The sequence below is a fragment of the Cydia strobilella genome, chromosome 17, assembly GCF_947568885.1.
Source record: "Cydia strobilella chromosome 17, ilCydStro3.1, whole genome shotgun sequence".
Classification (NCBI taxonomy): domain Eukaryota; kingdom Metazoa; phylum Arthropoda; class Insecta; order Lepidoptera; family Tortricidae; genus Cydia; species Cydia strobilella.
In genome coordinates, this window is record NC_086057.1 from 10,059,648 (window position 1) to 10,131,736 (window position 72,089).

Below are 72,089 nucleotides of genomic sequence, written 5' to 3' on the forward strand. Positions count from 1 at the left end.
CATGTACGGTGGCGCCGCTGTCTAATGTTTGGAGAAGGTTGTAGGTTCTAAACGAGGCGAACACAACGTTCACGCTTTAATTTGGGATGGGGTGGCTAAGTAATGCCATCTGAGATTGAGATCCGGTGCATAGATCCTTAACGGATTCGAACCAGGATGTTTATGTGGTAAACCATGTGTTCTGTATACTTCTTTAGCCCAATGCTCAAGTGTTGGATCTTGTTGTGATTGACTGATTTGTAATAAGACTAATAAGTATGGTATTTATATCATATTTTAGACAGGTAGTCATTAAAAGCTGGTACCATAGATGGTGTTTCATAAGATTATCCTATGTCTTTCTTCGGGCGGACGGGCCTCAAATTAACTAAGCGTGAAAGAGGTAACAGATAGAGCTCCTTGCTCATTTATAATATTAGTAGGGATTAGGGATGTTAATCATGTACTATTAAGAGCATTGTCAATCGATATTAATTAAATCCATTTTTCAATTAAAACTATATTGTCTATTAACTCTACCGCCTACGTCGATCTTTCGTCGTTAATAGTCCCTAAATCATTATTCATTGACAGTGCGCACCTTTGTCGAATGCATTAAACGATCCAAATATCGATCAATCCCATATGGCCGAGCCACCCTTACTAAACGTATCGAACAAATCGTATAACGATCACCATTTCTCAGTCGCTTTTTATCTTGGTACACAATTAATATTGTAGAAATCATTAATGAGAGACAAGGGAACAAAAGTCGCCGTCCTTTGTGGTCATGATGAAAAAAGAAAGGGATAAAAAGGGCGCCGCGGGGAGCTGTGGGCCGCTAAACCAACACGGGATGTGTCGACACGGCATCTGTCTGATGTTCACAGATTAACCAGCCAAGGTTGTAGAAGCGACGCACAAAACTGATTAAAAATCTTTGAGGATTATATCAAAGATTATTTATTTTTGTTCCGGATTCGTTCGGCCATCGCTCAATGTGTACGTGTTCTAAAACAGTGCGTGAGTTTAACTAAATACCCTAAAGATAATAATAATAATAAAATACTTTATTGTGCACTACAAAGAAAAATACATGTTACAAACAAAGACAGGACATAAGTGAGTAGGTAACAACAGGCGGACTTATCGCTAAAAAGCGACAACCTTCAGATAGCGATTCAGTGGCTAGAAATAAGTTAATGGGCAGTGCAAAGTAACAAAGGATATTTATTTACTTAGACTTACGCACTCCAATAATCTATTTCATTCAGAGTTTTCAATGATTCACGGTTAGTCTCACTATAGACTTATATTGACCGGGATATAGACCGTGATATACCTTTGCATGAACAAGATGCATGTAACTGCGTCGAAATATCGGGAGCTCATAAACAATACAAAAGGTAAAGGTAATCCCGGCCAATATAAGTCTATTTCATTCAGATCTTAAAACCAATAAAAATACGAGACAAATGAGGTGCAACATTATGTATATCATCTTATCATATCATAGACTAAAAGTGCAATTTATAAAACTGAATCTGTTATAAGGTCATCATAAATACTTATCTAGTTTATTAAGAATCAATTTGGTTATAACAGTCAATCTTTCATACTCTAAAAATTATACTAAATTACATTAAATTAAATAAATTTAGATTAATAATTAGATTTTTTAATTAAATCAAATATACAATTATACATCACAATAACAAATTACTCTTACTCTAAACTATACTATCCTAGAAACTAACACTAATAATAATAAGTCACATTTCAGCCGACCCGAAAATCGTCCCGCGACCCCCCGATGCAAAGGTGCCCATGACGCTCGCCGCGTTGCCACGTTGAACCGCGATGGACAATCTTTGCATCAGGAAGGACCCAGAGCGAGGATCCAAACCTCTCTGCCGCATGCGTCTCCCCACTTCCCCGAAAAAGGCAGACTAAAAGTAACTTCTTAGCCGGTTTCTACCTGCAAGCAGCAACTGCAAGTTCCGTTGTATTCCAAATAGCCACATTGATAAGCATAGTCAGTTAATTTGAAGAGTGCATCAATAATGTTATACCTTAATTTGGAAAAACTAGCATTATATTTGGTGACACGCCTAATTCGGTGATACAAGTTTTGAAGCATGACACCGAGGAAAGCTAGTGAATCACGGCAAAGCCGCCGAAGCCGTGAAGCCGTGTTTTCCTGGGTGTCATGCTTCAAAACTTGTATCACCGAATTAGGCGTGTCACCAAATAATGCGAGTTTACCATACTTGACCGCTTCGCCACTTAGACCAATACAGTTACTTCCAAGAGCTCGGTCAAACGTGAGGTTGCTTCCTGCCATCAGAAATGTTATGACACACCTCACCTACCAAGACTCGCTAGCGCACTTTAAACTTTAGGAATGTATTCAGCTCAATGACGATGGCATATCTGGTAGCATTAAATCATCTTTGTCGTGGCTCAGGCGCCGCTGCAGTTGATGTTAGGTTTCGAGTATTTTGGTTGTCAGTGTTCTTGATAACAGGCTAAACGGATCGTGATCAAAAAAGAACACGCGTGTAACGTGTCTCGTGCTTGTGTGGAATTTTTTACGTAATTAGATGATACACTAAACTAGCCAGTACAGATATGGTGGCCGTTGTTGTCTACGTGACAGCGGGATAAAGACAGTGTCCGTCACTTTCAATCGCGCGGTGTTAAAATGTGACGGAGATTTTATCACGTGGATAAAGTCATCCATGGTAGGCCTTACACCAGCGTGTAAGATTAAAATACTGGGCACATTTTTCTTGTTGAAGGATGTCACCATAAAACTCAGGACATAGATTGTCTCCTAAACAACATCATACAGTAGGCGGGTAACGGGTTGTTTATAAAAGGACCACGGAAAATAAAATGCAGAATAGTATTTAGCGAATCACATACATAAACAGACATAAATGTAACGGCCAGTTTAGAAATAATTTTTTTCATTGATTGATTGATTACATTTTTTTTGGTACCGGATCGATTAAAAAATCCTTACTAGACTGGATTATTGCTTCCTTCGATAAGATCTTATAATCTCTATACTTACTTATTCTATACTAACATCTTTTGAATAATGTCTCAATCGGTTTAAATAATAAATACCCTAACTAAACTACTTTATAGCTGCCTTTGATAAGACCTTACTAGCCCTTATGGCGCCTTTTGAAAAAGTATCAATACTTCTATCAAAATAAGAGACTACATTATACAAAACATAATTTGTTTTATTTTTTTCTACAAATCGCTTGACCATACCGCCCACTGCAAATCGGGCTATCTGTTGTTCTGTTACCCCTCACGACTCGAATAGTAAAACCAAATTTTCGTTATTCTATACAGACCTTATATCAAGAAACTAAGGGTTATTTAGGCTCGGCAGGGATGTCGAGCCGTGGTCAGTGCGTGACATTCCGTGCGGCGCCTCAAAGCGGCCGCCTGCGGTTTTGTGACAACCCTATCATGCAAGGACCACTAGGGTTGAAATTAAAATTTTATAACGTATATGTGTACGTATGTGTTGTGTAGTTGGTATATACATCTTACAAATACAATAAGCACGAAAAATTTTTTTTAAATTATGATATTTATTTAAACTGATGAATTCTGTTCAATAATTATTTTTTTAAACCATATAAAGTTGTTTAACAAAATGTTAATTTGTTTAAAAATGGATAAACTGACGTGCATAAGGTATACCTACATAAACATAAATACATAAATAGAAAAAAGGCCACCATCTTGTACATTAATAAACTGCACATCTGTTCAAATTTTCGTTAATTATTTTTACTGTGCCAATTCCAAAACTATACAAAAAGTATAAATTTTTCACGTGCTGCTATAAAATTAGATGACCTTTAGATATTTATATCAAATCAACAACACACATGACTTTTCATGGGCCTTATATCATTGCTATAAGATTTACAAATGGTTAGTTATTTATGTCGACGATACCGCCCGCCGCTCGCCGACTGTCGCACGTCACGCGCACAACGAACTAATGACAATCCGCACGGCGCCTCAAAGCCCTCCTGCGGCAAGTGACAGCCCTGGCATAGGGTTGCCAAAATATAAAATATACGCAAGAAATTGTTAATACTATGAAACGATATTCATTCTGTTTTATTTAACTTGGCTAATACTTAACATAATTATGGTCATCCCAGTTTAGTTAACAACACATTTTTTCTGCATATATATAATTATATATATATGTATAAGTAGGTAAGTATCTGTTGTTTTAAAATTTATAAATATATAAAAACACAAACCAAAATATTTAATAAAATAATTTAATTTGTTCCCAAACTTGTTTATATAAAAACTATTAATTTAATCGATCGTTGAAAGTGGGGTTGTGATAATTTAGGGTTCTAAGTGTTTTAACTAATTTGGTCTCTAAAAATTTAAGACCAACTAAGAGCAGTTTTCTCTTAGTTGACGTTATGTTAATTATAACAGATCTTATATAAATCAAAGAAAGCTGATTACTTAAAACAATAAATGTATCTGTGATTGAACTAATAAAGTAGGTATTGATTACTCCTAACAATTGTATACCTTGCATCTATTATTAACTTGTTAGCATAGTTATGTAAAGAAGGTTGATTCAATAAACATCAAGCTTAGTTGATTTTGCTAGGATTGCATATGATCAATTATGTCAGTTAGCATAATTATTTTTCATATAAATATTGAACAAGATCTTAATTGGCTTAAGTTGCTTGGTTGGTATCAAAATATTAATTGGGCCAGCCAATTTTTAGAGTTCCGTACCTCAAAAGGAAAAAAACGGAACCCTTATAGGATTACTCGTGCGTCTGTCTGTTTGTCTGTCCGTCTGTCACAGCCTATTTTCTCCGAAACTACTGGAGCAATTAAGTTGAAATTAGGTACACATATGTAGTAAGTTTGTGACCCAAAGATGGACATGTAACGTAAACAAATTAATTTTAAGCACGGGGGCCACTTTTGGGGGGTAAATGAGAATTAAAAAATAAAGTTTGTCATACTATATCGTGTTACATATCAAATGAAAGAGCTCATTATGAGAATCTCAAATATATCTTTCTATAATTTTAAGATAAATAGTTTAGAAGTTATTCAAAAAATAGGCAAAAAATTACCACCCTCCCCTTTATCACCGAAACTACTGGGTCAAAAATTATGAAAAAAATACACAAAATAGATCTTTACCTATAGATCACCGAAAAACCTATTAGAAATGTGCAGTCAAGCGTGAGTCGGACTTAATTACTTAGTTTTTGATCCGACCCCTACGGGTTTTTAAAGACATTTCACATAAAAATACATTGTTTAAATTGTGAAATGTACGGAACCCTAGGAACGCGAGTCCGATTCAGACTTGGCCGGTTTTTTATTAGTGTATAGGTACGCTACAAAATTTCCTGTGGGCAAAGTTCTTAATGACTAATCAAATAAAGTCCGTGATTTTGCACAAACGTAAACCATTATACCGAGTTCAAATGTGAGTGATATGTTATTAAGATCAGCTGAAAATACCAAAAGTTGGGGAATAAGTAGGACAACAATCATATACTAATTTTTACACAAATTAATTGGTTTGTAAGAAAACACAATTCCCCTAATGAGGGCGCCACCGGACTGTCGACTCAGTCTTAAGGATGTTGAGAATAAATTTTCATCCTAACTCCTAACGTGTATCTAATTTCGCTTCAACCTATAACAGTGGACCGTTTGTCATACATGATAGATGCCGCGGCGCATCAAAGCGGCGACACGCGGCGACCGCCCGCTGGCGACAACCCTGGATCCTGCGGCCGAATAGGGTTGGCAACTTTACGTTTTTTATCAGGGATGCCGCGAGGTAAATATAGCTCAAATTTATCCTAGCGATAGGTATTATAGATACAGAGTTGAAGACACGCATACATACTGGGGTAAGTAAGTGCAAAAAGTATGCATTTTTTTCTCAGGCGATGCAATTTGGCACGATTGTTCCTTAGGTCAAAAAAAGCTGATTTTGCCCGGTAGCCACGAGATCGTACCATGCAAACCCCCCACAAAAAAATGGTTTTCTCACTAAAAGAAAATAACATGTATTTTTTGTGACAATTTTGGCCTTTACAAACAGTGTGGCGATTTTCACTTAATAAAAAATTGAACAATTTAGCCCATTTATTCTTTTATTCTGAAAAGCATCACATTTATTTTGATTTATTGGACATAACGATTTTATTGTAATTTTAATTATTAACATATTTTGTATTTTTTGATGTTGACATGTAATATTTCAAGAATATTATCAATAAATGAGTATGAGTAGAAGTATGCATGTATCAAGCATCGAGGTGTCACGCAAATACATGTATGTGTGTGCACATTAAGAAAAGGTGCATTATTTATTCAATGTTGAATATCATTGCATAAACATGTCAGCAGCTTTTGAATAATATTTAATCATAATGAAGCATGTAATGAAGCTATTTCCGATTATCGGCAAGTTGCTGGCTATGTTAATTTTTCCTCTTTCTTTATATCTCACTATTAAAATGTAAGGACTTTATTGGTCTGTAAAAAAGGCTTTTGTATCTCCGTGCGTAATTCCAATGCCATAGGTAATCGTTCTTTCATTTAGCCAATGCCAACTGCCCTAAAGCAGTGACTTACGTAGATTATGACTGTCCTTTGCTAAGTACAATGAAAAACGTATAGGGATGTGTAGTGTTATCTAGTCCACCTGTGAAAACGAAGCCAGCAATATTTCGCAATACTTTAATTGTTTAAGCTGAAATAGATATCATAAAATAAAGAAAAAGTGACATAGGCCTCTAGGTTTTAGGCATCTGCCGTTAATTCAGAAAATGTTGATTCGAGACCGGCCCTGGACACTAGTGTTTCTTTCTACTTGAAATATTACTAATTAAAATATTTTAATTTGTTTCCTAATACGTAGTTAGTACGTACCTTCATTGCGTATCTACTTATTACTATCAGTTATTCCATTTTCTATATCTAAAACGCATTATGCTTGATCAACAGACGTAAAGGACAGGTAATTTACGCTGTCCGGTGTAAGTGTTCCAGGACTTACGATCCCTGCGTGTCTCCTTGCCCATAACGCCACTTCCTTATTTATGCAGCTTTGTCACGCCACGACTGTCCCTGCAATTTATAGTTAAGTGACCGATATGGTAGGGCGTAAGGGGCTAATAACCAAATAATAAAATTATAGATACTTTCTGTATTCCAAAGACCCTGTTTCACCACGGTGACAATTGTCACCTGACAGTAAAAATTAGCCATTGCTGGTCTAACACGTAAATTGACGCGCATCATTACTTATCGACCCAGAAATGGTAAAGAAATTGTCAGTGTGATAAAAAGGCCTCTGACGGGTATGGGACACATTCATTAACTGACAGTTGACACCTGTCATACGAGACGCCCCATGAAAATTCACATTTTTCAATATAAATCTATAGAGAGAGACATATGCCGACTTCTGGCCGAACTGGCCAAAGGGTATGGTGTTTCGGTGGTTCCGGGGCAACCTGCCGAATCCTACACCAGAGAGGGCTTACCGCGAACCACGTACGACGTGTTGCCGCTCTGTCGCACTTGTAAATTCGTACGTAGGTGTGACAGGGTCAACACGTCGAACGTGGTTCGCGGTAGGCACTCGTCTGGTCTGGTCAGACGACGCAACGGAGCCACGCTGTTATGTCGTCGCCCAAATCTACTTAAATTGTATTCTGTTATTATTTGTGTTTTCTCGTATCTTTGTATTTTTTTTTGCTTTGTAGTTCGCAGTGCCTTAGTAGTAATACTTTAATGCTGTGTAACTAATCTGAATAATAAAATAAAAATAAATAAATAAAATAAATATGTACTCATTCATAATGGTCATATCACAAAATACGTTATGGAGCTGAGCCTTGATCCTGAGTTTGACAAAGGGACCTGTTTAATATTCTAGCTCAAAAACAAAAGATCATAAGTAACAACTGTTATATGTTGAAATACGCCTTTTTGTTACAAGAGCTACGACAATGTTGATACCTTGTTTATGCGGCTTCGTTAATTAGGTTTTTTATTTATACGGCCGTAAATATAATAAGTTTCAATGGGTACCTAATGAAGATTTATCGAGATTGTGGTGACAATATGCTGTAGGTACATGTAATAATGAACATTGTAAATCCAATAATGTAAATCAATTGGATTTTCTATCGATAGGTAGTGTGTTGCCCAGAGAGTTGCTAGGCTTAATAAGTACGAGTATCAACAGCGAGACACATTTGAAGGTTGTCTGGAAAAGATCGCTTTTTAGCGATAAAACCGCCTGTTGTTACCTAGTTATACCTATTTTATATACTTTTAAGTTTATTTTAGTAGTTTAACATGTTAAACGTATTTGTTATTGACTGCAGAGTGGACTAAAGATCTCCAGGCGTCTGCTCGACTCACCAAGTCCAGTCGCAATCACGATTGATTTCCAATCATGATCTGCCCTATTAGCAGCCGCAGACAAAGAGTGTGGTTTCAATCAGGCCGCTATCGTTGTGTGATTGTTTTTTAACTGAGTGATGAAGAGGAGGGTTAGGTATTATTTTTGTCTAGTGTATGTATGTTTTCTGGCGTACTGTATTGGCAATAGCAGATTTACGGATCAGGTGTCATCTAGAATCTAGATTTGTCAAAATCGCTAATACAAGGAACGAATAAGACGTATTTTTGAAGTAAAACTTCTTTAGGCGCAACTAGAGGGTAACTGAGGTTTTTTTTCTGACGGAAGTAACGCTCAGTAGTGACACACGCACAATAGGACACACGTCAGTGCCAGCATAGCGATAAACGTCATTGTCAAAGAAGTTTTACTTCAATCGCGCGTAAAGATTACACGCACACACTTTTTTTATTCTTCTATTTTATCACATTTCGAAAACTACTGTAGGTACTTTCGTGGTTTCCTACAGTGCAGTAGTTTACCTGACCTAACCTAACAATTCAAAAACCCTTATAATATAAATAGCGTCAAAAATATTTACAGCCTAGCTATAGCTAATTTAGCTCCTATTTTTTTCAATAAATATTAGAATAGATCTCAAATGTATGAAAACTTAGCAAGCCGGTGGAAATCGAGCTCGTATGCCGGGACCACACTAACGGGAAACGCCGTGGATTATCGCAATAAGGCGCGATTCATTTATTACGTAAGACGATTTTTGCTAGTTTTTGACCCCCTCCCTCCCCTATGTAAGAAAAAACAAGAATAGGCTCACCCCTCTCCGTATATTACGTAAGAATCTGAAGAAAAAAATGAATACACGTTTGGTTTCTTTTAGTGTTTATTTTTCAAAAAAATCATTTTGAGAACGTTTATATTTCGTTTATATTTATATTTAGAAGGTACCTCGTTTAAGCTAACTCTACACCGTGTTTGATAGCATAGTGTGGAAGTATTATTTTAAACGTCATAATTTCATAGTAATTGAAAAAAAAAACTTATCTTTCTGATCTTACGTAAGAAATATAAAAAAACCCTCCCACCCCTTGTAAGAAAAAATAAGATATGTTCGATCCCCCTCCCCCCTTAATCATCTTACGTAATAAATGAATGGCGCCTAATGGATATTTTTCATATGTGGTATTTTCTATAAAAAGGGACCTTATTGTCGATGGCGCTTACGCCATTATTAACGATGCTCCGATATAAATACAATGCCGCGCGACGCTGTGTGGCGTAAGCGCCATCGACAATAAGGTCCCTTTTCATAGAAAATGCCCCCACATATGGCCACACTGGGATTATCGCGATAATCAACGGCATTTCCCGTTATGTGGCCCGTCGGGAAGGTCAGGAAGCGTCGTTAAAAAAAAAAATATGATTTTTAAAGCCTGGATAGGTACTTACCAATTTGTAGGTGTATACATTTGCGCTATATAAGTCAATTTACCTAAAGCCTGACCAGAAATATATGATCATTGTCAAGAGGGCGCTGTTATTCTTATGTATAGGGTGACAGTTCAGTATAGTATGAAAAAATTAGTTCCAGTGAAATTCCGCAACATGGCACGTGATCATATATTCCTGGTCAAGCTTTACTTGCAATAGAATCCCCTATGCTCTGGTATCTTTTGCCACATTTTACTTGACCAACGTTATCAATCTATACATCCATCACCCCATCACCTCACTTAAAAAAGCTGTTATAATAATTAACCGTTATTAAAGTAACCGCTATTAAATTGGTTCAATTCAATTGTGCTATCTACATTCAATTGCGGGCAGTTGACGTTATCGGCGTAAAAGCATTGCGTCAGTTTTGTTGACCTTAATGTTGACCTCTCACATGCTAATGGCAAAAAAAAGTTTAATGAACATTTTAGAGACATTATACATGCATTGAAGAAAAAAAATGACGAGGTACCTATACGAAGAAAATGTAGATTAAAAAAAATGTGATACCTACCAATATCATAAGGCACAGGTAACCTAACAATCTCAGCGGATCTGGCTTCCTTTCATAGGTACTGTCTCAAGTCTCAATCTCAAATAAGTAGACAGAACATTTTAGAGACATTATACATGCATTGAAGAAAAAAAATGACGAGGTACCTATACGAAGAAAATGTAGATTAAAAAAAATGTGATACCTACCAATATCATAAGGCACAGGTAACCTAACAATCTCAGCGGATCTGGCTTCCTTTCATAGGTACTGTCTCAAGTCTCAATCTCAAATAAGTAGAGATAATTATGAATAATGTACATTTTTTTAATTTCAAAATTGACCAGTAAAAAGGAACTGGACGAGATTTGAATAAATCGAACGTATTATTTATAAATAAATATTTTAAAGGTACAAAGTTCATTACGAATCGAATTGAATATGAAGGCTCTTTATCGCCATTATCGGTGTCTCCCATGATACGTAGTACTATGGGCGTTGGAACTCAAATTAAACGAATCTTCGTATGAAATAATTACGTAGTATAATTATCCAATTACAGAAATAATATCATAATGATCTTCAATCAGGTGCCTAATACGTTATCTTATAATCGAATATAATTTTAATTCGCAATCTGATACAATTAAGCTAGATTTAGTTAACAGGCGTCGGCGATCCGTCAATGCCTTGTCACGCGCTCCTCTATTGACAACTGTCGTAATCAATCTGGCCGCCGGCAATGCCTTGACGTTCCGCCAGAGTGAAATTAGCAACTTCACTCTCGTCTGTGTCGTTTAGTTTGCAGCGTTAAATCTAGATGGCGCCACGTTTGCGGGGGCGCCGTCACGGCCGGACTGACAATCGACCGTCCACGGGCGAACGATTACTGTAGTCACTCTGTAATCAAAAACATAGAAATATCACAATTAGCACTATACGCTCGTCCAGCCTGACGTGCATCAGATTTGTATCTCTACAAAATTGAACAACTGCGTCCTTTCGACCATACCACTGTACGGACCGGACAACACAGTTCATTCACAACGTAATTTCGTTATATCTCAATTCTCGATAATACTTCACGGCCCAGACAACTGCGTCCCTTCGACCACCCTAATCTAAGGCGTGGCCCGGACAACAGCGTCTCTCCGACCAGACATCAGAACAAATGAATAATGTGGACCGGACAAGCGCTTTTTCCAAACACCGTCCCCTCGACCACAATCATACCCGTCCACATGGTACACGCGTCCCTTCAATCGAGCCAAAGCACATAGATCGCTATTGCTTGGGTCCGAATCGGACAACATTACCCCAGAAATCAGTATCATTGTTACTACACAAGTAACAAATTTTCATACCTTTGATTTGCTGACTATCTTGCTCATCATTTGCACCTCTTTTCATTGCTTGGATCGTCATTTTCGGAACAACAGCTGACGGTATCTGAGCCTGCGGTCATTGTAACGGAATCAGCGGACAAGGTATCGTAACTGCGTATTGAAATGGTGTCGTTATCATGATCATTAATACTCTCGTCCCTAACATTATCTGGCGCCGTCCCGGCCTCCTCATCACTATTCTCGTTAAGCATGTTCGTAGCTATTTCGTTTAGTCCTACCTGACCTATTGGCACAAGACGTAAGTTTTCGTGAGCGTACTTATATGTTCGATTAGATCCGTTAAGATTTTTCAGTAGATATCTGTCATTTTCAAGAACTTCTATTATGTGAAAAGGCCCTTTAAATTTGCGGTCTAATTTGGTCTGGTTACGCTCTGAACTTTTAATGAAAACATAATCGCCTTTGGAGTATGGTTTAACAGTGGCTCGACCTTTATTGAACCTTTCAGTATCGGATTTTGCAGCATTTTCAATATTTTTAGAGGCCTCCGTACGGATAGAGGTCAAATCAAGACGCGTATTGGGCTGAAGGCCCGAAGAAGTTTTAGCTAAGCCTAACGATTGCGCACGAATACCGAACATGAGCTCTGTTGGTGTGAATTTGGTCACCGTTGACCTCGTACTATTTAATGCTAATTGAACTTTGCCGAGTTCATCGCGCCAGGTCTTGTTTGGGTCATTTTCTACGATGGTAAGAAGACTTTTTAATGTTCGCATAACGCGTTCAACTTGCCCATTTGCCCTACTAGACCCCGTTGCGATAAAATGGAGTTCTATATTGTTATCTGAACAGAACGTTTTAAATTCGGTACTTGCATAAGAACGTCCCTGGTCCGCTATAACGCGTTTTGGTGCTCCAAACAGATTTACAGCTTTTTCAAGAGCTACAACAGCACTAGTAGCGTTTAGGGAACAAGTATGTTCTAGTAACACGTATTTTGTAAATCCGTCAATGATGACTGAACAATACTCTTTTTGATCGCTTTTCCCACTTAGTTTGCCCGAAAAATCTATATGAACCGTGTGCCAAGGCACAGACACTTTAGGTATAGAATGGAGACGTATGGGTTGTGCTCCGGATGGACCTTTGGAAGCTTTGCAAATAATACAGGAATCAACATACTTGCGAACGCATTTGGACATTTCTGGAAACCAGTAGTGCTCATATAATTTATCTAAAGTTTTATCACTGCCCAAATGTTGTATTTCGGAGTGGACATGATTTATAAGTGTCCATATAAGTGAACGCGGCACAATAGGGAGCCATGAACAGACTTTATTTCGATTAATCCTACGATAAAGTATCCCATTACGGATGTCGTACGTGCTCGCTACATTTTCAGGGAGCTCTTTATTGGTGTGTTGTTGTATAATATTCTGGATTTCAGTATCCCGTTTTTGTTCCACTAACAGCCAACCTTCATGTAGTTCTACGAAATTGACTTCCTTTGGCCCCGACCCTGTCGGCTCGATCAAATGGTTTCGTGATAAATAGTCTGCGTGCTCCATATTACGACCTTCACGATACATAATGTCAAAGTCGAAGGACTGTAGGAAAGCCCACCAGCGATGGACACGCGGAGTTAGATCAGTTTTGGACTTTGACGCCTTTAGTGAGTTACAGTCCGTAAAAACCGTGAATTTGCGTCCATAGAGGTAGTGGCGGAAATGCTCTACCGCCCGTACTACAGCCATCGTTTCAAGCTCATATGAGTGATATCTGGACTCAACTTCGGTTGTACGGCGACTGTAGTACGCTACAACGTGGGGCATAGTGTCTTTTTTTTGAATAAGAATCGCGCCATAGCCCTCCGAGCTCGCGTCAGTGTGCAATTCGACTGGGAGTTCGGGATCGAAGATCGTTAATACTGGACTAGATGTCAGTATAGCTATAATAGTTTGACGAATCGACTCATGTTCATCTGTCCACTTAATGGGACCCTTTAAACTTGTCAAGGGATACAAGGGACCAACAATTTTCGAAAAATTGTTAATGAACTTTCGGAAGTACGAAGCTAGGCCTAAAAACTGTCGTACTTGCGTTGCCGTTTTCGGGGGTGGGGTATTTGACAGAGCCTGGATTTTAAGAGAATTAGCCCTTACTTGGCCCGATTCGATGGCGTAGCCTAAATAGTTAATTTTGGTTTTCATGAATTTACACTTGCGCAGATTGAATGAGAACCCTGCGTCCGAAAGTGTTTTCAGTACCTCATCAAGCCTGCGAAGACCCTCAGCAACGTCTGTCGAGTAGCATAAGACGTCGTCCATATATGCCAAAGGCTTATGCTTTAAGGGTTTTAGGGCATTGTTTATGCATCGCTGATACACGGAGGGTGCATTGCGCAAACCGAACGGCATGGTTACATACTCATACTGCCCCTCTGGGGTCACAAAAGCAGTCTTATCTATAGAATCAGGATGTATCAAAATTTGATGGAACCCAGAAGCCATGTCTAGACACGAAAAGAAGTGAGCGCCGGACAGTTGATCGATCTGCTCCTCAATGAGTGGTAAAGGGAAATGCTCGGGGACGGTATTAGAGTTTAAATTCCTATAATCTACGCACATCCGTTCCGTGCCGTCTTTCTTTTTAACTAACAGTATTGGACTAGCAAATGCCGAAGATCTTTCACGAATGACGCCAGCATCTAATAACTCTTGAACTTTTTCCCTGACAATCTGTTTTTCGGCAGGTGCTAGTCTATACGGGTTTCTCTTGACTACTTTTTGAGGATCTTGTAATTTGATTTCCATTTCCCCTGTCTTAACTCGCCTAGTCGGAATACCGTCGATGAAATTATCTACATATTTGTTAAGTATTTCAATAAGTTTTAACCTATCATCTCCTGTCAAATCCGTGTCTATAGAATTAAGATCCATTTTATTATTTTGCGCTTGGCACGTGTTAATTTTCTGTATCGTTTTAAACACAAGGTTATCATCATCAATTTCAGCACGAACTCCAGTTTTTAGAAAATCCCTACCAATTATAATTGGGTCCGTGATACTTGTATCAGGGACCACGTGAAAAAGCAAGGTTTTAGAAAGATTACTTATTTTGACCTCACTATAGATCTGCATAGTACATTCTACATCGTCCGCTCCAATGCCAGTTAAATAAACTTGATTTCTGTGCGTATCACCTACAATCCGATTAGAAAAGCTACGTTTGACTAATGAACAAGATGATCCAGTATCGAAAAGAAAAGGAAAAGTCTCACCAGATGATGTTGTAAGGGTACCTCGTGAAGTTTTGCGGTCGCAGGTTAGTACGCTTTCCTTGGCCGCTGCTCCGGTAATCTTCTTTTCGTTGCACGCTGAAGATATGTGACCCAGTTTGCCGCAGGTGAAACATTTCACTTGTTGTTTTTCATTGGTACGTAACGACCCGTCACGTGTGTCATTAGATTTTTGTTTGTGCTGCTCACTTTGACCACGTTTTTTACAATCGATTTGTTTATGTCCGGGTACTCCACATGTATGACACGTTCCAGTAAATTTCGTGTCCGACAGTCGAGCCTTTTTTCTATCGGGCTCTTGGCTTTCATTTGTTTCGGCTCGCCGCTTCAAGGAAATGCCACCAAGGATACGAAACATATGCGCCCTTGTTGTAATCACATGTGAGTTTAACTCGCGGCGTATCATTCCATCTTTATAAGATAACACGGATATGACAAATCCAGTAATAATTTCCTCAGTCATTTCTAGTTTTGGTATGCGTTCGATCATATTCCATAACCTCATAGCTGCTCCAGCCGCCGTCTCTTTTTCACCGATATGGAAACGTAGAATTTCATCAAAATAATCTTGCACACACTTTGGCTTCGCAAATTTGGCTATTAAAGTTTCTTTAACCGTAATCCAGTTTAAATCATTCAGATTCATGGTAGTCAAACAATTTGCAGCTCGTCCTTTTAGGGCGCTGGTAAGTGCTATGAGTAGATCTACCCCTTTCAAGGCTTTTTTATTGACGATCATTTCTGTAACCCTGCACCATCCCTCAATGTCCGCATCGGTGTCGTCAGGGTTAAACTGGATAAACTGAGGATTATTTGAACTTACGGTTTGTGTTTCAGACTTATTCAGGATACGTGATAATAGCGCTTCCATATTGCTAAAGAAATTCGTCGCGCTATGTTCATCACTTCGTTTTTCTCTTGCAGTAGGCGCGATGGATCCCACTTCTGATGAAGGCTCTTTATCGCCATTATCGGTGTCTCCCATGATACGTAGTACTATGGGCGTTGGAACTCAAATTAAACGAATCTTCGTATGAAATAATTACGTAGTATAATTATCCAATTACAGAAATAATATCATAATGATCTTCAATCAGGTGCCTAATACGTTATCTTATAATCGAATATAATTTTAATTCGCAATCTGATACAATTAAGCTAGATTTAGTTAACAGGCGTCGGCGATCCGTCAATGCCTTGTCACGCGCTCCTCTATTGACAACTGTCGTAATCAATCTGGCCGCCGGCAATGCCTTGACGTTCCGCCAGAGTGAAATTAGCAACTTCACTCTCGTCTGTGTCGTTTAGTTTGCAGCGTTAAATCTAGATGGCGCCACGTTTGCGGGGGCGCCGTCAAATACATTAAACCTGGAGATAATCCGTCTAGAAGTCGGCGTAACAAAAATAAAATAAAAAAAGGACAAGTCCGGTTCCGTACTTTTTAGTATTTGTTGTTATAGCGGCAACAGATTAGAAATACATCATCACCCTGGCGACGGATGGACAGACAGACAGACAGTCAGACGGACAGTGGAGTCTGAGTAATAGGGTCCCGTTTTTAGCCTTTGGGAACGGAACCCTAATAAGTAATAACATGTTGACAGTCTGCATAAACAAAACAAATGGCCCACAAAAACTTGCCATTTATTCAGCACTCACAAACGTCAGCGAAGTCGTAAAATATCGGAAGGCATCATCAAAGCCAAAAGGGACATCTAAAAACACTATTATTAGATCACAAAGCAGCCATTGTCACAAAAACACAACTAATGAAGTCCGACCAGAATTTTATTCTAGTAAAGTTTCACATCGTAAATTCTCGTCAGTCAAAACGGGTATAGACAAAAAACTTTAAAAATTAAAAGCGCAAAGGAAATTGAACTTTAAAGTCTTAGCGACAAGGACTCGCTGTCACGCGTTAGGATAAACTGTCATAAGACAAGTTCGGTCAGTTTACGTAGATTCGATTTTTTTCTAATTTCGTGCTTTCTTTGGCGGCAGTTTATTGGGGCCAAATGACACGACAGGTGACGTTGGTTTCTGTAGGGGGTGTATTATGCGTTTTATTGGGCCGTTGTCAATGTCGTGCGATCACGGAATAGGTCGGCTAATTTGATGCGTTTAGAACGCAGATGTTGCGATAGAATATACGTATATTTTATTTATTTTTAATTAAGTACAAACCCATTATCCTATTATTGCTATTTAAATTTTAATCAAATATTTCATAGAAGAGACTTTTGCGATAACATTTATTTTGTAGTTGTTTTAATATTGAAATGAAAAAAACTGTGTATAATACTTATATGCATGCTTCCACAGTTAATTAACATACCGTCAACCGGGGTGAATAAGGACGGCTGGGGTGAATAGGGACAAAACTTAAATTGTGATTTTCCTGACAATTTCTTAAAAAACACCCACAGAAATTGTATCATACGAAATCTACTATTATTTTCAATCAAATAATACAATTTGTGCATTTTCTCAGAAATTATCAGGTAAATCATATTTTAAGTTTTGTCCCTATTCACCCCGGCCGTCTCTATTCACCTCAGTTGACGGTACCTATACTTTATTCAATTAAGGTAGAGAGAGAGAGAGAGAGATTCGCAGAATTCATCATACTAAATGTTAGGAATTAAAGTCTCACCTATGTGAGAGTTTAATTCCTAACATTTCATCATCATCATCATCATCATGTCAGCCGATAGACGTCCACTGCTGGACATAGGCCTCCCCCAAGGCTCGCCACTCCGACCGATCCTGTGCCGCTCGCAACCACCGAATTCCCGCGACTTTCACCAGGTCGTCGCTCCATCTCGTTGGAGGCCTACCGGCAGTTCGTCTTCCGGTACGCGGACGCCACTCCAGAACCTTCCGGCCCCACCGGCCATCAGTTCTGCGAGCAATGTGCCCCGCCCACTGCCACTTAAGGTTTGCAATTCTGCGAGCTATATCGGTGACCCTAGTTCTACTGCGGATATCATCATTTCTGACTCTATCACGCAGAGAAACCCCGAGCATAGTTCTCTCCATTGCCCTTTGCGTGACCTTGAGCCTTCTTATGAGGCCCATCGTTAGCGCCCACGTCTCAGATCCGTATGTCATCACTGGCAACACACACTGGTCAAAGACTTTTGACTTAAGACACTGCGGCAATTTGGACGAAAAGATACTGTGGAGCTTCCCGAACGCTGCCCAACCGAGTCGGATTCGACGAGTGACCTCTTTCTCGAAGTTGGACCTACCTAACTGGACTAACATTTAGTATGATGAATTGTGCGAATTTGAGTATGTAGTAATACCATTTAGATACTTCAGTTTGGTTAAAATTAAATTAAAAAAATCACATAAACATTCGTTCTGAAAAGCTGACTAGGTATACGAAGGTAATTATAATTACTATTGTTTGTACTAGGTAGGTTTTTGATAATTATCTTTATGAAATACAACATAGTGCTAGATTATTTGGGTTTCTAGAATGATCAATTTGATTCTCGGTACTTACGTAACAATCACTCAAACTGTAAACACTCCTAACCACAAAAATCAAATAAACGAACAAAAAACAAATGACACACGATGAACCGCGTACGTTAGAGCACATCAGTCAAAATCAGAAAAACAATAGCAACTACGTAATAAATAACGTGTCCCTAAGCGGGCACTTGTTCGCTATTAAAACTACATTATTGTACGGACAGCAAAAACCACAAAAATTAAAAAAAAATTGCAAGATTGATGACCAAAACATACGGGCTGATGATTTATTAGAGCGATTTTAGATGTTTTAGGCATTATGGTTCTAAGAAGGATGATTTTAATATTCCTATATATACCTACTTAAGCTATCAAATTTTCTTATATATATATATAACACTGTACTTACATTGTTTATGCACTTAACTTTCAATCAGTTTCGGATGATGATACTTTGAGTTATTTTACATATATTTAATGTAATATTAATACATATGTATGTAGGTCGTTATGGCATGAGCATAAGAAAAAAATTGACTATCCCTTTTTATAGTTTATTTTCAACGCATAACTAAATGAGAAAAATAATAATAAACTAAGTGTGAATCCTAAAATTAAATAATATTTCAGCCTAATATACGTCCTGGGCACAGGCCTCATGCACGAGAATCGCCAAAATCAAAAGTAATAAACAAATCAAATCACCCATCATATTGAAACCTCACCAAGTTGTCTTCATGAAGCAGGTGTATTAAAACATTGTTGTGCCGACCGTACCACTTAATTACCGGAAACAACGGATGTGACCGTTTTAAAATTTAAAACAACAAAATACATCTTCTGTTAAAAGTACTGCACTCAAAATTTCATGACCATTACGAAATGATTATAATTTAGACATTCAACCAAAACAAATTGATCTATGTAGGTATGTAGTTAGGAAAAAGAAACAAAAGTTTTAGTAAGTACAAATGAAGTAGGTAAGAAACTTTTTAGCAGAAAATAATATGTAGAAATTATATTTTACAGGAACATAATTTCAGGTGTTTTAGTTTTTTTTTATATAATTTTTACCACACCAGCTGGTAAAGAACAAGCTCATGATTGTTAAAAACTGAGGAGAAAGTTACATTTTATTTTATCCACATGTGGGGCAAAGGAATCAGATGTAAATTTTGAGTTGTTTCCTTATATTATTTAGCTGGTAGAATTGGCTTTTAAATTATTATTTTAAATGATAAATATTTAATGATATTCATTTGGATTTGTTTTGGTTTGATTTTGTTTGATATATATTACAGCTATATAATATTTTCTTCGGGTTGATGTGGTGAAAAAAATTGTGTTTCACTCGGGGGCAAAATCTGTTTAACCCTTGTGCTTTGAAACCCTCGCAACGCTCAAGATTCCATTTTTCGAATTTTTCACTTGCTCGGGTATCAATATTAGCACGAGCGGTTAAACAACAACTTTGCCCCCCTTTTAAAACAAATATCTATTTTCATTCCATAAAACAAAATTAAAGGAGAATAACAGATGATTGGCTTGTAGGTAGGGAATAATTCATTTTTTTTTCTAATTTAGCAATACTTACCTAAATCAAAAGTACATACTTTAAATATATCTAAAGTACCATTACTCAATTTATTCTGAGACAAGCATTCCCAGTCAATCAAAATTCGAAATTCAAAAATCCATTTCAAAGGTAGCGGTAGCGCAAAATTCATAAATCGAATGCCGGCAGCTAATCCTTTAGCTCGTTTCACGCTCTGCCTCTATGTGGGTGGCCAGTGACATTTAAACAAAAAAACAACAGGATTTTCAGATCTGACAATACCACCCCTGTAGTCAAAAGTACGACAACCCAAAAATGTCACTTTTCTATTGTCCGTTAATTGTTCGGTGGCGCTACCGCATTGTGAACGTAATATTCAGGAAAAAGTCATTTTTTGTCCAATTTTGTGCTTCAATGTTGATGTGACGACAAGTGACAGAAGGACAGTGATATTATAAATAGGTTAAGCAGACGGTATAATAAGCTTAGGCTTTGTGAATTGTGTTCTTTTTTTTACATACTTTTGTATAGTGCGTGTTTCGTTAATTGTAGATGGTTAACGATATACGCATTGGTATAAAGAACGCAATTCTGACCGCTGTTTATATTTGCGTATAATTTAATTGAGTTTACGTTAGTTGATGCTAGCGTTTCGTTGACTAACCTTCGATGAATAAATGTGTTTCAATTTCAAGTTTTAAGCACAATTCATATAATGCTTGTTGACGAGATTAATGAACGACCTGAACCTTCAGATAAACAAATCCATTTGCCAAATCTCGCCAGCGTCTAATTACTCTAGACTGCACACTCGACAGACAGCCATTAAACATCTACATCGCTAGCGCAAATTTCACATTTGCGCAACGTAACAAAATTCGCAGCGCTGCCTCTGTTTGTTCTCATCCGGCTAAGTCCCTAAAAAGCGATCGTGGTGACACCCCCACCCTCTGTCTCACTCGCACTCGCTTCAGAAACGACACAACGTGACATACACGCTTTTGCCACCAGACGGCCGAAGCGCCGGCCGTTAGCGCGCGATACTCGGCCCTACTCTATTTAGTTTTAAAGCTAGCGCCGAATTGCGCGACACATTAGAGGACATTTGAATGTTACACGCGAAACGTCCTAACTCCCATTCAGCCCGACCCAAAATGAACCTTAGCTCCTTAACATATAGATCAAATTGGGTTGTCTTTATAAAATGTGATGTAAAGACACAGTTTTCAAATGTCACGTACTAGTCGTCTCTTTTCTCCGGAGTCCTGTCGCATCTGCTCCTTTGGTATCCTTCAGCATGCGTGTCCCCCCGCGATCTTGCGTCCCGCTCTGCGGCCGCTGAAGCCCAGTGTCCGGTCGCTCTGGCTGACAGGCGGTCGTGTGTCGAGCATATACGTGTGTAAGGATTAGTTGTGATGAACGGTGAAGTGACGCTGTGTGCAATTTATGTTTGTTTGTGATTGTCAGAAGCATTCATGATTCAGGTTAGTTGACTTTTTTTTTCAGGAATTTCAGTAACATGTTGTTTTCAGTATCTTATTAGACAATCAAACTTAAAAAAAATTGTTTCATAAGTGTTTAGTGTCGTTTTTAAAAGGTACTTAAAGCATGAAAATATTTAAAACAATAGACAATAACGATAATTTTTAGTCCAAATCATTAAGTTATGCAACTAATCAACAGTTATTATTTCATTAGTGATACGCGTAGGTGTCACATGCAATTGAAATGTAATTTCATTAATGATCAATGGTTTCAGTAATTAATTGTGAAGTTGCAATTAATTTTAATAATCTATTGTTGGTTTGGTTTAAATAAACATTAGGTAATTTGGTATCGTAAACTTTAACAACTTATAATTTTTCATTATTTTAACGAAATTATATTTTTCATTGCCTATATAAGAATAATTGATCGAATTTACAAAGAACTCTTATCTAATAAAAAAGATGAAAATGTACTTACGCAAGTTTTGCATTGTGTGTGTGTGTCTCTATTATTTTGTGAATTTTTTTTAATAAGTGCGTAATTGTTTTTATTCATAACCTAAACATTTAAATATCAATCTATGTATTTAATGTATGCTGCTAAAGATATATATAGGTAATAATTAATATGACATACCTAATACCAGAAATAGTGTAAGATCGTTTGACCGACGGGGGCCGTGTTAAGTCCAATTGGTAGTCGGGCAAACTCGAATTCCAACACATTGTTATAGTTTCATATTGTTTTTTATTAAGATTTACGCTTTAGTTCATATGATTTAAAATAAAGAGCTAAATATGATTTAAGAAATAAAGTTTTAGATTTAGGTATTATAACGTTTGCTTGCCTAATTTGAATTTGGGTACCTACCTATAGTTTTGTAGCAGGTGTACATAGTACCGCAGTCAGCGATATTACCTAAAAGGTGTATGTATCAGGATAACAGAAAATTGCAAATCTAGCAACATATAAAGTTCCATTTTGTCATTCTGAGTGCCAGTTGCACCATCCGCACTTGACAGACTGATCAACGTCACCGGGCGCGCTGCGGCAATTTACTATGAAACTTTTCATACAATACAATTTAGCGAACTCTTTAACGATGACAAACAGTTTGGTGCAACCGACCCTAAGACAATTAGTGCAAACGTTAATAGGATCGTGTCACCAGCAAGTTTAATAATTTGAGATTTTATCTATCTCAATTTTATATATTACTATTATAGGGATTAATAAGACGATATCTACACGCGTATTACGTACAGTCGCCATCAGATATATCGGAGCAGTCAAGGTGCTCAAAAATATCTGAACACGCACTCTAACGCCTTGACAATAGAGGCGTGTTCAGATATTTGTGAGCGCCTTGGCCGCTCCGATATATCTGATGGCGAGTGTACACAAGAATGTTCAGTCAGAATCAATAGTAGCGGATGAAACAACGCTCCAAAAGTAGGTTCCCTATATAGTATAGTTCGTGCTCAAAAGTATCTATTACAGACTAATTATATTTGTGCTTAGTCCGAGGTAGTTAATTCATGTAGTATCCCGATTCCAGTTTCTAAAGTCGCGATTTCATCCTAAAAAAAAATAACCCTACCTGGCAACACTATGGCGGGCTGTATGCTTGATTGCCACCGACGTGGTATAAAACAAAACTATGGTCACCGTACTTCATTCCTGTTTTAGCGCGAAAAACTAACGGTTCGCGTCCCGTGAAAATAAATAGTTTTATACATTGTTATATAGAATTACATACTTTGTGAGAATAATTGTTCTATATAGATAGCTACATAGCTCTTTTTATAAAGCTACGAGTATTAGAGAACGGTATGGTACTTTGTTATTACTTTTGAATCAGACTGTACAGTCGCCATCAGATATATCGGAGCAGTCAAGGTGCTCAAAAATATCTGAACACGCACTCTAACGCCTTGACAATAGAGGCGTGTTCAGATTTTTGTGAGCGCCTTGGCCACTCCGATATATCTGATGGCGAGTGTACAATGTACACCAACATTTTCGTAACAGTCCACATTTCACCGTAAGTCCATTGACAGGTTGATCCATCTATCAGCGTGAGGAGAACCAGGCCCGGAAAGTAAACATCCCAGAATAACAGGCCTTATAATAAATTGATGGACTTTGATTGGTGGCCGCTAAAATACTTAAGAACACATTGACTGACTTTGATATGTGGCTCACTAAATAAGAATGGAGGCGTAACAGGAGATCAAAGGAATTTGTGGATCGTGTAGGTATGTACTACATTTCTGTACCTGCCAATCTTTGACCAGTAACTTTCAGTTCTAAAACAGGGACACAATAAAGTAATGAATTAAATAATTGTATAAATATAAGAAAACCCCCAACACAAATGGATAACCGATTTTGATAAAACATGTCTAAGTACTAGCGCCAGAAAACCTGCTTGAAAGTATAAAAAAAACCGCATCCAAATAGGTTTACCCGTTTAAGACCTACGGTGCCACAGACAGACACACACACATAGCGGTCAAACTTATAACACCACATTTTTTGCACCGGGGGTTTAAAACTTAAAACATAGAGCCAGACGAGTGAATAAATGAGGCTATTAATGGACAGGAACAGCAATCGAACTTCTCAAATTCAACACATGTTGACACAGCATCTCATCTTAGACCAGAAACAGCCGTAACAGCCTGCGTTTAAAACACTTATTTTCACACAATAAATTCCACATTCCACTGGTTCCCAAGTTTCAGTTACCGCTGTTGTGCCTGGTAGGTCAGAAGAGTTATGGGTTGTTCGTTTAAGATCGATTATTGGTAACTAGAGATGCCCCGAATAGTGGTTTTGGCCGAATATCGAATATTCGGCCCGTCTCTCGGCCGAAGCGCCGAATATTCGGCATGACAAACAAACATATTGAGTTACAATTGTTATGAAAACTGTTCGCCAACAAAGCACAACGTTTGCTAAGATAAGTATATTTTTTGTTGAACACAATTAATGAATGTAGTTAAAGTGAATCCCACCAAAAACATTTTCATGTAAAATGTTGCCAAGACGAAACCATAAGGCTCGCACTGTCAAAAAGTTATCAGATCTCCTGTAGAGCCAAGCTTCTAACTCTATTGGTATTTAACACCTTTGCAAGAATACATTTTAAATATTAAATATACCTACCTAGTTTTTCATTATTATTATTGTGTAATTTTTCTTTTTAGGTCGTTGCAACAAATATAACGATTAAAACTTTCGCGTTTTGAACACATATTAAATCACATTTACAAACTCGCGATAGACCCGATTGTAAATGTGATTTAATAGGTGCAACAGATATTCGGCCAAATGTGCCTACTATTCGGCTGAATACTGAATATTTGGCAAAGTGGCCGAATACCGAATATTTGGCAAAGTGGCAGAATACCGTATAGTTACCGAATATTCGCGTCATATCTAGTTTTTATGACGCAATAATACGCGAGGTACTCCGAACCTAACGCAGATATTTTGACAATGAGATCTAAGCAAGAAGGTGGCAAGAAGGTACGCAACGCGACATGACAATGACAGCAGAATTTTGCATGATTTTTGTCGTTGTCGCGGTCGTTTTGTCACTTACGTCCATTTAGATAGCACAATATATTAGCCGTCTCTTTTATTGACTTCATGTCAAAGAAAGTACAGATGTAGTGCATAATTGTTTTTCTCGTAAACGTTCGTATTTGTCATGCTACTTCAGTTAACGTCAGTACTTTTTGTACCGAGACTGACTGAAATAGCAAATACTTCTTCTTCTTTCCGTGCCTCTTCCCAGTATTTGGGGTCGGCCTGAAATAGCAAATACGATGGAAAATAATTATGCACTACATCTGTAGCTCTGTGAAGCCATTTTATAAGTCAGCATCGATAGAAGCGATGAAACAACGCGCCAAAAGTATCTGCTATCCCGAATTACTTTTCCAAACATAGATGATCTCTAAAATTCACGTTCAAAAGCATATTTTTTACTGTTTTCATTGTTCTACATATAAGGAATTAAGTTTTTGTTTGGCTGTTACAGAATGACGAATACTGAATGTTACTTTTGACGCGTTGTTGCTAACTGTACTTCAAAATCAATATTGTTGTTTCCCGCAGCGCTTACATTTTAAATTACGACTTTTAAAAGTGGCAAAATGAGGTGAAATTACATAACATTATGAATTTTACTTACGCATTTCATTCTGATGCCCTCTGGCGACCATTTTCCTCGTTATTTGGGTAAACAGTCTTGCCAATTACACAGTTTTGTGCAGTCTGTATCTGTTAAGAATTAAACGAAACCGTGATGCGTTGAGGTTAAGACACTGCCGTATAATAAATAGATTCCGTAATAAATTTGTGAATAGTGTCTACATATAAATTATAAACTCAAATAGATGTCATATCTTAAAGTGACGAAGCCCTCCAGTGGTGAAGGCCGGATTCAAACCGGCGTCTTTAGCAATCCGGGCTAACGCCATGAACCCCTAGGCCACCCCGCCACGCCACGGCGGAACCGGTCCCAATTTCTCGACTATATGCCATCTTACTAAGACTAGGCGTCTTTGACCAACTCTAAGGGCGAGCAGTACGCGCTTGCACCTCCTATACGAATTACGGAATTACGATATAGCGCGAGAGAGATTGGTGCTGCCATCTGTTCACAACTTTGGGAACAAAGGAAATTATTTTATTAAATATTTTCGATTCGTGTTTTACGTAGTCACACTACTATATATAAATTATAAACCGAAATAGATGTCATATATTAAAGAAAAAGTGACGAAGCCCTCCAGTGGTGAAGCCCTCTAGGGGTTTAAGGCGTTAGCCCGGATTGCTAGACGCCGTTTCGAATCCGGCCTTCACCACTGGAGGGCTTCGTCACTTTTTCTTTAATATATGACATCTATTTCAGTTTATAAGACATAGCGATATATGAAGGAATAAGAGATAGGGTTAAACCATAGAGGATAGAGGGTTACTCGCATAGCAAATTTTGTAGTCACAGTAAATTTACTGCCATCTATCGACACACGATTAAAACTAAAAATGAAAATGTATAAAAATATATATGGATAAATGATTTTTATATTTGTGTTCAATATTTTTATATGATTTTGAGTTCTTTTACTGATATGTGTTAAATAGCAAGCGAAACTGTCAACGCCATCTAGCCGAGAATAGGCCAAAGGTAAGGTATCACCTATGCGAGAATCAATTTTTATTTATTTCCGGGGCATGGTTTTTCCTTCGACTATTCATCTTATACGGAGCTACATAGGTCTTTGGTTAAACCAAGAAAAGTTTGCAGAGATTTTGACAGCACACGCAGAGCAGGTGTTATTTTAAACGTCAAACTTCTATTAAATTATGACGTATAAATAACACTGGCACTCCATATATGTCCAAATCTCTGCAGACTTTTATTGGTCTAACTCTAGCAACATTAATCCGGGACAACTGATTAAATTTACACTTTGTTACATACAAACTATTACTACAAATGAGATATGATTTTGGAGACAAGTTTAGGTAGGTATATTTATTGCCAATTTCTGTGCATATTCGATTGAACCTAATATTTTGGGTTAACAAATCTATAACAGAGTTTATAAATTCACTTTCTGTTTTCATCACCAGTCCAGCTCGCAATATCTTTGCAAAACTTCATCTCTAATCAAAACTAAAAGAGAACGAAACATTTGTAACAGCCATAGAGATTCCATGCTCTCACTTCCACTTTTCCAACAGCGCCTAAGCTACCTTCGGTAATCTCCCTGCCTTCTGTTAAGTAAACGTAAATCACGAACTCATGCGCACGCGGATACCGGGTTGGGACTCACTGGCTGCCTCGGGTGATGTCGTGGCGTATACAGTCTTAGTTAGCCACATCGTAAATATTATAGACCGGCTGGAAGCCTAGCCATTGTGACAATCGTTGGTAAAAAACGCCAGTTAAAACTAAAATAATGTATGAAAATGGTCACGTGACTTTTCGTAGCATCTGTGTCAATCGACCCGATATTGTTTTTCTTTTCGTTTGGCATTTGTCGATGTTTATACCTATATACGATTGTTATCTTGGCTAGACTCCCTGCGGAGGTTCATCTAATTTTTGAGGAGTCCGCTAATGCAATAAAAGCCAAATAATCCAAACATATTAAGCCTATAAAAATAGACAAATATAGTATTTATTGGCTTGTAAAGTATGCAAAATAAGTAAGTAGCGGTGCAGTTTTGACATCTAAAGTAGATTTGCGTTATTCGGCGCCAACTATTGTGGTAGGTAACAAGATTGTCAAACTTTAGCGCTAACAACCTAAGCTATTAATGCTGCGTGTATAATGTTTTATAAGTATGTACCTGTATTTTAGAAAAACACTCTTGTTGCGCAACACTTTACACCGGTAAATAATTGTTGTCGAGTGATGACAGTTCTCTAATCTGCTTGCGCTCTCTCAAAGCTACTAGTAAGCTTAGCTAATTTAATATATAAAACGTTATCGACAGAAAACGTAATAGTTTATAATTACCCACAGCATCATTTGAAATTTGTGATAAGTATGTATTATTCAGATATTATTAGTTTCTTTATTCTTAGTTTATTATTCTTTTTTATTTAAACCCTAAACGGGTAAGTATTGAAAGGTTGTAATTTGTAACGTAACGACTTCTACACGGACGAAGTCGCGAGCAGAGGCTAATTACTTAACTCAATCAGTAGCTAGTATTTACTACCTGGGGCCCGTTTCTAGCAACCCATACGAATTGACAGTTTGTGGACTAATTGTATTAGTCTAATTCCGTTCGAGAAATGGGCCTCTGCTGTGACTGCTCATAGTCGTCATTACCTAAGACACAGCCTAAAACGAGAAAAGAGCATGTGTCACGCGAATCATGCGTTCAAGAGGGACAACGTAAACGTAACGTAACGAATGCAGTGAGAATTCCGTACGTAGTTCTACTATTTATTCTGATAATAATGAAATGAAAGCCGTTTGCGACGTGAGTTATGACATTAGTTCCGGAATCCGGAACCCACCGCGCCTCGGGCACAAGCACGGTACGGTTTATGTACCTATTTGAATTTCTGACCCTAATGCGCTAGGTGACCTATTGTCCTATGTGACGCGACAACGTGCAGGAAGACCTGTATAGGCATATTTTGAATTTTGAGCAAAAGATGTCCATGCTTAAGGGGGGAGAGGGGGATTGGCTATTGTGCGTTATGTTATGATACCTAAATGAAAACCGGCGTTTGCGACGTGAACATGACATTAGTTCCAGAATCTGTAACTTGCCGCGCCGCAGGCTTTTGCACGGCTGCACGGTGCAGTTTGTTTCTGACCCTAATGCTAGGTGACCTATTGTCCTACCTGTAAGCTTAGCACGAGTGAGCGATACATACTACTGTCGCATATCTCGCGCGCGAGATAAAGTACCCGGCCCTTTCTATTTGATACAGTTAGAAAAATACGTGTAGTCTATATCGCGGTCGTAGTGCGCGCTTGGTCTAAGCACAAACAGATAGGTATACTTCTTAAGTACCACCTAGGGAGACCTAGGTATCTGTTCATTTATTTCTGAACCTTAACCAACAACAGCTGTCGTTATCTGTGATATTATAACGTCATCGTATGTTGCATTCATCATGTTACATAAACGCCGCGCCGAATGCAAAAAAGACCCGTAGTTTTTCTGCGAATCGATCATTTCGTGTAGTAAACAATGTTCCTTTGCCGTTGAAGCCGCCACACGACACCTACATGATACCTTATGAAAACTACATTTTTAATTGAAATAGTATTAAATTAACATAAGTAACAAAATAGAACATTTTGCAGATACAGTCCATCACACTTCAAATAGCGCGACTGATAGGTACTCACATGTCTTGGTTATTGGACCTACACTGTCGCTGATTCGCATTGCGTTGTCACACTTGTCACGTTTGTCGTTGCAGTTAGGTACTTACAAGCCATTCGTTCCGAACTTGCCACGCCGGAGGCACGACACATACAATTTGTTTCCGAATCGGGGTGCAATTTATTCCCGACTGTTTTTTTTTTGATAACGTTGCTGAAAGGTTTTTTAGTGTTATTAATGTTTTTTTAAGTATTACGAATGCGTTACTGTTTGTTTTCCGCTTTTAGTTTAGAGGCGTTCAATCGGTTTCGATAAAATTAAAATAATGATCAGTTATTAATTCAAAAGTTTAAAGATAAAAAACTTTAACTAAAGAAAGAAAAAGAAGATGCCCCAGAAGATGGCCCAGATCCTAATATGGCCCACTTTTAAAATAACACGCGCATACGCAGTACCGACCATAGACATAAGTGAAATGGAACGCAGCCAGAAGCACGCCGCCATTTTGGAATTAGACGTCAGTTTACCGGCGACTTTGCAATGACGTGGGAAAAGTAAATATTATTCATTTCTATTTTATTTTAACAGCACTTCTTTAAACGTCGTTGAAGGCACCTATGAAGGCCCAACCAGTCAGTTTGTGTGTCACGACTAACTGAAAATTATATTTGTTATATATCTCTCTAGTTTTATATCAAGGTATAATGTTAGCGAAGTAATTAGAAGTTCTTTCTCTTTAAACTTATGTTATTTGTAGGCAATTTACCAAATTTTGAAAATTTTGATTTATTTATTTCAGGATAAAAATTACACTATAAATTTTCATCAATGTCAAAATTATGCTTATCTTCTTATCATGATCGTCAAACATTACATACTTAAAAATATAAAATAAATTAAAATAATTTTCTCTCCCAATAACGATCGTCATATAAATATGTATAAACAAAAACATGTCAAAAATTGATGTCAATCTAAGCAATTTAGAAACAAAAATAAAATATCTCAAAAGAAGTAAATGTCATTTTTAAAACCTTATACCTTAACTTAAAGTTTGAGTGAAAAGTTATGTCTGAAAATTTTAGATTTAAGTGTTGATTTTGTCAGTTTTAATAATTAAGTAGAGGAGAAAACGTTTATTTCTTACTAGCTAAAATTATTTTACGTTACAGTAAAAATAACTTTTGATATTCCTAATTCCTAGTAAGGCCCAAGGGCAAATTTCGACTGAATTTTAACAATTTCATAAAAGTTTTTCGTAGTTTTTCTTTTGCATTTCTTTAATTTTGGGAGTTCATGATTTTGTTTCATATTTACTACAGAGTACACGCATTATTGTTATGGGCCTACTTAAGCTACTATGTTCCTAACAAGGCCCACCGCCCACCTAAAGCTTTTTTTAAAGGCTTTATTTTGATAGCAATATACTACGTTATGTTATGGTACAAATTGTATTATGATTGAGCTCACAAATAAACATTTATTTAATATTTCAACCCTTTTGTATTTATTGACTTGACTTACAACAACCAATTAAAATTTCAAATCTTTACAGCTCATTTTCTCGGTTTTAAATGATTGTCGCTTAATCGCTTATTCCATAACGCTGTCCAATTATCATTGAAGGAATGACCAGAAAGATAACGCTGTTGAAGTAATACTAGTAGATGTTATTATCAATTTGATCTTTTTAGACAATTGTTCATTAGCTATCCACCTATCGATAAAAGAAAACATTCTAGGAATTAGTGTGCCTACGTGACTAGAATAGTAAAGTAAGAGTAAGGGAAAGTTACATTTCAACATTTCGGCATTTTGTTAGGTAAGATTAGAAGATTCTAACCTAACAAAATGCTACGAAATATGTGTATTCATTGCATGTTAGTAATTATTTTTTGCAGATGGCTGTACTTTGTCTTTGAATAACTAAACAATATATATATAAGTACTATTACAATGCAGTAAATAACTGGACTGTACGTAGAATCACGAGTATAATATGTACATAATTATATATCATATATTATACTCACGTTACAATGTTAAATGTAAACATAACAAATATTGTAACTTTGAGGCAAAATTAACAATAACAAATATTGTAAGATTGTTTCAGGCCAGTCCTGAATCTTAAAAAAGTAGTTTTTTGAACCACTCTAAGCCACATCCTCGTCCTCGTCCTCATTGATCGAGATTATGGTCGCAAGCAGTGTTGGACGAACGTTAATTGCAATTAACCATTAGCCAGTAAAAATTGAACCGTAAACCGTAACGGACGGTTAGTACAGTTTACGGTTCAATTTGTACTGGTTAATGGTTAATTGCATTAACGTTTCGGCCAACACTGGTCGCAAGTTGTACTTCAACAAAATTTTAATTACGAGTACATAATAATCAAAAAAGAAGTATCTTTAGATTGTTTTAGAACTTGATATTAAAATAATTATTTGATTATTCTAATACAAAATATATCCTATCTCCAGGGTTGTCCCCGGGAAGGGTCGTGCTAATGCCATAATATTCCGGGCATGGCTGGATTATTGAAATAAATCGCAAGTCATCAGGCAAATGCATAGTTTCTGCACAGCGCATTAGGGAGATTGCTGGCGTCCCGGGCTAGCGTGCAATTTGTACAAAACGGGAGTTTGTGGATTATAATAATAATATCTTAGGGAAAGTTCAAGTTAGGCTGTCAATTTTGTCGTTCGTAGATAAATATGAATAAATGAAAAAAAAAAACCCTTCTCACCTTCTGTTCCTGAAAATTATGCATATACTAGTCGGACCAAGTTAACTTTGCATGGCATTTTCAATAACAAAATGTGGCGATGTCATCATTAATGTCTAATTTCTATGAAAATATGCCGTTTAGAATGGCACTGCCGCACTTTGATCTACTTAATCAAATCGGGTCAGTTAGCTTAGACGGATTCTAAATCAGGTGAATTTTTCTACTTGAACTGGTGAAGTGAAAAAGTTCACTTTAAACTTTTCACCGAAGCTTTTTTATTTGTGACTTATATCAACTACCAAATGCTTTATTACTACAACTGGTCCCGGTATAGAGTTATGCCGTCTTATTCATAAAACTTTACGGGCCTTATTTAGTAAAGTTATGTTTTATCCCTTTCTTACAAATACATAAGTCAAAATGACAGATAAAGACATACGATTCATAGCTAATTCAGGCCAGTAACGCGTTTATGAATAACGCCAATGGTCCTTAACTTCAATTTTGTATCAACCAGAAACGTCTGCGAACGATGCTATTGAGGTTAGAAATTCCTCCTTCCTTTCCTCATTCCTTTGGCTCATATATGGTGGAAACATTCGCTATATTGGGTACGGTCTCGTAACTCAGATGGCAGAGCACTGTACTAGTGATTCAGTGGTCGTGGGTTCAAGTCCAACCCAAGACAGTGAATTTTTCCACTTTTAATTTATTTTTAAGCTTAACTTCAATTCTGAGTAATGTCCATCTGATGATTCTGATGTCAATGCGGTTGAATGTTAAGAACCCCGATTGAAGCGATGGTCAAATTTAAAAAGCCCGTAACGCAAGTGTGTTTTATTCGCCATATACCAGTTGCGTCGCCCGCCCATTTTGGCATAGCAACTAGCAACGACCCGAGGCTACATGTCCGGTAAAATTAATTGTTTCTACGAATAGTTTTACGATGAGTAGCTGACATTAAGATCCAATCAAAACCGTTTCAGATTTAAATCAATTCAATAGCTTCAATAAACAGATTATACGAAAAGTAAAAAGTTGGATTGGCGGCCTAATTCAAACAATGGTTATAAGATGTCACTGCGATACGATACCGATCTGTCAGTGTCAAAGGTGGAGTTTTGGTTGAAGAAATGTCACTTTTGACTAGTTTTGACACTGACAGATCGGTATCGTATCGCTGTGACATCTTATAAGCATTGTTCGAAATGGGCCAACAGGGTTTCATTAGTTTCCGCGAATGGACAGGACAGGGCACTTCGGTTATAATTAGTTTGTTTTAAACATTGCTTTAGGCTTTGTTCTTGTTCGCTAGCATTTAAATATAGCTCTTAATTAAGCAATGGAAATTATAATAATGATTAAAATAACTATGAAACAAACACACAACACAACCATCAACCACAAACACTTGCAACAGCACTTACATTCTACAGTTAAATGTAAGTAGATAAAGTGGATGTGCCAATATTTCACTCCTACACTACTATATAGTTGGCCCATGTATTGATAAGGTTAAAGTTGCTAATGGAGCAGTGTTAAACACTGGTGCATTGATAATTATATTACCCTTAGGCACGCCTAAATTAAAATACACGTGGGTAATCTAGTGAAGAGCGAAGATCAATCACATCATGACTAGACGTGGTCACTTTAACGTGTTAAACACAATGTGTCAAAAGAAAGTGTCATTGACAGCTACTTGACACATTATTTTCAATAAACAGTGAAGTTCTAATTGACAAACTCAGTATCTTAACAGTTTAGAGTAAGTGTAAGTAGGAGTACCCTAGCGGACACTAACAATTACATATTATATTAATAGTAATGTCTTTATCCCATTTTAAATGTCATTTAATACATAATTATATGCATTACAAAGTTACAAACAAATTAATAAATTAGTAACCCAGAATCACGATGCGGCGTCCGCGTTGTTGTTTGTACCAACTAGCGCCATCTATGAACTGCTTACGGAACAAATATTTATTGAAGTTGGTTTGTTATTGAATTTTGTTAATGTACCTACTTACTTATGTTTTGGTTAATTTGGTTATTCTTCGTACTTATTCAAAAAATTTAAATTACGAGTAAATAGTAATTAAACAATATGAAAAAGGCTTGCTCTGGAAGCGCAATTATTTTTTATCGTTTGATAAATTCGCTAGATATTTGTTGTTTTTATTACGCGTATAAAAAAATGTTTTAATACCAAATGCTTTATTAGGCATATTTTTTAATTATTTAACCATTCCCTAGGTATTATTCTGGACAGATTTAATTTTTTCTTAATATCCAATTACCCATACATATTTAAAATTAATAAAAATAAAAAACTTGAATGTCATTTGCATTTTCCCGCATACGAGAGACGTTAGCAACTACAATTTAAAATTTAAATCCAACGAAAAAACAAACTAATCAATCACCAAAACAATCAATCATCATGCAGTGACACGCCTCCGCCCATAAATTATAAACGAGGAAAATTATAAAATTATAATCGCGAGGCTAAATTATAATTGGCCGGCAAAATTATTAGGTGCAAAGTTATATTATTGCCGCGTTGCCCGCGGCGCGCGTATCAGATGCGCCGACTGACAGGCTAAGTGATGCGTGGACTGATAGAAACTTGGGTTGCAGGTTGTACACTGAAACTTTGGTTGAGATTTTGGTGCCATTTTGGCGTTGCGATTTTATAGGTTAAGAAGAGACCGTACACTCATTACGTCTTGTAGAAGCATTAAACTGTCAACACCATTTTGAATACTTTAACCAGTACAAATTGAACCGTAGACCGTTACGGACGGTTAAAGTTTACGGTTCAATTTGTACTGGTTAATGGTTAATTGCATTAACGTTTCGGCCAACACTGCTCCATACACGTTTTGCCCGTGTGCGTAATTCTATACTCTATTTATTAACCACTCATCTAATACATTTACTATTTACTTCACTTTAAATTACCAGAGCTCATGCATTTGTATAATTTATTGCCATAATAAAATTAAATCCAAATCTTGAGTTAGCGTACAATCTTGTTGAATCTGATCCTCTCACGATTATGACTATGTTTTAGGTCAATCATTTTTAAATCAGACAAAAACAAAAAAAATATTCATGTAGGTAAGTACCTAAATACTATTCGAACTAAATTACCCAGAGGATCCGATTGAAACTTCAGAATGAAGATGACTCAAAATGAAAAGTTTTTTAGTGTCTCAATACAGGTCATATTGGTAACACGTTATTCCTCTTTGAATATATCGTGAATGCGTTGCGGTGGTTGCGATGATGGAAACTTTTATTGCAGAGCGTACTGAATTATACGTTGAGGGATTTCGATGACCTTTTGACGTTGCTGTCTCCTATGTCTTTATCGACCAAAGGCATGTTAAGCCAAGGGCCTCTGTATTGCTTCGTTATGAACAATTTTACTAGACAGAGGTAGACTTGTACATTTTAGTCCCAATATATCTATTTGGCTCTTTTCATGGCAATCTTAGATACTCGTAGGTAGGTAGTTTTTTCATTGTTAGCATCAGATTATTATTTTTGCTATACTAAATCAAGTTTTGGCTTATATACAACATACTTTTTTTCACGGCACGAAAACTATATTAAAATATCAATAGAATAAATAGTATAGATATTCAACCAACATTTTCAGTTTTTTCCAGTATGGCTAACATAATATGGGTATGGCTTATTGATGAGATGGGTTGTTCGCGTACTATATCTAGTCCTCAGAACTAGCTCTAGAATCCGACCACGATAACTTTACACTGACTTGGCAGTATCAATGCATACATATCCCATAAAAGTGCCATACGCCGTAACACTTCGCAGGAAAATTTAGCGTTGTCCGTCTACTGTCTCTACCTATACATTCAAACACGTTTGTCAAAACAAAACTATTCCATATTTAACACCACGTTACCACATGGTTAGCACATAATAACATTGCAAATTTCCTTAAAAAGCAAAAATAACCCGTAAAAAATAAGACGGTTCCGCGAGCCACACAATAGCTTCAGTAGGGTAAGACCGCCCATTGTTGACCTCACCGAGGACGCTCTATTTACGTGTCGGTGTCGCACATACGGTTTACTTCAAAAGATCTTCGTAGTATTGTTATCGGGGCCACCTGAGACTATTGTTTTTGGACATCTTCTTGAAATTCTGTTTTTTTGGTTTTGCCTAAACGCAGATGTGGCGAAAATATTATGCTAGTTTCGTGTTTTAACTAGGTACCAAGTACTATGTAGGTAGTATAAGAGTAGCATTTTTTTTTGGTAGGTTGATTTTATCAATTTAACAGTTTCACAATTTAGCGTACCTACTGAAACTCCTGCAATGAATAAAAAATGATAATTTGAGTAATCACTAATCAATCAGATTTCAACATAGACCCACAGTTTTTACTACGATGAATTAAATTAATCACTATTTAAAAACTATGCCTAATTGGCGTTAAGTTAGTACGTTAATAACCGTTAAAACGCTTGTTGTATTAGCGTACTGAAAATTCGGCTGTAATAGATATTTAGATATATTTGAACTACGGGCCAATTCGAACGTACAGTCGCACACGCTCGTACTTTCCGTACATGTATTTGCGAGAGCGAGACGCACCTTAACTAAATGACATCATTCTGATGTCTGTTCAGTGAAAAGTTACTACTTATAATTAATAAAATTTTATGTGTAGTATATTATATGCATATTTTAAATAATACATACACACAAACTAACGCATCCACGCTAGAAAGATGTTTTGTTCTTACATTAAATATTTTTATTACCACAAAAGTTTCGCCCATGTGTACCTAAAAATCACACACAGTTTACAACTTCACAGATTCTCGGAACATCTACATGTCGGCATTTCAAATACCATTCCTAACAATAACAAACAATATCTTCTAATCCCTCTACCCAGTTGACAACCTCGGCACTTATTATCGGCGGCATTATCCTTTTAGCCAAACAAAAGCATTAGCCTTCTGCAATGGGATTTAACACCACATTATAACAAAGGGATCTCTTATCAGTAAACTCAGGTTTAGGTCGTTGTTATCAATAGACACGTTCAGGTAGGTCATGCCCCCACTCCCGTGACCGCGGGACTTTGAGGTATCATGGTTTAGCCATCGTGTCAAAGGATTAGTTGTGATCCAGATCGCAAAGGTTAAACTTGACTTCGGAACAAATTACGCGAAAGCTTGCTAATTCATGTGTGTGTATGTCTTAGTCACTAAGACTTAGTGGATTATCGTTGTGTTTGTGAAGTTAGTGATTATTGAAAATATGTGCGAGGATTATAATAGTCTGAAAAATCTATCATCGTTTGTGAAACGGTGGTGGGAAGATGATCATGTTAAGGTTTGTAGAAAACGCTTTACTTATTTATTTTATCAAGACGAAAGTAGACGACTGCCATTTCATACAAACGTAGTCCACATTTCCCTCTCTGGATATTAACATTATTGAAAATATTTTTATGCAATTTAATGTATATATCAACCGTATTTATGTCCACCTGTTACATTTTTTAAAGAGTTAGGAGCATTAAAAATTTTGTATGGATTTTGTTTTTCGCTCCTTACTCTTATAATAATCAAAAATTCATAGCATAGCTATGGTTAATATATTTATCTACATACATCAAATTCCATAGAAATATTATGAATAATGTTAATATTTAGGGAGAAAGATGTACTACGTTTGTATGGAAAAGCGATCATCCTCTTTCCTTTTAACTCTTGTCTTGAATGTAACTTTTATGTGTTAGGTTAAATTATCTTGATTGTCTTTCGCCTTTGAACAAGTTTAAGTACGTCCGACCAAAAAAACTCAATCTTCCCGTCTCAAATCTCCGATCGATTGACCTTATCCAATTATTATTTAATACCCATAACGCGCCGTAAGCCGAGATTATCCCGATACTGTGTCCAACGTATCATTACCTTACGTTAAGCGACCCGTAATTTCACGTGCCATCTAAATTGTATCACAGGTTATTATGTGACGGTTTTAAATTGAAGTGAAGACGTAGTTAATCTGCTTTAAGCTGAAAATGTTTCATTACTTTGTGCAATTTATCTTGTAAGATATACCGCCGCGTGTTTATATGGTTTGATAGCTGTTTTAAATTGATCTAAAAACTTTACCGACCGAATTTAGCAAAATCGTTCCTCGTACAAGTCAACACTTCTAATAGATTAACTTTTTTGTGATAAAGAAAAACTTAGAAATTTAATTTCGGCTTTGAAGATTTGACAAAAATATGTATACCTTCGCCTTGAGAAATAAGATGTAAAAACACATAGGTAACTTGATTCAAATTTCCTTCAAAAATCCTGGGAAATATATTCACATGCTGTTGAAATAACGTGTAAAAAATGTTAACAAAATCACATGGTTCAAATGAAAATGTAATCACGAAAACACCACTCAGTGTAAGCTAATATTGTTCCAAAGGCAAAATTCGTCCGCTTTCTACACACAGTGAATCATTCGTGTATGATGTTAATTAAATTACTAGACGCACACAAAACGACCACCCACGAGGCCATGATGCGCCATTGTTGAAAGAATGACAAATATTGATACAATCCGTCAGTGCGCTGTGTCGATATTTAAGATATTAATGCATGAAACAATGATACTATACAGAATTTCCGATGTTTTGCCACAAGTTATTTAATTTGTATTTGTTGGTCGGTTATTGGGTGTCTTACCCTAGCCATTTCGTCGTAGGTAATAATTGGATTATTTAGGGCGCCGGTCCTTAACTTGCAATAAGTTATTACTAGTAACTACTGTAGGTACCCGTAAGGAGTTCGTTTAGGAGGTGCAAGCGCGCACTGCTTGCCCTTAGAGCTGGTCAAAGACGCCTAGTCTTACTAAGATGGCATATAGTCGAGAAATTCGGACGGGCACCGCCGTGGCGGGGTGGCCTAGGGGTTCATGGCATTAGCCGCGATAGCTAAAGACGCCGGTTCGAATCCGGCCTTCACCACTGGAGGGCTTCGTCACTTTTTCTTTAATATATGACATCTATTACAGTTTTTAATTTATATATAGTAGTGTGACTACTTAAAAAAAACACAAATCAAAATATTTAATAAAAATAATTTGATTTGTTCCCAAACTTGTTTACTGTAGGTACGTTAAAATGTAGCAAATATCTTATAAAATAGTTCTTTAGTGAGTATCTATGTATCTAACCTACTTATTTTCCTATTATCTTAATTATTGCCTGTTTCCTCCAAAAAAAAATAAGTAAACAAATTAAATCAATAAACAATTTATAAAGATATAATTCTTAGGTTATTACAAATACATACATACATACAAATCTTACAATACAATTCGTTTAATCCGCCTTTAACGCTCCCGCGGCGCGGCGTCGTCCTCAAATTTTATTTGCAACTTGCATCGCGTCCGTAAGCTAAAGCTAAAGCATTGCATACCTTACGACGCAATGTTTTCACAGCAAATTTCTGTAGGTATAATATATCTACACTAACACTAATATGTATGTAGTTTTAATACTTAACCATCAGTTATGTTCTTAAACTGGTCATAAACATTTACCAATTATGTCGCAATATTTCTAAGTGGTTGTTGAACCGCATGTTTATGGACTTCATAGTATGGTATAGCAAACAAGTTAATTTTGTCACTAAGTAGTAAGAGTTATAAATCGATTTTGTTTGTAAATAAATGCGGCTAGTTTGAAAAATGTATGTGGTACGGGTCCAACTTTAAGGGAACGACTGAAGAAGAAAAACTTCCCAGAAAGGCCTGAAAGGGTCCAACTTTCATATCTACAAATTTCGAATATTGCTCCTTTTTCTACTGACAAACTGGTTTGTCAGACTAATTATTACCATTTATACCTGTTTAATGTCACAGGTAATCTCTCGTACATACATAGGCAGGTAGATACGACAAAAGACCTTATTAATAATTGTCAGTTATTGGATAAAACGATCTCTTCCACTTACGGCGGTATCATTGGCATTGACAGATGTCCATGCCAAGTAATCATCTTCCTCGCGTTGTACCGGCTTTTTTGCCACGGCTCATGACTGGGGTTCGCTTGACAACATCCCGAAAAATAGCGTAGGCACTAGTTTTTACGAAAGCGGCTGCCATCTGACCTTCCAACCCAGAAGTAAACTAGGCCCTATTAGTCCGGTTTCCTCACGATGTTCATACCAAGTAATCATATAAATAAAATGCCATAAAACACTAGATCTGTCATTAACTAGGCGTGACAAAAATACCTAGAACATACTTATTAGAAAACGGTCTAAAGTCTTAAGGATTCCTAACTAAGATAAGACTTTTTGGAAGTAAACATGTTTAAAGTTCAGTTTATTCCGCCATTTTGTGATAAACTGCGAGAAAAAATAGATATGGTTATCTAGTAGATATATGGGAGTGTAATTATTAGGTAGGGGGCTTGCACGAGGGAAACTGGAAAGTACAGTCGAACCGAGCAGTTTCGCGGCTAAAATGATATTTAGTGCTTGCTTACTTTATAGGTCAGAATTCCCTTTCCTTGGTAGAAAAAACTTAAAATCGGGTTTGCAAATATAAAAAAACTGGCCAAGTGCGAGTCGGACTCGCGCACCGACGGTTCCGTACTTTTTAGTATTTGGTGTTATAGCGGCAACAGCTATCACGGATCATGAGATACAGCCTGGTAGACAGACAGACAGACGGATAGACGGACAGACGGACAGCGGAGTCTTAGTAATAGGGTCCCGTTTTACCCTTTGGGTACGGAACCCTAAAAATACACGATTCAAGCCTCCTAAAAATTCTGCATAAGTTTTTTTTTGAAAGATGTTATAATAAGGTGGTAATTTTTGCCTATAATATCTAAGTGTGTCATATATAGGGTTAAATTAATTGTTCGGTCTTGAAGGTTAGCAATATAGATCCTAATATGTAGGTAGTTAAAAACTAGAGGCGTTCTCAGGCTTAATGAGCATGTTTCAAAATTGCGTGTAAATCAATCAGAAGCGAAATGGTTGCGCCGCGACTGTACGCGAACCTGTTTACTCTCACCATGTATCATGACTGGAACAATATGGCATGTCACGACAGCGGGTAAAAACGTACATCTCAAAAAAAAAGTACACACAAGCGATTCCCAACCTTAATTCTACAAAATTAGGTTGAGTTTTGAATGGGGCGGCGATGAAAAAATGTCGTGATATATGTCCGCTTGTCCATTGCCGGTAGGCGTGGGTCAGATGCACTGAGATACTCTGCGAATTTATCCTTTGTTATTGAAAATTGAACTGTATGTCAGAGTAACAAGATTTAATGTAGGGTAATTAGTGTGAGTGGGGTTATTGAACTTTGGTTTAAGTTTGGAAGTTAAGTCCAGTTTTCAGCGCAGGTTTAAGAATCGGTGTGACTTTGTAAAGGGTTCGTTAGGTTCGGGACAAGTTACTTTGTTATTATGGACCATATTTTACTCATATGCGATGCTATGATACGGAGTTACGTAAGTACCTATAGGTACCTAATATGTTACAAAAATAAAAAGAAGAGCCCAACAGCTAACTAGGTAGCTATTTCGTTCCGTATTTGAATTCTAACATACATTCAATAATCATTTTGTAAATGAATATAATTTTTTTTATTCTAAAAACGTATCTATAGAAAGTTCGAAGTAAAATCAAAACCATTTCATAAAGTACAAATGACAATAATAAAATAACATCGCGTATAAAAATGTGATTTAATTAAAGCATCAACATAATAATGTGATTGGTTAATGACATACCGCGATAAAATGACCACATTATTTTAATAAGGACACGGCACCGCTAAAATATAGCCCACTAACTTAATGTAAGCTTTAGGCTTTAGCTAATTTAAGGACATTAATGTTATGGTTTGAGTTTAGCGGATGTGACGAACAACATGGGTATCGTGTGCTTTATCTTTATGATAAGGGCAAGTTTATTAGCTCTTTAAAGTTATACCGTTCAGATGAAACTACACCAGCTTTACTTTTGCAGTAATGCGAGGCGACATTACTGCTGACTCCATATCTTTCAAATTTTTAAAAATTAAGCATCAAATATTTAATATACCTACATGCATAAAGGGGTTAAAGTTATGTAAGATAAAATGTGAGTGTGTACGGGTAATCGGGTACGTGGGTATATTTAAGGGCTAAGAAATATTTATTAAAAAATGGTGTTGATCGTAAAATTAAATAATATCAATATTCACCTTTTATTCTGAGAAACAGCTGCATTTCAATTTATCCATAATTTATTTTAATGGAAATCTTTAAAATTATCTATGTCAAAACCTCGGTTTAGTCCCAATTTATATTTTTATAGAGATTCTAATATCACCAGACTAATGACAAAAACAATAGCCACATGCATTCGAAAAAACGAAACAGACATCTCTCCTTACAAAAACGAAATTGCTTTCAAAACGCTCTATAATTTGTCTCGGCTTATCTCATTCTTAGAACTATGTTTTTCCTAAACGACACTTTATTATCCTGTGTTTATCCGTTTTGTTGGCATTTGAATCGGAATATTTTTTTTATAATTGCCCCGTTTTGGTGAAATTGCCCCTTAGGGTAAACGGCAGTTTAATTTCCAACTTATTATTCCAAGCTCGTATTTAACACAATGCTTTCATTTCAAAAGAAAAACTCCTCCGTACAAAATAAGGTTGTAAATTTAATGGCGAAGCGACGAGTGAAGCGAGGTTGAAGTGGAGCGGGTGTTTTTCCCCAGAACCGGGTAATGACATGGCAACCCCGTCGCTTACACGGTATAATCGAGTGACAAACGATTTTGGAAGGCGACAATCGAGTAGTCACGGAAACGGAGGCCGGTGGCACGAGGTTTGATCGTTGGTTAATTGGAAGGGTTGTTTTTGCGAAATTATAAATTTGCAAAACGAAACTGCCTCGTTTCTTATTTTTACGTACGCGTTCCACACGAAATATTAGAAACCTTCATCGTCAATTAGGTACTTGGTTGGTTTTTTTAAATAGGTACAAATTATTTTTTATATTCTTAAATATTTTTTTCGAAAGTAAACTTTTTATATCCCATCCAACTATACAATACGACAACGCGTTTTTTTTCTTAATTTTTTTCATTCTGTGCAATTTTTTTCTGTTTAGCACGCGTTTTCTTGTCGCGTGTTAAGTTTTTTTTTTTTTTTCATTGCATAATGTGATTTATGTGGTGTAATATTTTTTTATTATCTACTTACAAAGATATAATAAAACAATACTGAACGAGGAATCCTCTGCTGAACATAATTGACCATAAGTACACATAACGCTTCCTGCAAACCCTCTAATGTTCTATATTGAAACCTCCGAGGCATTAATGTTACAGTTAGAATAATATAAAGTAGTCGCAAGCTCATTTCCTTAGCATGTGTTATTTAGTTGTCTGTCCTACGGCGCTTTTCGTTATTACTATCATATTATAATATTACGTGCTTGTGATACGGATGCTTTGAGTTGATCGAATAAAACGTAAAATAAAACAGGGTGACATAAAATGTTCTTCCTTTCCACTTGAGTCTAATCTATAGTGAAACGCTAAATGTCTTCTTATATTTGAACAACTTATTTTTGACCCTAAATTTCTTTTGTAATTTGTCACATTGGTACAAAAATATGATTAGGTTATTAAAATAGGTACATAAATTTGTAATTAAACCGTAACATATTGTCTTAATTATTATATTATTCAGAACAATATTCAATTCATTAAACTAAAGTCAGGCGTCAAATTAAGTCGAAGTTAACTTTGACATCGCCGGCCCGAATGCTTACCAAATGAATAGTAATTTAGTTTCGGATTAAATCGTTCCCAACACGCGACACCGCCACTTTTCTATTCCCGAGACTCCAAACCGTCATTTTACACAATTTTACTCAATTGCTCTCCGTTCTTGGAATTAATTTGATATTAGCCTTTGAAAACGCAAGGTGTGGTTTCCTTACTGATTGTTATTTTGAAGAGTTTCAACAACCCGTGGTTAGGATACGACACGATAATCTGCTGCATTTGTAAAGTACAAATTAAACGTTTGTTATCTTATTATATATTATCGAATATGATATTATGCTAAGAGCTTTGAGTCTAATTAGAGGCTTTTAAGTATGGAGATGTAGGATATCTTTTAAATTCATTTGTAGTTAGAAATCACCTTTAATGTACCTACTGTTTTTCATCCTTTTAGCGGTTGACCTTTAGATATTTCAAGAGCCAAGCTGTTACATGATTTTAACATTGTATGTTTTTTTGTTACAGGAATCTCAGTCGAGCAGTGCGGAGCGATGGAGCGGCCGTCCCGAGCACAACATCGCCCTGCAACAGATCCTCAAGCTGCAAGAGGCCCGTGCGCTCCACAAGACTTCCCTCCTCCCCATCTACAAGAAGAACGGCCTCCCATCGCCACCAGCTAGCCACGACTACGAACAAATGAAAGACAAGGGATACTCAGACTCCAGAGCCATGGAACAAGTCAAAATAGAAGCGGAGTTCAGAAAACTGATGGAGCATTCGGCTAAAAGTGTTCACGATGATGACTCGTTGAAGTACTTCCAGCAAATGATGGAAGCTAAACAACGGTTCGAATACTTGAAAAATATTCACGAGAAAGAAAGAAGGAAGTATGAAGAGAAGCATTTAGAAGTCAAAAGAGAGACACTGTCACCTAGCGAGAGTAGGTCTACCCCGCAAAACCACTCACCGCTACCTAAAGCGACGTCTGCTGAAATGTCGCCTAATCACAGTGTCCATCTTTCTACCTCATCCAGTCCTCTCTCTAACCCTAGTCCTAGAAATTCTTCCCCTTTAAGCCATCTACAAAACATGCAGCCTTTCGATTTTCGAAAGCAAAAGACTAATGACAAAGAAGATACGAGAAAACTTGGATTCGATGTGGGATCAGCCGAGAAGGCTTCTGTAGATATGATGACAAATCAGTTCTTTAACTTCCAGTTGCCGGCCAATCTGCCTATGCCACCTATGACAATGCCGTCAAGTTTTAGTCATCCTGCCGCTGTCGTTGCTGCTCTTAGTCAAAACCCTATGGGTTTGGCATCCTTACAAGCTCTCCTCCCACACATGTCGGCTAAACCGGTCGAGCCTTCAGAAAAAGAGTCAAATCATGCTGCAGGCAAAAGCAGCCCGGACGGTGCAAGGTCAGAAGATGAAAACGTACTGAATCTAAGTAAAGATGCATACGCGGAGGCAGCACAGAACTCAAGAAACATGATGATAGGCAAATGTATAAGTCCACCGAAAAGACAATGGGGTGCATCACAGATTCCTTTCCAGAATTTGGGTACGCAATTCATTAACCCCACGACTGGCAAGAAGCGTGTTCAGTGCAACGTTTGCTTGAAAACATTTTGTGATAAAGGTGCTTTAAAGATCCACTTCTCTGCAGTACATCTACGAGAAATGCACAAATGCACTGTAGAAGGCTGCAGCATGATGTTTAGTTCTCGAAGATCAAGGAACCGACATAGTGCCAATCCCAATCCGAAGTTACACTCTCCACATTTAAGAAGAAAAATTTCCCCACATGATGGGAGAAGTTCACAAATCCATCCAGTTTTATTATCACCGCATAGTACAGGGTTAGGTTTGCCATCTGTTATGAACCCGATGCATCCATTTGGCTCCTACCCATTACTCAACCATCCCGCAAATATGAGGCAGTTTGCTAATCTCCCCATGGAATATAAAAACAATCCCAATATGAACTTTGGTCACCTAGATCAAAGAAATCGAATGCGCAGAGATTATGATTCAGCAGAAAACAAAGATCAAGATGGTCAAGGTGAATCCGACGAGGACGATGGCATAGTTGTAGTAGCAGGCGATGACGATGACGAAGATGGTGATCATATGGATACCAGTGACTATTATTCTAATCTTAACAAATCGACTGGTTCCGTAGAGGATTCAGAGACTGATTATGATCAAAGAAGCGTCGGAGAAAACAATGATGGCCATGAAAGAACGAAAGAAACTGCTAGCCCAGAAATATTTAAGAGAAAGAGGAAAAACTTAAACCCGACTAGACTCCATAATGACGTCTCAGAACATAAAAAGAGTCAGCCGTCTGGTGATCATCCACAAGAAGATGTACTTGATCTGAAGAGAGTTAAAACAGAAGACAGCTCAAATAATGATCTAAGTCATCAAAAGCAAAGATCAGAAGAAGTTAGAATCAAATCAGAGCCCTCTCTGTGCAAAGAAGAACCATCTGAAATTGACACCAATGCTCAAGATTTACGTATCAAAGAAGAATCTAGTGATAAAGTAGCGAACGAAAAACCGACTGACAAGGTTCCTGAAAGCGACCAATTCTCATCTGAAAACGCTCTGAAACGGTTGGAAAGTCTTTCAAAAGGAGACTTCCATAGCATGGCGAAACGAAATGATAATCACAGCTCAAATGGCCCATACAATTTGTCTATGAATGAATCTATCGATTACTCCGATCGATCACCTTCATCCTCAGTCTCCAGCTACGATTGCACACCCGAAGATATTCAAGGACAAATATTCGGGCACTTCGAGAAAGGGTTCTTTATAAGCTCAACTGACATCCCCCTAGAACCAGAAAATCCACGAAAATGCATCGTCTGCGGCAAATTGTTTCCGAATGTCTATGTCGTTAAGTCTCACTACCAGAACTCTCATTTGAAAGTCATGCATAAATGCAGCGTTGAAGGTTGCAGAGCATGTTTTCCGGCTAAGAGAAGTAGAGATCGTCACAGCGCCAATGTCCAACTTCATCGAAAACTTTTAAGCACAGACGCTCTTAGAATCAGAGATGAATCACCATTAAGAACTTTAGAAAAAACAAGAGAGCAAATTGACCTAATAGCCAAATTTTCAGACGAAGAACCCGGCGTTCCATACATCGAATCCCACAAATATTACCACGCTAAAGAATCAGACAAGTTAAAGAATCACTTTAATCACCACATGCCTTTTGGCGCACCGTACCCACCTCTACAATTACCCGAAGCGTATCTAAACAATCGAGACATGTTTTCTCAACACCCGTTCCTATTCACACCATTTGGAATGTTGCCAAATTTCCCTCCAATTCCTTTGGGGTTTTTGCCTCCTAGTTTGAATGGCTTCGGTGCGCAGAATTTCTCCCCTCCATTAATGGGGAAGTTAAACTATTGTGTTGAAGACGAGGCGCCACGACCGAACAAAGATGGATGCTATCCATGTCGGGGTTGCAGGGAGTCGTTCAAAGACTTGTCCAGTTTAAAAGCGCATTGTGAGAGCGTCCACGCGCAATCGCTGCATCGGTGTTCCGTGAGCGGCTGCAATGCTGCGTTCTTCTCAAGGACTAAAAGGAACTGCCACAGTGAGTCCCACCTCCGAGTGCAGAACGGTCGAGGCATCCATGTGAATCCATCGTGACGCGAATAGATATCAGTTCTGTCGACTGCTTAATAAAGTCGAATCTCCAGTGCATTTGTGATTTTTTTATAGAATTACCAAATAGTAAGTAACGGTCTAAGTTTAGTTGTGTAGTTAGGATGGTGAATGCCAGTACCTTTTAATTCTCATTCAATCATCGAATGTCAAGCTTTATCACTCATAGGGCCACTTGCACCATTCACTAACCCGGGGTTAACCGGTTAATCCTAGAGTTACCATGGTTCAATAATTAATTCAATTCAATACTTTATTGATAAAATACAATTTTAGGTTACCAGTACAATTTGACACTGGGTTAACGGTTTAAACGGTTAACCCCGGGTTAGTGGCATGGTGCAAGTTGCGCTTACCTGCATTACCCACTCAAAAAGTCGTGAATAAAATGTATGAAAACTAGCTATAAATTAGTTTAGAGGTAATTTAAATTTAAACATTCCATAGTAATAATTGTGCAATAATTCATGTAAATAGCTGAAATAATTGTAATAAATGTATAAAATTGTGGCTGTTACTCGTAAGTTTAATATTAATTGTAAAATATAAGGTACAAATATAAGATTTCGTGATTTTATCAGATCTTCTTATATTATTGAGTTTGTACACCATATCAATCAGAATTATCTTATTATATATTTTAATGGTGCTAAATAATACTGATGTAATATTACATTTACAATTAATTTTCAGTCACTGGTTTATTAAACCACCGTTAAGATCCAAAATACATAATTTTAAGAGCCTATCTGATCATGTTGTGATGAATATACAACAATAGATACTATCGACCAGTGTTGGCCGAAACGTTAATGCAATTACAAATTGAACCGTACCTAAACTGTAACCGTCCGTTACGGTTTACGTTTCAATTTGTATTGGTTAATGGTTAATTGCAATTAACGTTAGGCCAACAGGAACACTGCTATCGACCGGGATATGAACCGTGATTACCTTTTACAAAATATACAAAAGGTAATCACGGTTCATATCCCGGTCGATATAACTCTAGTGAAACTAAACGTGAATTATTCAAAACTGTTAATAGATACTATCGTTAAGCATATGTGTATCTAGTACATTTATAGTTATGTACAGCGAGCTAAATTGCATGGACACATTATGAATTAATTAATTTATAAAGTAAGCATGCGATTTTGCGGCTGGGTGGGATGTAATTTAGCAATTCTTTTTCGCAAATATTCATAGTTCAAACATATTTCTTTTTAACGAAGAATCCCACCCATCTTCATTATCTTTTCCCGTAGATAATGAAGATTGCCCAGGCTTATAACTTTAAATGTCCTTTATACTTCACACTATACTTGGACTTACTGAAACTGGCAAAAAATATAAAGAAATTTATTCAAAATTGATTTTTTTATAATGTTGGCCCTGTAGTGCCATAGCTACTTACAGTTTCTTTAATATTATATGTGATTCAATGTAAGATTGTTTAACTTTTCTTTAGAACCAAAAAGTATTAATGCCGATTGGACGAGAACTGTAAATATTAGTAATAAGCATGTTATACTTCCTTTTGCCAAACGATACTATGCAATAAAATGTTTTGAAAGAATTTGAATAATTTTATTCCTTACCTAAAAAAACCCTTTTTTTACGAACCCCACTATAAGATTTTTCATATAGCTTGGGTACGGCCGTACATCTCAATACATATTTTCGTTTTATGGTTATAAATTGGAGATTAAAGGATGACTCACGTTAGACCGGGCCGTGTCCGGGCCGGAGCTTCCGGCGCTTCGTTTTCTATTGAAAGCATCACGTGATCACGTCATGTCATAGAAAAGTAAGCGCCGGACGGTTCGGCCCGGTCACGGCCCGGTCTAACGTGAGTCATCCTTAAAGCAGTCACCGGTACCTAAGCTATGCGACAAATACTATAAAATCCTCTAAAGAGAAATAAAAGATATGAACTTGGGAATAAAATAACCATTCCCTCCTTACCAAGGAAAGTTCCCAAAAAGTTGAAAGATATTATAGGAATATTTGAAAATTCACAAGAAATTCCGCAAGGTTTTATTTTGATAATGGAAAATTTCGTTCGTTAAAACTTTCGCTGCGACAATTAGTTAACATCGCAATCAAGCATATCTACTTACCTACATCGGAATGAATATACCTGATGCCGCAGCGAACGTGAATACAAAAGTTTCCATAATTGTTCAATCGTAACATTTTCGCTCATGATACTTTCCTGCACCGAAACGCGTCTATTAAATATCAGTGATATAATAAGTAGTTGCATTATAGAACATTACGATAAAAGTGCGACGAATAGGAAATTCGAAACGTGTGGCGATAAATTAAAACACGACCGAAGGAAGTGTTTTAAATCGACACGAGTTGCGAATTACCTATTCGCACATGTATCGTTTTTTAGTACATATGGCCCTTTAGATTATTGACATACTTAGTTACGTAATGAGTTATTTACCGCACTAGTGCGGTAAAGTAGCACCATATGTACTGTAATAGTTATTTACGATACAAGTGCGGAAAAGAGGAAATTCGAAACGAGTGGCGATAAATTAAAATACGCCTCGCTTTCTCGCACTAGTGCGTAAAAAGCACTTTTCGTGCATATGTCGAAAGTTTAAAGGGCCATATGTACTGTAAAATGTTGTACGATACACGTGCGAATAGGTAATTGGCTTTTCCTCTTTTCCGCACTTGTATCGTAAATAATTATTTCGATGCTAGTCCGGAAAGTATGTCATTACTTCACGAGTAACTACCGAGAATACCGAGATATCTTGATTCTTGCCACAAGCCGTAGGCGAGTCATGTAGGTAGTTGTTTTAGCTTTAGTTCTCAGTGGCAAGTTAATAATCGGTAGGTACAAGGTGGATAAAACTCATCTCTCACAAAGGAGTTTGAGATGAATTTGGAAAACTTTACTTCTCCATACAAACGTAGTTACGCTCTCATTTTAGAACGACTAGCTAGATTGCTCTGAAACTTTGTACTTACAATAGGATAAGGTATATCTAGGTCTGTAATTAGTTTATGTAGCTTCAGATACTAAAGTAAAAAAAAATAGAGCGAATTTAAGTTTTTCATACAAAACTTGTTTTTGCTCTATTTCGATGGTTTTATATACTAGAGCTATATAAAATAGTTTCAGACCTAGATATACCTCATATCACTGTATGTGCAAAGTTTTATTACAATCCAACACGTAGTTTTAAAATGAGAACGGAACTCCGTGTGCATGGGAAGGTGAAATTCGGCCGAGCTTGCCGGGGACTTAAAAATAAGAAGTTGATCAACTATCCTTTACCTATATGACATCCGCTTAGTACCTATATGACGTGTTTGTCGCTTCCCTTCGATGTCATTATATCCGGATTCAACTGTACCTACGTACATTATGATACGTGTGCTACGTTGTTCATATAGTTGCCACTGTTGTCATTTAAAAGAAAAGTACAATAAGCGATAAAAGCTTATGTATGTATGTATGTAAACACTTTATTGTACATAAGACAGATTACAAACACAATAAAAGAACATAAATATATACAATGTACAAAGGCGGACTTATCCCTATAAGGGATCTCTTCCAGTCAACCTTTGAGCAATTGAGAATGAAACAATAAACAGATCAAGATAGACAAACGAACACTATGAACAGAAAGTAAATTATGGTTCAATTATTACAAACGTAAATAATTAAAACCTGTAATCTAGAATATAAAATAAACATATATATACAATACATATCCATATAAACACAAATATATACCCATAAATACATATATATACATATATATATATATATTATCACAACTAAATAAATAATCTTAGTACTCAACTAATGCTTATGCTTATGTATCAAAAAAAATTTTTTTAACTTACTATCTGCTATCCGTCTTATGTGTACCATGTCCCGGAGTCCCATGTTCATTTTGTGTTGTAAAGGTGGGTCCACACTTGTGACATGACGACGGACCGGACCACGTGGCATCGCTACAGGACATGTTACGCTAAATGTGGACGATCTAACTCAGTGTTCGGAATGGATTGAATCGTACAGCAGCTTGTGACAATTATTCGCGTAACAAAAAGACGTTCACATTAATGGTACTGACACGTGTTTCTGATACGGTCACGGGATAATGTTCGGTAAATTGTCACAAGTGTGGACCCACCTTTATCACTCGATTTCCCCGTGACGCGTGACATTTCGTGACATTCACGCCACGTCACGTACAGTGTGACATCGCGTGCCGGCGCTTCGTTAATGTTTAAATTCGATTATCGAACATTACTGCCGGATTTAAATTGATTCTGTTTGCTCGAAGGGTGTTGATAATTGTGCTGTGAGTCACCTGGGGACTTGGGACGTAATAAAACAATGATAGCACGCTATTTAGTAAATTTAGTTGGAAATAACAAATCGCGATTACCTAAAGCTAAGTGTGGCCGGGTGCAACGGACAGCGTAGAAACTAAACCTCCACCATTTTTGTTTTTCGAGGGATAGAAACTTTTAGAAAACAGATCAGCCCGAAAGCTAAACTTAAGTACACGAACGTTTGAGTGAAGCTCTAAAATTTGACAATCTATTCTATAGGTATCTATAAAAATGTATACTAGGTCATGTTTAAAAAAACACATGCATTTTACTTTCCTCGTATTTGAAATGAAAAATAGAGTGGTTAACTCGGGTGAAAGGCATCATTTCTGCAGAGGTATTTTGGCGATCGAACGCAATAAGAGCGCCAATACTCCAGTATTGGCGCTCTTATTGCGTTCGATCGCCAAAATACCTCTGCAGAAATGAGTGCCTTTCATCCCTTGGTTAACAATCTACTATATTCATACCTCAACATGAACCAGACAATAAAAAACGCACACAAAACAGCTACCTTTAGCCACAACAATACGCACAAGTCTCTCCGTTCATTTACATAATCAACTCTCATCAGCGAGATTTGCATCCAAAACGCACAACGAATTAAATTCACAACACTACTACCAACATCACTAAACACCTACAATAACTCTTATTGCAAACAAAATAAGGTATCGTTTTGTATAACTGGTTGCCGTGATAACGTGGTCAGGTATTCAAAATAAGAATTCAAACGTCCCGCTTGTCAGCAATTTGTTTTGAAGAGAGAACTTCTAATTCGCAAAAAGAACGAGCGTTCTATGTTTAAAAAGTATCGTCACGCAACCGGCGTAGGGTTTGTGCATGGCGAGTTTGTTTAGTTTTTTTTTTCATAAGGCGAAAATAAAAACAAATGTTTTATTATAGGTATAGTAATGCAAACATCTACATCTACACAATTTCGGGTGGGTTTCATAGTGTTTTGTCTAACTTGCACAAATAAAAATCCGGACTTGTCACTATATTAACCTAAGAACTCGTAAAATTACTTGGTGATAAATTAAAACAACAAATATTGTGCTTAGAATAAATTTAAAAGTGGAAAAATTACTGCCTTAGGTGAGACTTGAACTCACGGCCTCTGGATCGATACTCCAGCGCTCTGCCAACTGAGCCACCAAAGACCTCATCCATAGTCAGCAAATCTTCCCACTATATGGGTCTAGGGGACCCTAGCGACATCTCCCGTAAGAGTGTTACACTTCTTAAACGGCCACCGGAGTTCCAAGTCATATTGGAAATTCACCAGTTACGATGTGCTACCCATTCTAAATTAATTTTTAACAAGCAGAAACGTCTGCGATCGATGCTATTAAGCTTAGAATAAATTTAAAAGTGGAAAAATTACTGCCTTGGGTGAGACTATGAACTCACGGCCTCTGGATCGATACTCCAGCGCTCTGCCAACTGAGCCACCAAAGACCTCATCCATAGTCAGCAAATCTTCCCACTATACGGGTCTAGGGGACCCTAGCGACATCTACCGTAAGAGTGTTACACTTCTTAAACGGCCACCGGAGTTCCAAGTCATATTGGAAATTCACCAGTTACGATGTGCTACCCATTCTAAATATTTTTTTTTATTTTTTATTCTAAGCTTAATAGCATCGATCGCAGACGTTTCTGCTTGTTAAAAATTAATTTAACAAATATTGTATTAAGTCATCATGCAAATTGACTAAATTTAGTAGCAAAAAGGCACGACCACTAAGTGCCACTGACTTCGCTGAGCCGGTATAAGTGTGCACACACCTTAACAAACTTCCGAATTTGAAATTAAAAAGTTCGAAATGGCGCTCTCTAGATTTTTTTCTGCAGCCGTCATTAGACCGCAGCTTCTTAGGGAGCTTATTATTATTAGTGGTTGCAACCTAGTTGGGGTGCCAATTTGTTCCTCCGACATCGGGTGCGATTTGGACATTGATGGACAATTGGACACCCGCAAACATTTTTGATTATTTCGTATCAAATGGGAGCCTTATTTAATAAATGGTGATTTAATTTAATAAGTGAGAGAGGGCAGCTAGTAGAGATATGTAGGTACCATGCAAAAATTTACTTGGCAAAAAATATTACAAGCTTTTTATTAACTTGCAATGTATGTATGTTTGTACTGGTAAAATCTTGCAAGTTAAATTTGACCCACTTCGCGACTTCCAATGAAGCTGAAAATTTGCATACATATGTAAGTCGGATGACAATGCAATATTATGGTACCATCGAGCTGATCAGATGATGGAGACAGGAGGTGGCCATAGGAACTCTGTGATAAGCAACGAAACCTAATTGTGTTTGGGGTTTTTAGAATTGTCTCGATAAGTCTTAGTTGTCTGTAGAAAAAAGTACAGTCAGCGATAAAAGCTTGTACCAAAAATTATTTTTTGCCAAAAACTTATTTTCTCCTCTAGGAAATAGACAGACTCGAACTCTGTATTGTTTTTTTTAATACATAATGACATAAATAGAGTGTCGGGAAATGGCCCCTGTCATTTAGGGACCCAGAAGACAAATTTCTGCTCAATATTGTTTTATAGTATAGTGGTTATGCAATCAAATTTAAATATGGATTTCGGTATAGGTAGGTGTGGGTACTTACTTTAGATAGGTAAGTAGGTATTTGTTCAATTGAGTAAGTTAAAAAAAAGTGCTCAATAGTACCTAGATAACTGAGAATCTAGTTCGACACTAGTTTAAAATAGAATAACGTACCTTACAATGTAATATTTATGGGGTTTTAATTAAGTTCATTTTAATTTATTTACTTTACCTATTAAGATGATTATCGTCGCTGCGCTTGTAAATTGTGCTCGATTTTTAAAACCGAAAAGTAACCCTGAAAACACTACATACGGTTTTGGCCCTGAAAAAATTGACATAAAATAGCGGAATTTACAGGCGCAACGACATATACCTACATACGGTTTATAGTTATGTTTATTAAATTAAAACACGAAATACTTCAAATTTGCGTGCGATCAAAAAAACGCGTGGAATCCGCACGATTCGGAGCGATCCGTCGACCATAAAGCACGTCGCATTTATCTCTGTATTTCTACACGCCCATCATTGTCTCCAATTCTTTCAAAAGGACGTAAGTGCAGTACTATTTCAAACTACTTGCGTCATTTTAAACGGTTTGCTGGCTGCCCCCGGGACAATCGAAAACGGACAATTCGTATTTTGAATTTGGAAGCACCGCCGCCGGCTGCCATATCGCACGCGATACGATGTAACGACCATTGTTTTTAGGGATTCGTGGGAATATTTTAGTGTTATATTTTGTTATGAATCGTCCAACTCGTGAAATATATGGAATAACAATTCCACTTATACAAATCATACAATTGGTTTTCTCTGCGGAAGAAATGGTCATAGATAGGTAACCAGTTATCAAACTTGGTTAACTGGTGGAACAAAGGTAAGTACAAATAATTAATTAATACACAGCCTGATACGCTCACAGCAAGTCACAGATCATAATCAAATGACGACCATATCCGTCAGTGTTGCCAGCGCTACCTTGCCTCTTGTTTGAAACGCCACAAAATTCTTCATTCTGGTTTATAGCCATGCTTGGCAAACCATTTTCGTCATCAGTAGAAAAAGGAGGCAAAATAAAAAAAAACTGGGTTGTCCTCCCATAGAAAATTTGAATATCACGCTTTTTTCTACTGACTGCTGACAAAGTAAGTATGAAGTAAATTACTAAGTATAATTTACTTCATACTTCTATTCACGGAACCCAATGCTCAGTAGTACAGGTTAAGTAGTTCAAGGTCAGATGCTCAGTGTATAAGCGCATGTCGGCAATGTTTTTGTCTATGATATATCGTTATCTACGGACCTTCTGAGAAGCTCTAAATTACCTCATATTGCACCGATCACGCTAGATTTAGTTTGGTGGCGGATATAATATAAAATAGACATTTTAATATTTTGAATGGACCTACATAAAAAACGCAAGTAGCAATTGAACCACAATAAACACTAATTAGTTGTAATCAGGCCCCAATGTACCAACTACACTTACCCGTTGACCTTAAGTACCTACTTATAGTTATCGTCCCATAGAACATTTGAATTTCGCGCCTTTTTCTACTGACAAGATTTGCTTGACCAACTATATATCTCTATTTGTAGTAGGTAATAGGTATATGAGGCGGCAGATACTTTTGACGCGTTGTCCTGACCGTTACTATTGAGACCAAAGATAGATGGATACCTACAGTCTGAGGAAAAATAGTGCCTCGAAAATCAAGAAAGTTTGATTCTCGAACAGATGTCGCCACTACCTTTGGCCTACTGTCGAATAGATGGCGTTGACGGTTTCGTTTGTTATATAACAATTTTAACGCATATCAGTGAAAGAACATAGGTTAAAATCGTATAAAAATAATTAGGTACCTAATGCTAATAAAAATAATAATTTATCCATAGGTATATAAATATGGGTGGCTCAGCAAAAACCAAGTTCCTGGAAGTTGAAAGGGGGCAACGTTGTTTACTAAAGGTTATGTACTCTAAGCCATACAGATTCCCAACGAAAGACCTCTACCACTTAAGTGACTTACTAACAATGAGGAAGCTGTATGTACTGAGTCTAACAACGAGACTACATAAAACATTACCATTTAACCCACAGCTGCTAAATCGTAGAAGAAAACATAATGTTGCCCCCATATCAACTACAAAATCTGTATTTGCTAAGAGACAATTTGGAGCGCAATCTGCATATGTGTACAATAAAATAAACAAAATACTAAATATATACAATTTACAACTATATAAATGTAAAAAAATATTAACCGAGTGGCTTAAAATACTTAACTACGAGGAGACAGAGGCTCTGATATATTAAATTAAGTTGATATTAACTTAAACTCTAAAGTACCTACTTATCAGTTTTAATATAATAAGTAAGAAAATATGACATTTTACTTTACAGTACCTATTGTATAAGAAAATACCTATTGTGTAAGAAAAGTACGATACATAGTTCTATGCTTTACAGTACCTATATATAAGAAGTGCCGATTAGTACATCACCTCACCACCTGCACTCACACGATCTCATACCTTGTAATGTAACTTTTTATTAATGAAATAAAATATTTTAATTTTTTTTTAATTTTTCATTTTATGGTATTTTTATACATCTTCATTTTTAGTTTTAATCGTGTGTCGATAGATGGCAGTGAATTTACTGCGGATACAAAATTTGCTATGACAGTGCCGCTCTATCCTATTATATCCTCTTTGATTGAGACCGGTAGGTACCTGGGCGTTTTCTAAAATAAATATTTAAAACCTGATTCTCACAGATCCTGGTGTTTTTGGGGTTCTTCCAACTCAGAATCACTAGCACATTCAATACTGATGATAAAAAATGCTCCAAAAATTTGTATGAAAATTGTACATTCCACTACGTGACGCACATACAAGTAAAAACATTTTTCTCACTAAAACGTGACGTACTCGTAGGTAATGGAATTTATATTTTGGGACATCTTTTTTTTTATGGTGGGATGGAGAATGCTGTCGATTCTGAGTAGAATGAGCCCAAGAATGTCCAGATTTGAAAGAATCAGGTTTTCAATATTTATTCTAGAAAACGCCCACCTCTGATCCTATCTACCTGAAAAATCAAATATTTGAAAAAGCTGTAAGTAGGTACCTGCTTTAGTAAAATTCAGTTCATGCCAGAAATTCCAAAGGTTTTCATGAATATAACATTAAAAAATAAAACCCCTAATTTTCGTTTGACAGACAGTGTGAGAACTTTCATTCGTGACCATATATTTTAATGTTATTTAAATAACTTTCTTTTCTTTAAAGAATGCGTGATCGACCGTTGCAGTTTCTGAATTCCAAATTCAAATTTGTCGATTATTCAAATTTTTCGAATTATCGAAATTCTTTGCGACTCCTGTTTCTTTTTGCAAATGCGTGGGAATGTTTTGATGTAAATTGGTCACATGCCAGGGCATGATGACTCGTTACGAATACCTACCATTGCTATTGGTCAATTTAGTCAAAGTTTTAGTTTGACTTAGGTAAGTTAGAAGGAGTTTTCTACTTACCTTTCTATTATAACAAAATTACTAAACTTCAAAAACAATTGACTCATTTGAAGATCTCGTTCAATCAATAAATAATAGGTACCAAGGTAACTAGCTACTTCCTATTTTCAAATAAAATTTACCCACCATCTTTATATCATTAAAATAATATAACACTAATATTAAAATAACATGTAAGCACTTACTAAAACGAACAACACATATAATTAAGGCTAAGCTTAGTTTAAATAATCTCAAAATATAGAGGTTGTAACTGAGTTAAGACGAATGTTTGTACCTCTAACCTCTTATGAAATAAACAGATTATAGTTTGTCAAGGGACTATCTCATTTCAAACATGGACAGAGAGAATCATACTATCTTTGTCTTACACTAGTACCAGCATCCAAAAGAAAAGGATGAGTATAGTTTTTTTTGTTCCTATTTACTGACAAGATTTGCTTGACCAACTATAAATTTTAAAATTTTACATTTTTTTTATAAAAAATAAGTCAAAATGCGTTTTAGGTCCCAATCGAGCACCTGCTTAAAGTATTAACTGCTCTGAAACTGACATCATTCGTAGGTACCTATACTAAATTAAATTAGTAAAAAAAAAATTGCCAATAAAAAATATGTCTAAATTCTCACACGAAACCGTCAGGAGCAATTTAAAAATTGGAATCAAAATTCGTTAACCATTTATTTGAATTAGGAATCGGTCGCCAGAAGCTCAGTTTGAGCACGCTTCTACCGATTACGCACGCAATGGGTTAGCGCCAATTGTATATAAATGCCCACTTTTGATCACGTTCTGAAATCGTTTTTATATATTATTTATTTATTTTAATTTAATAGCTCATTTTGTATGCAATGACGCAATCGTAAAATATTTTATTCCAACAGCAGCAGCTGTATCCTCCTGACGATCGGGTTTCAATTTCAATAATTGCCAGCTTAAATTGAACTCTGTTAAGTTGACAACGAGTCAAAATTTAATTGTTGCCTATTGTTGCCGTAGGACACGTGTAGGCCGCGGGTCCTCAGGAGGGTATGTACACCAAAAAATTGATGAAGAATAGATAGGTACCTATAGCTATTTGTAGAATTATTGTTTTATTTATTCAATCTAGTGTCAAGTAAAATTTAAAATTTAACGATGAAGTAGGTAAATATCTAGGCAGACCTACCATAAACTCCTACAATAGTTATTCGAAAATGCGCAAAAAACCGGACAAGTGCAAGTCGGAATCGCCCACCGAGGGTTCCGTACTTTTTAGTATTTGTTGTTATAGCGGCAACATAAACACATCATCTGTGAAAATTTAAACTGTCTAGCTATCACGGTTCATGAGATACAGCCTGGTGAGAGACAGACGGACAGAGGAGTCTTAGTAAAAGGGTCCCGTTTTTACCCTTTGGGTACGAAATCCTAAAAAAGCAAGTAACAATAGGCAAAGTTAACCAACCAACAGCCAACCATAATTATATACCAGTAACAGACAATACTAACGTAACGCTATTTAAAAAAGGAACGCTTTATAAAATCTACGTCCTTTACGTAGTTAACGTAATACATGCCGTCTCGCTTGCTCCTAGATCCACTTTATATCTCCGTCTTGCTTCATGCGACGCAAAGTGACATCTTTGATTGTCACCGACCAATGACGCGAACGCGACTGTCATTGGTTGAATGACTTAGATTTTCTTTCAAAGTGTATACTTAATATAGGCTCTAAATGTTTTTAAACATTAATTTTAATAATCTTTAATACGATAACCATACAGACTTATACTTATACTAACCTACACGTGGATAACATCAGGTAAGTACCCAAATTTTCAGCTGACATAACAATATCAGACGAATATTTTTGTACTAAGAAAATCGAAAAGATTTTTTTGCTACTTGACCTTCACTGATGTAGAAGGTAGCCGTGAGAAAAATTTTGTAGATATTTTACATCTTACCTTATTTTTATTACATATGTATTGCAAATAATATCTAGTGTAGAACAAAACACTAAATAAACTTTTCTGGATCTAATTATTGAGTTTAAAATTACTTAAGTAAAAATCCTTTCAGTACTAGACATAAACAACATAATAGTCGAGGGCGTGCTCCAGCCCATTGGTTGGAAATTATGTCACCGCACCTACGCGTTCTCGTCTGCGATTGGTCGAAACTGTCACCATGTCGCATGCAGTGACATCCACGATTGGTCGGGGCCACGCCCAGCCCGCACGTGCTCTAAATTTAAATTAGGCATGCTGCTACTGGCTGTTTTGAAAGTCATAGAGAATTATTTTTAGTTTTAAAAAGGCCGTTTCGGTTTACGAATATGCTAGTTTTGAGTTTGAGCGTCGAACTTTTAATTGATCCTGTTACTGAAAACTTTATTGCGAGGTCTCATTTTTATTATTAGGTAATTTGATGCTTTGTTTAACTGATCGTAGTTGTTTAAAACAATCTAAATCAGGAACTAACTAACTTTTTAATAGGTACCCATTCGATAGGAGAAGATAATATTTCGTTTGAAATAGAATCGTACGCTTTGCTTCGTTCTTAAAATATTAATATATATTACTTATATTATTCGCATTAATTCAAGATATAAGTGGTGTATTGTTTTAAAACTAGACGCAGAAAACGAATATCTACCTATCTACTAAAATACTATTTGGCTAAGTAGATGCCTATTACCTAAGTATGCTCTACTAAGTAACCTACTTATTCCTCTAAATTTACGGGCAACTTCATTAATCTCATTTTCAATACAAATGTCCCATACTACCCTAAAATTGTTTTCCAAATATTAGATACATTAGAGCTTTTTTTTTAATTGCGAGAGGTCGCAGCCAGCGCGGCTGCGCGGGAGTATTGATTGAGACGAGGGGTTCACGCCCGGACGACGAGGTGACAAATGGGATGAAAAAGATTTAGCAGTGTCTATGCGTGTATGTTGGGTATGCGTCAATAAAACCAAGACACGGTGCAATAATCTGGGGTAAGGTCACCGCAGGATTTCAAAGAGTTAAAAAGTTGAGTTATGTCTTTAGGTGCATATCTTATGTAATTAATGTGCTTAAAGTAGGTATTTATTGTAACTGAATATGTTTGTTATGCATCAATAAAACCAAGGGCATAATTATGTGAGGTCAATGCTGAATTTAAGAGTGACGTGTCGATTCGAACTTTAACATATGTCAAATAATTAAATTACGTCTAGATACAATATGGATTAAATATGCCAGTGTCAAGTGACGTTTATGTTTGAAGAAACGTTCGAAGAAACTGACATATCTAATCCATATCGTATCTAGATGTAATATTTGACGTATCTTAAAGTTCGAATCGTGGCGTTAAAAACGGGAGTAGGTAGTCGTGGAATGTATGAGGCTGAGGCTCAATACATTTCAAGACTATTATCTTTCCGAACAGACTGTACCTTCTAAATGAAGCTATTTAGATGAGGTATTTAGGTAGGTATCTTAATGCTTATAATTATATTGTGTTTACCCATTAGGTTACCGAGTTACGCTACGCTTCAGTGAAACCGCCATACCTATACATAGCTCACCAAACAAAACCAAAAATTGCCAATTGGGGGAAATAACTTGTGTATACATATAAGTGTATCTTATTATACCTTTAAAAGAGGAATTCTTGTATATATCTATCTATATATATTTATATATTTCGGGGATCTCGGAAATGGCTCTAATGATTTTGACGAAACTTTAACGTTAACCTGTAGGCCACCAAACGAAGGAAAATTGGGGAAAACAGTTCATGTATATATGCGTATTTTGGCATAGTTGTAGGGAATGGTGTATTAAACAACATACTAAAAGAACGGGAGGGTGGGGATGAAGCTAACGGGTAGCCCCCCCCCCCCGCCACTAGACAATTTTATGTAGATTAAGTATATGTAGGTAAAATAACATTTTTTGCTACGGGCCACGGTTCACGAGTTATTTACGAAAAACTATAAAAAGGGACGTTTAAACTGCATTAGAGAATGGTAGATACTTTTGACGCGCAGTCTGATCCACTACTTTTGATTCTGACTGTACACAAATTGTCAAACATCGGCATATAGCATGTTTTAAAGCATACCGTACCAATTTCTTAATCAGGACATACGAACTGCCCCTGCCAACCCTACACCTATCATTTTACGTCGTTTCCCTCCAAGCCTCATCCACTCCAGTCCCTCACATTTGCATTCCATTTCATTTTCTCGGACACTTCACTTCCTTTTTACTGTCGTTTTATTTTTCCTTAAGATTAGTTTGTTTTCGGGTTTTATTTCCACTTACGTAATGCACTTGCCGCAAAAAAGGTACGAAGCTCTTTGGTAGTTACTATCTTTGTACTTAAGTGCAGGGTTACCCTTTGGATTTACGCTAAGGGTAAGGTACCTAGTTTTTATGAGTGGACCTCTAAAAGGGTTGAGCTGGTTTATGTTCGCATTGACTCCTAGATTTTAGATAAATGGGTATGAGTGTACACTCATGTATAGTACCTTAATAGAATAAATCAGAAGAACCTTTAATAACCGGGACCGATCTTAGGCACAAAATACCTACCTTAATATGCTAAGATGACCCATTTTGGAAAGAGCTTTATCACTATCGCTACATAGTATAAAACAAAGTCGCTTCCTGCTGTCTGTCTGTCCTGTATGCTTAGATCTTTAAAACTACGCAACGGATTTTGATGCGGTTTTTTTAATGGATAGTGATTCAAGAGGAAGGTTTATATGTATAGGTAATACATCAGCATTGCACCCGTGAGAAGCCGGGGCGGGTCGCTAGTAAATAAATAAAAATAAATAATTCAGCCTAATATATATTCGTCCCACTGCTGGGCACAGGCCTCCTCATACGAAAGAGGGCTTGAGCTATAGTCCGCTGGCCCAATGCGGGTTGGAGACTTCACATACACCTTTGAATTTCTTCGCGGATGTATGTAGGTTTCCTCACGATGTTTTCCTTCACCGAAAAGCTAGTGGTAAATATCAAATAAAACTCATTGGTACGCGCCAGGATTTGAACCCACGACCTCCGGATTGAAAGTCGGACGTCAGATCTCACTTATAACTGTCAATAACATATATGTTTGGTTATTTTAAGTACCATAAAACCAGGTTTTAAAAGTGACCCAGGCGATCGTAGTCATGGCAACGCGTGAAAAGAAAAAGTTGATACACCCCTATACCAGTTCCTTTTCGGGCTATCAACTCGCACTCGGCACACAATCGCAATGACCAGCACGTTACGTGGCGCCATCGCTCACAGATTACATTTCACTAGAGACCTATTCCGTTAATTAAAGTTTCGAATAGCCTAGTACTAATCCAACTAGCTAGCTTAAAGGGTTAATCCAGTTCTCGGTAATGGAACATATCTAAAACCCATCCAAACTCCAATCATGAACTACCCTCTTAATCGAAAAGCAACCTTATGACTCGTACCTAAAGTCTAGTTTCGAATAGTAAAGTTGAGGAAAATAAGAGTTTTACAAAGTTGTTGTTAGTCGTGGCCCCCGCTGAGCAATGGCAATTTAATGCGGATCTAAGAGCGAGGTTTTGATGTGTCTGCGTTAACATTACGTCAAATAGCTTGAAGACATGTAAGTAGTTAAGTTCGAACCATTATGTAGCCAAAGAAGTATAAAGTCTGAGAAAAAAGCTTGGCCCCGTATTTGGCGGCCGAACTTGATATCCCTATGGGCGTCATGTTTTCTGGTACCTAACTGAAATGCCAAACGTTAACTTTCGACTTCGACTACCGGAGTTATCGCATAATTTACTTAATTACATTTATTATTATTCATTTTTAGGGTTCCGTTCCCAAAGGGTAATAACGGGACCCTATTACTAAGACTCCGCTGTCCGCCTGTCTGTCACCAAGCTGTATCTCATGAACCGTGATAGCTAGACAGTTGAAATGTTCACAGATGATGTATATCTGTTGCCGCTATAACAACAAATACTAAAAACAGAATAAAATAAATATTTAAGTATTGCCATACAACAAACGTGTTTTTTTTTGCCGTCTTTTGCTTAATGGTACGGAACCCTTCGTGGTCCGACTCGCACTTGGCCTGTTTTTTACTTAATACGCTGTCTAATCCGAGATATGGATGTCCGGGAATCCGGATACGTACCGCGGTCCGTGACCCCTGACCTGTAATAGGTACGAGTAAGTCATGAAAGTCACTTAGGTATAGCTCGGTTCTCTATTGTCCACTAACCACAGGCGTATTCCATCATTCCGAATATCCTTCAGAGCCTAGTCCTCATCTCATACTTTAGCAATCAGTCTCAATTGGGCTAACTTTTAGCCTATTAGCGTACGGCCAGAACAACTGCCGAGTTATAATTACTATTACAAGCTGATACAGAAAGAAGAGGCGAACGCTCAAAATAACCATTAAGACGAAAGTGGACGACTGCGCGACCGCACATTTCCATACAAACGTAGTCCTCATTTTTTCTCTGGATATTACCTAAATTGAAAATATGTTGACACAATTTGATGTATATAAATCATAGCTAAGCCCCTTCGTTAGATTTTTTTCGAATTTTCAGTAATTACAAGAGTAAGGATCACTTAAAAAACTTGTATGAAAATTGTTTTTCGCTCCTAATTCTTACAATAATCAAAAAATCTAAAAAAGTCAAAGGAATGGGCATAGGTATGGTTAATATACTTACATCTCATTATGTAAAAATATTTTCATAATGTCAATATCCAGAAAGGAAAATGGGTATACCTATTCTAAAAGCGCTGGTGGCCTAGCGGTAAGAGCGTGCGACTTTCAATCCGGAGGTCGCGGGTTCAAATCCCGGCTCGTACCAATGAGTTTTTCAGAACTATTGCACGAAATATCATTTGATATTTACCAGTGGCTTTTCGGTGAAGGAAAACATCGTGAGGAAACCGGACTAATCCCAATAAGGTATAGTTTGCCCTCTGGGCTGGAAGGTCAGATGGCAGTCGCTTTCGTAAAAACTAGTGTTTACGCCAATTCTTGGGATTAGTTGTCAAGCGGACCCCAAGGTTCCATGAGCCGTGGCAAAATGCCGGGAAAAGCGAGGAAGATGATACCTATTCAAAAAGCATGCCATATTATTACCAGAAAACAAGCTATTGGATATAGATTGGATTTTATTGGTCACCAAGTACTAAATATCAGGCTCATGCTAGTTATAGCCGGAGCAACGTAAGAATTAACATTGGACACAGTTAGGGATCATCCATTAATTCCATCACACGTTTAGGGGGGAAGGGGGTCAAGAAAATGTGACATGTTGTGACAAGGGGGAGAGGCTCACAAAATTTGTGACATCACTTTTTAACTTCATCAGTAACCGATTTTTTTTATTCGTTTAATTTTCTTTCCAAATCGATTTTGTGTTATAAAATTACGAATATTTCTTTTATCAAAAATATTAGTAATACGTATCTAATTTGAACTGCCGATTGCGTTGAAAATTTTACAGGGGGAGGGGTAAAAAGCATTCGACTCATAAGTATTAGCAGTTGGAATTCTGCCAGAGTTGTTTGTTTTTGTTCCAACTTACCCTTAATTGGCGGTTCGGACGGCCCTTGACAAACCCCAGATTTCGTCGAGTTTCATTATGCCTATTCAATTAGCAGGAACTTTCCGTCGGAGCACTAGTAGCCTAAGGTTCTACCTAGGCAATAGCCACCGCCTTCACGTCGTGGGTTTAAACTAGCAAGGTGCTAAACAAAATTTTCAAAAATTGCAGTTCCCATGACATGTTCTCGGTATTGTTTAGGGTTCCGTACCCAAAGGGTTAAACGGGACCGTATGCGCATGTCAAAAAATTGCTATATAAATAGCAATCGTGACAACTTCATGTTTAAGTTGATTATATATGGAGCAGATCTGCTCCTAAGCATACGAAAGGTTAAGCTTGTTATGAGATAACTAAAACTAAGCCAAAATGACCACCCGCGTCGTCAGCGAGCTTAGCACGGAAGTATTTTTATCGCCTGTCACCATGCCTGTCACGTTCTAACAAGTATGTAAGTGCGAAAGTGACAGGCATAGTGACAGGTGATAAAAATGCAACCATGCTGACACCGCTGGTCATCACACGACACGACAAACGCGTAAGAACAGTGCTCCGCTGTCTGCAGGAAACCGTTTAGCGTGTTACTTAACCGAGAAGTAAGCTTAATTAAAAGATAACATATTTGTACACTGATCACATTTAAAAATATAGGCATATGTACTAGGTATGCATAGCTATGTACTTCAAAACCATTAGAAAGGCTACACAATTTGTTGCAAATTTCGTTCCATTCGATTTATAATAACTCGCAAAGAAATTTAATGACACGCCTCCTGGAACTTATTCAACCCGAAGTATGTAGGTATGTATTTTGTTAGGTAGGTACCTATTTGTTTTTATTAAAATTTATTTAATCTTTTTTAAAGTTATCAAAAGAAAACGAAAACTTCTATGGTCTACCCGCGCAATAACTCACAACATGCCGCCTCCCTCGTTAGTGTTCGAATTTTAAATTCATTCGAGTCATTTGCTGTCGCACTCGCGGCTGCGCGGGACACGTGACGTCATTAGTCAAGAAAGCTAGGTGGCGAAAGCGGTTTTGATACTCGGGGAATTTTGTTTGAAATTCCTGGTATTTCCCAATACACCAAAGATAGATATGGCACGGATTTGCCCGAGCTGCCTGAAAGATGTGTCTGGCGGACACATCCGTCAATGTGTGGCGAGAAATAGACACAGATTTGTCCGCCGGATGCCCGTCCGCTGCCCATCTGTGTCTATTTCTCGCCACACATTGACGGATGTGTCCGCCAGACACATCTTTCAGGCAGATCCGACGGGCAAATCCGTGCGTGTATGGCTAGCTATTAGCAAGTAATAGGTAGGTAGGTACCTACTATTACTCTGAACTAAAGATCAAAAGGCCCGTTGCCCCAATGCATAATCAATCACATTTGCCTTACGTTTTTCATTGAATTCTATGGCCGAAAAAATAAAAGTGACGACCGGCAGCCACAGTTACCAAAACAATAAATTATCACTAACGTGTCGTCTGTTTAGTAGATATTAGGGTACACGCGTTTGCGAATCTTGACCAACTTATTCACTGCTCACTGCAGCGCCATACCCAGCGAACAACAGAGATAACCCCACTTGGGCATTTTAACTAAGATATGTTAGGTTACGAGAGCGTAACATACCTACTTGAAAAAGCTTAGTAACTTTGCACAGACTTGAAGAGAACAATGTGAATGAGTGTCATTATAAACGTTATTCATAGAAATTTGTCATGAATGATGACATTGCCACATTTTGTCCTTGCAAATGCCATGCAGAGTTAGCTAGGTCCGAATCTACCAAAGTGTGTCAGGACAAAAAACCGGACAATTGCGAGTCGGACTCTCCCACCGAGGGTTCCGTACTTTTTAGTATTTGATGTTATAGCGGTAACAGAAATACATCATCTGTGAAAATTTCAACTTTCTAGCTATCACGGTTCATGAGATACAGCCTGGTGACAAACAGACGGACAGTGGAGTCTTAGTAATAGGGTCCCGTTTTTGCCCTTTGGGAACCCTAAAAACCATGTGCTAAAGTACCAAAACCTGTCAGTCCTCGTAGGGCGCCGTGTCGCGGGCGGCGACATGACGAATGGCTGCTCCAAATCTAAAATCTGCCGCGTAACGCGAGCTGCTAATGGCATTGTTTATGGACTTTCTCGGCAGCCAGTATTAGTGTTGCCATGTATATATACTAGACAAGGGAAAACTAACAAAAAAGTGTGTGGGTGTAATCTTTACGCGCGATTGAAGTAAAACTTCTTTGACGATGACGCACTATGTCGGCACTAAGGTGTGTCCTATATTGTGCGTGTGTCACTACTGAGCGTTACTTCCGTCAGAAAAAAAACTGAGTTACCCTCTAGTCGCGCCTAAAGAAGTTTTACTTCAATAAACAAATTTTCTATTACACTTTGATTAAAATTGTAATCAAAGTTTCTTAAGCAAACGTTTTTTTCCTGAATAATAACATGGTTTTTGGTTTCGGTAAAGCAGTTAAAAGGTAGGTAAATGAATTCATTTATTTTATTAAAGGTGTTACATTTCCTTTGACATAACTAGAAAAGGTAACACGGCAGAATTTAGGTACGCCTCAACTGCAGTTTCTTATATAAGAAGCCAGATTTTTATAGAATCCATATGCACTTTTTGTATGTTTCTGTTTTTGCATATATTCTTATAGTCCGACATGAAATTGTAGAACATTATTGAGGGCGCCACTTAGTACGTAACTGTCACATTTTTGACTTAAAATGCTTAAACATGGCAATAATATAATACATATGGATTTTTTTAGTTCCATATTATTTAATTTCTACTATTTTATGCCGGTCTATATCCCGTTCAATATAAGTCTAGTAAAACTAACCGTGAATCATTCAAAACTCTTATTTTATGCCGCACTATAAAACCTACTCTTGTATTAATGTTTTCCCATGAAAAACGACTATTGCCATTATTTTAAAAGAACAATATTTCTTGTACTAGCAACACCGGTTGCCAGTGACTTACGAATCTGCAACCATTTTGGCTGAACGATTGATTCTCCTTAATGAAGCCTGAAATTGTTTAAGTGTAGGGAAGTTAAAAAAATGCAAGTAATGTTTGTGTAGATAATTGTGTTTCCGAAACAAGTGTATTGAAGACATGTTTACCTAACACAGTGTTTTTTAAACTCCGTGAATTTCGGGGTATGGCTATGGCTAAAATATGGCTTTAACACATTTAAGGGCCTGTCTCACAATGTCCAAGTAAAGTCCTGAATAAGCTACTTACCACTTATCTGACGAATAAAGTCATCTTTGGCGTTTCATAATCTTCAAATAAGCTTAACTGGTAGATAAATACCTTTACAACTGAAGGTAGTTTTATCTGGCAGTTAAGTTATATGTTAATTAGCTATCAAATACTTTACTTGGACATTGTGAAACAGGCCCTAAGGAAACTAAATGGCAGTTTTTTTTTACTTTTATTTTTTGTCCTAAAATCATTTTTTGGTATGTATAGTTGGTTATTTCAAAAATGAATTCCTCGTCCCTAAATTGATAGTTGCTAAGAGCAGACAGAAATTTAGCACAGATTGGACCTTGGGAGTCGACCCTTCCAACCCCCTTTTTTTTGGGGGGGGTTGCACGGTACGATCTCGTGGTTACCTGGCGAAATCAGCTTCTTTTGACTTGACCTAAGGAACAATAGTGCCAATCGGCAACGCTGAGAAAAAAGTGTATACTTCTCCATACATTAGGAACTTACCCAAGTACTAAACACGAATCAATATGTAAACGAGCCCTAAGGCAAGTGTACACGTTCATAGGGGCCTTATTAGATAAAAATAAATTTTTGATTATCTCCGAAATGGAGTTAATTAGAATACCAATGTTTTTGAGAATGTAACTTAATTTGAGCTCAGGAATGCACCCTTAAAATTAAATGAATTAAAAAAACACTGTGTAGTGTGTATATGCAATGTTTATATACATGATGGCTTCCCTTTCGCACTTTTCAGTTATCTCTAAGCGTAAGCATCATTCTACTCGTAGGGCTAACTACCATACAAACAAGACTCAAAGCTCAATGACAAATAGTACAAACAGAAGCATAACGCCTCAGTCTAAACTAATGAATACTAATTGCGATTCTGGAATTTAAGCCAACCAGAAATCTTTGAGCTCTAGTCTTGGGACAGATAAGGCATTTTTCAAATGACAAGGATGCCGATTCTGGCTAAACAATTTGTTACGGTTTTGATCGTATGATTTTTCGCAGTGCATCCCACGCGCAATAAGCGCGAGCGAAATTTTTTTAATGGCTTAAATAAAATCCTATATGCCTAACATCTTGCGCGGCATACCTAATATTCGACGTTGCTAAGCTGCGCGTAGTAACAGTTGAGTCGCTCGCAGCACAGAAATTCGACACGCAGGTTAATTTTTGAGCTCTAGTTCTCTAGTCTAGTCTATACAGACTTAGTTATATATTCTAGTACGTTGTATGGGTAACGTAAGAATTGATTTTTGACAGTTATATATTGACCCATATATATAATACCAGCTTTTGCCTGCGACTTCGTCTGCGTGAATCCAAACCAGTTCGACCCATAACAAATTGTTAAACTAGAATCGACCACCAGGCTTGGTACCTATTACGTTACTCCAAATATAAATCAGAATTGGCCCCAAGGGTCTGATAAGACTGGGGCTTGGTCGTGGCCCGATTGGCGTAAAGACGCTAATGGCACTCATTGCCCGAGAATCAGTTTAGCGTCTGGCATTTGCCGAATGCATTATGCCAAGTCCAGCCAGGGTTTCTCAAACTTTTTAGGTACCCCCGTACAATCAGCATCAAAAGTAGCGGTTCAGACTACGCGCTTGAAAGATATATGTCTCGCCACTTAGAATGAAAAGGCGGGAAACTACCAGGGTGCGGCACAGCGGCACTGTGTCATCAGCATATTCAGTACAATAATGATTGTGTCACACAGTGCCGCACACTGGTGAAATCCTGCCCCTAGTTTTACTTATCGAACTGTAGAGATTTATCTCTAGGTGAAAAAGTATTAGTGAGAACGATTGTGACACAATATAAAGTAATAATCATCCAAATACCTAGTGACTGTTCGATTTTTCAAAGGTGGAATATTGAAGCACAAATTGTTTTGTATAACGAGTAACGACACTATGGTTTTCTAGTGGCATGACGAAATGGAGCGCCATGTGACTCATGTGCTTGCAAATTCTTGAGAAATGTAGCGAAATCTCCTAGCCAACAGAGATCATAATGTTTTGGTGTCTGATTTTAGGTACTACTTGTCGTTTGTTGCAAACCATTCACGATCGCTGGCAAACCCCTGGAGGTTCGCGTACCACTCTTTGAGAATCCCTGTGCCAAGCGGCCATCTTGGCACGCGAGCATTCCAAATTTCATTAGTCGCGGGGTAATTAGCGAGATGACCACGACAATAGACCATAGACCTTATATTAATGGGACAAGGTGTAAAATAGGGAGGAGTTTACTCAACTGTTTACGTCTATGAGTCTTTGTTTTCTGTTACAAAGCCCGCACTATAATGTGTCGTAAATTCACCTTCAACGCTCTTCCTGTTTTTTTTTACCACAGTGGCAAAGAAGCATACCGCCCACCGGATGGTAGGCGTTGGCTATGGTTGCAACTTAATGTTTTTTTAACCGACTTCCTAATCTCAAAAGGAGGTTATCAATTTGTTTTTTTTTATATGTATGTTACTCCATATCTCCGTCATTTCTGGACCGATTTTGAAAGTTCTTTTTATTTTATTTTAAGTATGATGATTGTAGATATGCATACAGATTGGCCCCGTTTTTGTCAAATCGCAGTTTTGATGATGGGATCTATGAGGTATCCAGGAAACTCCTCAAATGTTAAAGGCATAGGTGTGTATTATAAATGCCCCTTAAATGATATTACCATAATCATTTTATTCATGATCGCTCTTTATACCACTGTTATTTTTTGTGTGACCAACTCAAGCCTTAGGAGAGTAACAATTATGCAATCGGTATAAATAATAATAAAATTTCCACCTTTATATACTAATTTCAAGGTTCATTTTAAACTGAGCGCTTTATCAAACTTAGGAAGGCGAGATATCTTATTAAAAGCGAATTAATAGCGAAGTTACCATCAGAGAGTCCCTTGTCGGAACCAGTGAGTAATGATTTTAGTGCGTGCTTGGCCCTATATGTTTGTATGTATATGTATGTAGGAAATATCGGTGTCGAATGTAATGGCCC

The 72,089-nt window shown here is 37.2% G+C and overlaps 1 protein-coding gene across 1 annotated transcript; it reads left to right on the forward strand.

The window, feature by feature from the left end:
- The first annotated feature begins 21,267 nt into the window (after positions 1–21,267).
- LOC134748996 (zinc finger protein basonuclin-2) lies at positions 21,268–47,917 on the forward strand. The gene is made up of 2 exons (XM_063683880.1): positions 21,268–21,617; positions 44,566–47,917. Exons 1-2 carry the CDS (start codon positions 21,609–21,611, stop codon positions 47,713–47,715), a joined length of 3,159 nt encoding a protein of 1,052 aa, XP_063539950.1. The 5' UTR covers positions 21,268–21,608; the 3' UTR covers positions 47,716–47,917.
- The last annotated feature ends 24,172 nt before the right edge of the window (positions 47,918–72,089 follow it).